The 72,089-nt window shown below is 37.7% G+C and overlaps 1 protein-coding gene and 1 long non-coding RNA gene across 2 annotated transcripts; one reads left to right on the top strand and one right to left on the bottom strand.

Annotated features, from left to right (window-relative positions):
• Positions 1-25,895: 25,895 nt before the first annotated feature.
• On the top strand, positions 25,896-60,717 carry LOC113526577 (uncharacterized). The gene is made up of 3 exons (XR_003402789.3): positions 25,896-27,661; positions 40,440-40,565; positions 40,790-60,717. It is a non-coding gene; the product is annotated as an uncharacterized LOC113526577 (long non-coding RNA).
• Positions 30,968-68,874, bottom strand: gfod1 (glucose-fructose oxidoreductase domain containing 1). The gene is made up of 2 exons (XM_026913757.3): positions 68,093-68,874; positions 30,968-39,265 (listed from the first exon to the last, which is right to left on the bottom strand). The coding sequence occupies exons 1-2, from the start codon at positions 68,343-68,345 to the stop codon at positions 38,343-38,345; spliced, it is 1,176 nt and encodes a 391-aa protein (XP_026769558.1). The 5' UTR covers positions 68,346-68,874; the 3' UTR covers positions 30,968-38,342.
• Between the last annotated feature and the right edge of the window lie 3,215 nt (positions 68,875-72,089).

The following is a 72,089-nucleotide window of genomic DNA, read 5'->3' as shown; positions in this document are numbered from 1 at the left end:
GAGACAGACATGTACTGTTCTACTTTTTCTTGATCAACACTAATTAAGTCTGAACTCCCTGGCAAAACACATGTCGTTCAGGAACAAAGAAACCAAACTCTATCGCCAATAAAAATAATACTGAGTCATAAAACTTTATACAAACACACTCATGCACATATTGAATTAACTCCGATTCAGTTCCCACATGCTTTAGGCAGATTATGAGCTGATGAGCTGTTTTGTGAAATTAAGGCAAAACAGAACCTGCCCATAAACATTTGTCAAAAATATTGGCTCATTACATGCTCAAATCATGCTGAGGAAAAAAATCAAACCACATGGCATACACTTTTCAGAGAAAATGAAGTATATTACCCAGAAACTGTGCAAAGTGTAAATCTCATAGGGATATATCTGGATAAGTATACATTATTCTGAATGAACAGATAGTGTGCTCTAAATAGATACATCTGGTTGAGACTAGAGCAGTGCACTGGGACTACGATCTGATCCCATGAGACGTGTGGGAGGTTTTTACTTTCACACGGAAGAGCGGTCAGATATGAAGCATCCATTCATCCTTAGTAACTGCCTGGTCAGGGTCATGGTGGTTTAAATTAGGTTACTGGTTTGTTTATATTTTTATAAATAGAACCAACTAAATTCATTTCTGAAGCAATGTAGCTGAGGTTGAAGAGCCGTTAGAGCCAGAATTCACAGATAGTGCTGACAGTGCTGGCATTTCTATGTATTAGAAATACTTAGTATTGTATAGTATAGCAGTGTTTTGCTGTGAGTAGTAGGGTTCATATTTAATTAAAAAAAAAATAATCTGGGAGAAGGTCACATCCATTTCAGGTTTAAATCCAAATCCAGATGCAGATACAAATAGTTGGAGCACTAAACAGATAGCGATAGTAGATGTGGTTACATCTCCACAATACCAGATTACGATCAGTCCTGCTTGCATCATTTAGAGATAACCTGAATTTAACTGAATGCAATAGAATACTATATAACACAGGTGATTATACACTGCACTTTCAAAATCCCAGATCAAAAATTAATCATTTTAAAAAATTTACACATGGAAAGAGCTAACCCTATCAAATTGGCTTGTCAAATTTGCCTTATTAAATCTGCAATCACTAAAAGAGAAATGTTTCAGGAAAACAACAAAGATCTGTCATTAGGAGTAGTCGTAAGCTCTGAAAAGTGTGACAGTATCAGAATCTGCCTGTGTAAAACTGCACATCTCTAGTAGGCAGGAAACAAATGGGAACACATGAAGCAGTATGAAAACTTCTCTTGTCTCCCTGGACAATAATCTCTTGGTTTTGGAGAGTAGCTGGGTGGCTTGATCCCAGGCCCTCTGCGTGGTGCTATTGGATCCATCCCAAAACAGACAGCAACAGAGCAAGAGCATTGTGTGTGCTAGATTACCCCTTTCTTCCCCTTCTTTTATCCTCTTCTGGTTCTTTAAGCATACCCAGAAGTTCTGAAGAAAGAGAACACGCTTTGTGATGAAAATGACAAACTAATATTTACATCGACAAGGCCATAGATGTTTTCATAACTGTGCTCAAATGATGTCCAGAACATTCTGCATCTTGTCCAATGACCATTTCATCTAATTCTCTTATATATAAACTACTAGCTAAGCCAAAAAGTTCCCATAAAAGTGTAATTTTATACCATACAAATTATCTATGTAGAATAATGAATTGCTCAAATGGGTGGAGGAATTTCTGGATACAAACTGGAAGCACATTAATATCCTCCTGCCAGCCCTAACAGCTAGCTTGCTAGCTCTGCTAATAAACTAGCTTGTATGTCACTGGTGAATTTGAGTAGGATTTCAGTATCAGAGTCTCAGTTTGCAATGTAATATTCTCAGTTTAACATTAGACAAACCAGCCAAAATAGCATTTATCCTATATTATCCTATCACAATCATGATTTTGTAAATCTCTAATATTAGCTAAATTAGCTGGCAAATGAAAAAAAATTGAAAACTAGATATAATCACAAGGTAGTCACAATGTGATAATGGCATATGGTTCCTCTTTTGCTCTGATTGAGGTAAGTGCCTGCCTAGACAGAACTAACTCTGGAGAAAATCAGGGTCAATAGTTCTCATACACACAGGGTTGTTTTTAAGTGCCTTACGGGCTAGTTAGCTGACTTGCCTGTTACTGAAGGCAAACAGAACACCTCTTTGAGCTTGCAGAGCTAACATCCCCACTCCATATAAATACACACAGGTCTGAAGTGGCAGGATTAACTAATATATACTGTTCCCATCTTTGTTTGAGGATTGTGGGTAAAGTGAGCGTGAATACACACACATACACACAATGAGTAGCAGCGTTGGGGATAATACTCCAAATAAAGAAAGTTTAAGGGTGGTGGATGGACTGACCCCTGGTAAAGTTAATGTCTGCTGTGCATATGTGTGAATGTGTGTGTATGTGTGAGTGTGTGAGAGGTGGCACAAACACTCAGACTCTTTGATATTCTGGCATATTCTAAGATGGCATCTGAATCAGAATCAAAATTGTTCACAGTTTCAGGGAAGTATTGTTTGGCATCGCTGGGATGCATTGTTTAAATCAGTGGTTCTCAAAGTGCGGTCCAGAGACCCTCAAGGGTTTGTGAAGCAAAGTCAGGGGGTCCGTGATTTTTTAAATTGCAGTTAGTCGTGGTAATCACAACCCATGATTATGAAAGCTATGTTATTTAATATTGAGTTCTTATAATTAACAGCCTTCTTGACTGGTCAGTTGTATTGAATGGATTTAATGCAAAATGCAATAACTCAAAAAACAAGCCTATAAATAATGTCATCTTGGACCTGATGTACTCTGTTGGTGGAAATGTCAAGAAATGAAAAGCTCCATGGCTTGAATAAATAGCCAGAACACAGAACAACACAGAAGTGTGCCTTGTTTACTATAACTCTGCGCATGCTTGGCTTTCAGCTGTATTGTCTTAAAGCCAGGGTTCAATTTCAGATCTTTTGTGAACAGTCATAACTTTAATGAACAGTCTTTCGTATCTTGATTCATTAGGAAATTATGTAATTCTATATTGTAGCTTCTTACTGAGTGCTTTAATTATTGGATTCTGGACCAACAATTTATATTAAATTCCACAAATCAATTTATATGCAAAATAATTGAGTTCACATTTTATCCTTGTCTTCATGTGCACGTCACCCTTGTATATTCAAATTTGTAAAATTTTTTATTAGATGACTTTAGGAAGCATGTGTCTTGCTTTAAAAGTCTGTTAAAGTGGGTCTAAGTCTACCATTGGAGCACCTTTATGGATCTTTATGTCAAAGCTGCTAGAGATTTAAAAGACAGATGTTCAAAACAACTTTATGGATCTTTATGTCAAAGCTGCTAGAGATTTAAATGATAGATGTTCAAAACAACTTTGCTGTACACAAAAACTAATGTGAGAAATTGCTAAATCTTTAACATCTGGGACCATTAATTTGCTTAAATTTTAAAGTAAAATGCTTTTGTTTAGAAAAACAGAATGTCAGAATAGTTAATTCACCTGTTATCAATTATGGCAAGATTCTTTAATATCCTGGTAAAGTGGATGGAGAGACTTACAGCTGCATAAACACTGAGGTTTTGTTAAAATCAAAAGAGCCTTGTCCCAGCCATGCCTACAACTCACAAAGTCTAAAACTCCTGTGATCATCTACCTGCAAACCCATCACATGACCTTTAAAGCCACTTGAGAACTCATCTGCTTACAATCACCATTCCCTTTAAATAACCTGGGCTCTCCGTGTTACTTTGCATAGACTCACTCCTTTATCATTGTGTCTTTGAGGAGCCTTGTTAGCTACCTGGTTGATACTTCACATTTGCTAATTTATACTGCGTTCGACTTATTCAGAAGTAGGAAGTCAGAACTTTTCAAGCTCTGTGTGTTCGAGCTACAAAGTAGGGGAAAAAAACATGAACGTCTCCATGTTCATCTTTTGTTAACAAAAATCTAGACAGCTAACGGTGAGGAGTGATGTATATTTACCTCCTCAAAACAGTGAACTGTATAGTCAGTGTTATAGATTTAATATGTCTGTATGTTGATTTGATCTAAAGAAAAATACTAATACTATATACAATATATATACAATGTATATATATATATATATATATATATATATATATATATATATATATATATATATATATATATATACAACAAAACTTATTTAAAAGTAAAGAAGTGCTGCTTTGCGTGCTTTTGATGCTGTGAATGTGCTGAACTCTGGGTTGAGGAGATCTCCCCGATTTTCTTTGGTTTTCTCTAGTCAGAAGTTGGAAATTTCCGTGTTACATTTTTAGTCGAACCCGGCATTTGTCTTGCCCAGTTTATGCCTGATAACTGATTGCTTGTGTTGCGTTTCTGAGTATTGCCTTGTTTGCTACACTGGTTTAAAAAAAACCACACAAACCTGCATTTGTGTCCATCTGTCCACTTTGTGACAAGCAGCAGTTGTGCTCTCTGTTTTACACAGGAGCAGAAGCTGGAAAAAAAATTGAAGATGAAACAGCAGTGCATTAATGCCCATGGTTGCCGAAAATTCAGATAAACATCTCTGACAGTTATTGTAGAGCAATTTACTTGAGTCCAAGCCTCACTTTTCCCTCTTCCTTTCCAAAATGCCAGAAAGAGATGAAAGGCTTATGTGCTTCCTCCTCTGAGAAATGAAGCTTATGCCCTTAACAAAAAACACCACTTTAACCAACACTTTAATTCAGGAGTATAATCTATCAATTATATCATTTTATCAATAATAAGTAATAATGAAGTAATAATATTTTAAAATACAATTTTAAAATGATTTTCATAGGAGTTCTTGGGTCATTGAAAGCAGGTTTATTTGTTCCTGTTGCATACTTACACTGTTATTCCACAAGATTAAGCCCATTAAGAGGAAAACGACACAGGAACTAGCAGTTATCAGGGCACACATCATGGTCACACATAGGATTTCCTGTAAAAAGTGGAGTAGGAGTGCACACTAGAAGCTAGCCAACACAGTGGTAAAGATATAAAAGAACTTAAAACAGAGAAGTGAAAAGACGTTAAAAAACTTCACGTGACTTTACTAGGGATGTTCTCTCGTTTCCACAACTTACTCAAAGACGCTTTTGTCCAAACATAGCAGTCTGAAATCAGTGTAACCCACATGCACTGATTTACATCCATCTTAATGGTTTATCTTCTGTTGTTGGACATAAAGACTGCAATACTGCTGGTCCTTCTGAATAGCAGTCATTGTCACTCAGGGAAACGTGAGCCTGTAGACAGGTGAAATGTCAAAATCAGGTAGAGGGATATGAGCTGCTCATACTGAACAAGCCATGTGGAATCCTCCATAAGAGAATTAGGATGTATGTTTTGTCCTATTGGGGCTTTGTGAGACAAAACAACACATGAAAAATGCTACGAAAACACAAATAAAAAAGATGTTGTGTAAAGATGTTGGATAAAAGCAAGTTTAGGACATGAGGACTCCACAAACCCTTCTACAAAATGGTGGATCTATATAAAACCCAAGCTAAAAACAGTGTCAACAGTGTCGTTTGATGACAGAAGATGAACGAAATATCTAGAAATATATGTCCAGTTGTTTTGCATAAATTTTACTCTGACTGTACCCTCCTTCCTGAGGCTAGCTAGGAGGTCATGAGCACAAAATCCTCATTTACACACACAGAGTAGCTTCCTATTTGTGCAGACCTACAGGAATAACATGAAACTGACTCCCTGACCTTACTGACAAAATCTTAAACTTTTTGACATCTAATTCCATTCCCTGTAATCAAACATTGTCTAAAGACATTTTCAGACTTTTCTATGCACAAGAATTTGGAAATTGTTCATCTAAGAGTCATCTAAGGTGCTGAAATTCTCGTATGTGTTGTTGATTGATCAGCAGAGAGATTTAATAGTAACAAGGGTTGACCTTTGACCTTAGATTAGATCAGATACATAAAAACATAATAAATTTAAACATGGCAAGAGAAACATGGTTAAGAAACAGACAGTAATTTCAGCCAAAGTCTTGTCCACTGTGTGAAACAGAGGTGTCAGACTCAAGTTCTGCACTGGCCACATCAACATTTTTGTGAGCTCTTGAAAGGGCAACTAAGGCTATTCATTTTTAACATAATATTATCTATCCTACTGATTGCCACCAGTAATCTAGGATGCTGTGGGTGTGGTGTAAATTCTAGATATTCTAGTGTGAAAATGTTGAGTAGTAGGTACTACAGGCCATTTCAATATTATTTATAATGAAATGAGGCACCGGGCCATAGTATTTTGGCAGCTGAGAAGTCATAACATATTTTATAATATCTGTTAGCTGTCAATAAAATATGTGCTGGTCGGTGGTGTGTACACATGGTGCCCTGTGATGCACTGGCATCCTATCCAGGGTGTTTTCACTCCTCACACCCAGTGTTCTTGGGATCCCATCGCAGTCCTGACCAGGATAAAGTGGTTACTGAAGAATCGATGAATCGATGAAGATGAAAATGTGTGCTTTAGAACTCAGGTCTCAGTGGTTCTGTAAAAATGATACAGACCACCAACAACCAACCAATGACAACACTCAAGACAGTCATGTTGCCAGTCAAAAAAGACTGTTTTCCATCTTCATGGCTTTGGAGAGACATGGCTATAGACAAGAGCTAGATTTATTTACATTTTGAGTTTCAAAACAGCTAGTTTCAGCTAACTTCTACCAAAATCTTTATGCAATGTAATAATTATATTTGAGGTTATAACTAACTCTTCCTGCATGTGAACATCATTCAGTATACACTCTTGGGCAAAATAAATGGGCCAAGGCCAAAATGGCAAAATATTAAGCTTTTAATGGTCTTAACAACAAATCACTGGTCAGGAAATGAGCAAGAATTGAACAAATAGATAAAGGAAGTTAGTATAGGAGAGCTTTTCCCTTTTGATTTCTTTAAATGTTTAAACCTTGTGGCCCTTGATGGGCTGCATCAGGTTTGGCAGATAACCAAATAATGACTAATCTTTTAAGAAAAAACATCCTATAAGATATTTTTGGAACATGTTGTACACCGAGACATGTGTTAGTTTGAATTTTATATCAAACATTTTATTAACATTCATTATCATGAATCTACTTTTGTGTACAAGTAAACTATATAAGTGAATTTCCCTGTTTCTAGCTTTTCCCCAAACAGTTCACTGCAGCAAAAGTAAATGAGCAAATGGTGGAACAGGAGCTCTCAGGAGTGCATTTGTTTAATTCTTGCTAATTTTCTGACCAATGATTTGTTGTTAAGACCATTAAAAGCTTAATATTTGCCTTTTTTTGCCTAGGAGTGTATTTTATATCCTCAGTCCACCATGATGTGATGTGTTTATGTGATGTCTGATCACATAACGTCTGTTATGTGAAGCCTGATCTGTTAATGCAACCAGCACACATTCCAGCCTTGATACAGTTCAAATAACTGGCCAACAGTCTCAGACAATAAAAGGCCCCATGAAATATTGACCTTCCAGTGAAGGATCTCCAGTCCAATGCCAGAGAATGGCACAGGCAATCACTGAGTTACAGCCTTGATTTAAAAAAAAAAAAAAAATCATGTAATAGTTATGAAATATATGTGCAGCCAAGCCAAGACTATTTTTCTCTTTTATACCACTGGACTACATTTATATATATTTATTGAGCAAATGGAGGTCATAGTCTGGTTTAGTGTGATCAGTGCATCAGAATAAATGTGCATCATTGTTCAGTAGAACAGTTTCTAGGTAATAATTCAGAGAGGAAACCTGGAAAAGCTGCAGGACTTGACTAAAGATGGATGAACTGGCCTGTGAGAATGCAATTTACAACTATTAACACTGCAGCCACATGATACACACTCTTCCTTAGAAAACGAATCATTTCACAAGAGACCCAAAGCAACAAAGTGTAGCCCAGAAATGTCTAAGATCATTTTCCGGCTACTCTTCATCCATACGTAAACTACACTGCATGTATAAACATACTGCCTATATACATACTGTGTCATATACTGTGTACACATTCTGTATATATTGTTAGTATAGCAAAGTTACAACCTCCACATCATTCTTTAAGAGGTTCATAGTTCCAGGTTAGGAAAAGGGGAAGCAGACAGGGATAACAGACTGCCATGAAAGGCATTAGATGAGCTAGAACATGCTGGGGTAATGTAGAGGACACCTCATTCTCCTCCTACTCCCCTTTTACTCAGCAGAGTTATCAGGCAATGGAAAGAAAGAGGATCTCAGTGCCCAAGACTTTCACACAATCAGCTACACTGAGTGATGCATTAGTGATTCTGAAAGTTAAGTGGGAGGTTACGTGTTCAGGAAGAGAAAGAAAGACAGACAGGTGGGAGAGAAAACAAAACATAAGGGCTATTGCATGAACGGGCAGGAAGGGAATGCTGATTTTCTTCCACAGTCGAGGTACCAGCAAGTCAAATAATAAAGTATAAATATCACTATAATACCTCTGTGCACTATTTAGCATTATACCACAGTGCTCCATTCTGATTGGTCAGAATGTGTTGATTAATTTTCCATAACAGTTTCATAACTTGGACAGTCATTTCAGGTGCAAGGCCAATCAGAGGTTTACATTAATGTGCTTATACATTAGAATTTCTATAATTACAACTTACACAGGGAGTTGTAGGGCAGGTGCTCCATATAAACAGATTTTAAACATATGCGTTATCATTGATATGGTGAGGTTTTCTCTGAGAAGACCTCTATTCATCATTTTTGGAAGGAGTCTCCAGTGTTAGTGTTTTGCTTAATTCAAATCACAGGTTCTTATTATCAATATATACAGGTATATTATTATGCTTGTTCTAATACATTATAGTTCCTATAGTAACAGCTAATTCAGAGCAACTTCTATGGTGGATGCTCTACTGAAGCCTAATAATAAAGAGATTTTTTTTTTTTTTTTAAGTGTCATTATTTAACACAGAAAATGTATAATATTTGATAAGGTGAAGCTTTCTGTAAGGAGACAATTGTTTAACATTTATGGAAGAAGTCTCCATTGTCAGTGCTTTGTTTCTGTCTTATTAACATCAGCAGAGAGGGGGACAAAGATGCCTGTTTATAGCTGATATAACATAAGTGAACTTGTTTCTCAGAGATTCAGCAACATTAAATATAACTAGAAGTGGATAAACAGTATGTCATTCTTTAACAACTAAAATGAACTTTGGAAAATTGCCTTGGTAAAAGTGGAGAGAAGAGCACTTTAGGATGTGATGTTATTAAGACATGATCAAGTTTGCGGTGGTATCAGAATCTCTGCTTTGTGTCGGGTCGCAGCATACCACCCTGTCACTAATTATTTTCCTATAACAGCACACCCCTTTATGTTTTATACCTTACTTACATCAGCTTATCTAACCACAGTCATGGCAGCAAGATTATGGTCTATTCCTACAAAAAAGTTTGCCAATTAATGGAACTCATAAACCAAAGTCAAATGCTATTGCTGATGATGTGTTGAGTCATGCACTAGAGTGAGATCACTGGGCCATGTCATGCCCCTGAGCACCCAAAAATCCCCCTATTAATTCCAGATGAAGCAGGACAGGGTTGACTAAACACAACTGGAATGGCTTAATTGCTTTTGTGTCTGTTTGTACCACCAGGAATTTTCCCAACCAGGGTGCATTACATTCTTCTTGTTTCCTTCAGACAAAATGGCAAAACATCACCGCTCTTTCATCTTACAATTCAAAAATGGTCAAACTCACCAAGAACATGAGACTTGAACAGTAAATAAATAAGAAAAATATCATGTTGGACATTTCAAAGATGGACTCATCTGCTCAAAGAGAGGAAGGTTCTGAGAACAAAGCGCAGGGGGTTGAGAAGTCATGTGAAAGTGACATGGAAGAACGTCACCAAGACGGCAGAAATCTGTGAGCTCAAACACAATGCTGGCTTGAGGAAAGATGAATAAATAGACAACAAACATCAGTAGCTTTGCTAAACATCTCGTATCCAATATATATTTTTTTTCCTGCTTTTTAAGGTATTTAGCAATTCATGAGTCTGGTTTACAGTAATCCCTTTTAGTGTGCAATAAAGTGTCTTTGAAGCTGCATTTTAAAACATTAAGCTAAGGACCCAATAAAAGTAACTGAGTGCAGTGACAGGCCAAGAATTTCCTGAATCAGCATTCAGCAAATTTAAATGTGTTTGCTTTTTAAATTTGCATGGGAACAGTTAAAGATAAAGCTAGAGAGCCTGTGAAGCAGATAAAAGTATTTATAGTACAGGCTGCAAATCACAATTTACAATTAAAAGCAATTGTACACATTTAAAATCAAAACAAAGTATAATTATTATGGTGAATCTTTTTGTTTATTAAAAATTTATGGAAGGAGTCTCCAGTCTCATTAATAAATTAACTGCATCAGCAAATTGCTGTGGTATAAGAGGAATAAAACACTTGATGTATGACATGATGTATTTGGAAAATAACCAACTTCAGGGCGGTAGCAGTAGCAGTAACTCCGCATCGCACCAGGTTGCATCACACCACCTTGCTGATGATTATTTTCTTATAACAGCATGTTTTATGCCTTACCTGAAGTAGGGAATGATTATGTATAAGTATTATGAAATACCTCTGTATTGTGGTCTCGTGGTGTTCTGGTCTCTGCATGGCTCTATGTATTGGCTGAAATGTTTTTGGAAACCGTAAATGATCAGTAAGAGCTGAGGATACAGTGTGTGTGTTTGTGTGTGTGTATACCAGTAGACAAAGAGATGGAGTGCGAACTGCATGTGTGATGCAGAGCAATAAACACGTCCTATGCTGCTGCACTCAGTCTCTTCAGTTATATGTAGATGTGTCACTTTTCTCAAGTTGGATAGTAGTGGAGGGAGATGAAGGTGAGCAAACTGAAGAGGAGAGAATCCATTTTTATATCACGGCAACACAGGAAATATATGACATGACCTGCTTTCACGCGTCTTTCTCCCAGTGTTCCTAGGAAAGGCTTCAAATCCACCGTGATCACTTTATCACTGAAGATGAATGAATGAATGAAAAAAAATTTTTTTTTTGGTTACTATGAATAGCTTTGGATGATTAATTTATCGTGCATACACAATTTCTTCCTCTGGCAATTTTTGAACCACAGCATCAGCACACAAAAATAGACAGTGACGATTGTGCAGTGGCCAAATGGCACAAAAATACTGTTCTTCAGCTTTATACAGGCCACATTCTTCTGTAAGATTTCAACACAGAGGAAAAAGGACACAGCTCTTGGACAAATGTCCACCATATGGCATCTGCTGGCTGCTGCTCAGAGCTAATAGATTTATGGTGAAATCTGAGTTTCTCATGTTTAACATGCAATGTGTTAATAACCCCACGCATGCTGAACTTTTTGTGAGATAGAAAAAGACTTGGCATGGAAAGAGTGTGAGTCAGAAGCTGAGGATTTGTGCAGCAGACAGGGTGGGACTAGGATGTAGGATGCCCTGTGGGACATGATGAGGCAGAAATATTACACTGCTTCTGCACCTGGAAGGGTCTGAGTATAATGGGAAAAACATATCAGGAGGGTCAGTTAAGGACAAATCCACCTTGCAAGATTCAGAGCTTTAAAACTCCCTGCTTTTCTGATAAAGAAAACTGGCAGCCTGTTATGCAGTTAAGGATTTCAAGGACACCCTGGGCTTCTGTTTTTGGATACAAATCCCCATCCTCGTCCAAAAAGTCTTTTTAGTGGAGCATCCGTGTTAGTGGTTTTATTTATTCAGAGTCTGCACTTAATCTCTGCCCAGAAAAAATGGGCCAAAAAATGTAAGTAGTATATCATGTTAAAGGCCTAGTCTGAAGTTGCTGAGACAGCACCAGGCTCCAGATCTAGCTTTGACTTTTAAGATTTCCAATTGGAAAGCAAAAACTTTTTTTGTGCTGTAAAGAAGATATTTTTGAGTGGCCTAAGCATTAACGTCTCAATGATAAGAAATATTGATATCATCCTTCATGAGCATTCCAGCAAAACCATCTGTTTTATTTACAGATAGCGTTGCAGAAAGACCCATTTGCAGCTTGTATAGATGGTGATTTGAGCAGCGTACTGAAGTCTGATTGAGACGTGTTCAGCCTGTAGAACACATTCAAACCAGAGAAGTAGCCGTTCCTTTTAAAATTGCATGAGGATGCTACACAGTACATCTGACCTACACAGGATGTCCATTATTGTCAACATAACCTTGAAACCAGATGATGTACCAGAGACAATAAATGTATTAAAAAACAGCTGTAGTTTATTGACTCTAATTGTCTAAACATGAACCACTGCAGCTTCTGTAGCAGATCCTCTGTTGAAAGCAGCTCATTGGACCAGTGACTATCTATACGGCTAGATACGTTAGCTCAGAAAGTGGAAAGCTTTCACTGACTTTTGTAGATTGTTCATGAGTAGCAAACAGAGTTGCATGCTGTTATTCTGCATGCCTTTATTCTGTGTCTGTATTCAGTGTCTGTAGTAATAGTCAAATTGGTAACGTGAAGCCCCACTATGAAACAAAACATCTTTCAACATCACTATAAACTGTCTTATTTAAAGCCATAAACTGATCACTAGAACTTTTGTCACCATTCAGTCATGTTAGCTGCTTATCTACACATTTGTAAGCAAGGAATGGTATTGAAACTGGACATTTACATATTTTAGTTGAATACTTCTGGCTTAGAGAGTTAGGCAACCAGTCATGAGGGTCATTTTGATCTTCTGGGATTGTTATAAAAGAACAGTTTTGGCACTTAAATGTACCCTTATCACTGAAGTCTCATGGTAGGTAAATGGCTGCACATTGCATCCCTATTACTTTACTCCAGGGATCTTCGCTCTTATCCACAAACAGCATGTGTGGGGTTTCATTCTAAGCTGAAGCCACATTTTATTTCACTTTTTTAATCATTTTATCATGCTCTGTGTTGTTTAAAAGGCTATTAGCTGTGCTCTGGTTTATTTTAGTTGATATGCAGGGATGAAACCCTGCAGCTGCCCTTTAACCTTTAACTGTGCGCCATCTGGTGGCCATTACTGGTATGGTATGACTAGTTCAAGTGTGCAGTAGCCACACGTAACATTGGGGGGAAAAACTATTTTGCAGTGTTTAAAAGGAGCATAAAACACATAGCAAAATGGACAGTGTATTAACCCGGTGTAACCCAGGTTACCATAAGTCCTGTTGAAGCTGAAAGAAAAGAAAAGGGAAAAAAAAAAAGAGTATTAATAGCATTCACAAACATGCCAGAGTTATTTATTATCTGTGAAGTTAAGAGATTTTTTTAAAAAAGAAAATGAATAAAGTTAAAAAAAAAATAAAATTAATTTAGAATAGTTATTTAATTGAACATGTGGAAAATTGGCCCAATTAGATGAATGGGAAGAGAGCCTCGTCTAAAATGGCCGGTGCCAGGAGAGACGGGGAGAGAATGTGACCACGAGTGGATGCTAGCATGAACATGTTAGCATGAGCGCTACAAAGGTGGAAAAAATACACTTCTTAAAGTTGGAGCTGTTGCCGTTCTCGAGTCTTTCTAACTGAAAAGCGAATTCTCTTGGTAAGTGAAATAAATGAATTCTCAATTACTGATGTTTTTTGGGTGAATGTTGGGTAAATAGTGTTCAAATATTAAATGCTGTAGTGTTGTATACATGTTACATGTACATAAAGAATATAACATAAATTGTAATATAAAAGTTAATCTTCTGTTCAAAATGGGAAGAATATTATGTGACTGTGCCAAATAACTAATGTTTCAAGGTTGAAAGCTACTTTTGAAAAGTTTATGAGTGTTATTTTAATTGTTACGTCGTGTCATGGAGCTATGCTAATTGCTAACCGTGACACACGTGATACGGGCAGATGAGGCCTAAACGCGTCACTTGAAGATGTTATTCACACATTTCTGCAGTTTCAGTGTGTGAGTGTTATCTAAAGATGGAGTTAAGTATGTTGAATGTTGCTTTATTTACAGATCTACTGTTGTAATGATGTATATTTTGCAAAGAAATGTTTAATTGTATTTATGGCCTTGTCTTTTGCAAGGTTGGGTCTTTTTTTTGTGTCTTTTCTCGTTTTTTTTCCTCTATTCTTTTCCTTTTCATCACCCCCTGAGTTGGATGCTTCTCAATTTTTTTCTGGACACTAGGCGATTTCAGAGTGAACTGTCCCTGCTTTGCGTGAAAAAGCGTCACTGCGTGCAGGAACTGGCGATCCATGCCCATATAAGGACTGAGCTTTGAGGATCAAGTAATTAACAGGGTGGTAGGACTGTACATATTATTTTCCTTTTCCTGACTGAACTGTTTTGCTCAGAACTGAGTCATTCCCGGGAAAAGGATCTCGTGGAAGCAATATTAAACTGGGACTGAAATTGACTGAAATTCCAATTTATATTGAAATTGTTGTTCTAAGCTGTTTGTTGTGATTTCCTTTTTTTTTTTTTTTTCTTTTTCTATTTTCTGGTGGTTTACAAACAAGGAAACGGGTATTCCAAAGAATTATCAATTGAAAATCTCTAATCAAATATAAAACTATTTTCCACAATAAACAAACTGATTAGGAACAAATTAAATAAATAGGAGAGGTGTAATTATAAACACATATTAGCAGATAAAGGGTAGTTAATTTTATAAGCTTGAACCTGAGTAGGTCAAAGGAAGAAAAACTAATTAACAAAATAAAAAAATACTAATAATAGTTAAAGAGCTAAATAGGATCAAAAACACAAGAAAACAGTGTAAATCTAAATCGTTGGGACAAGGTGTTACTGTTTTTTTTGTTTTTTGTTTTTTTTTCTCCCCCAAGTTGTGACACTGTTTTGAATTTTGCTGTTTTGTTTCCCGAGTACATCTTACCTATTCCTAACGCATCCAGTGCTGTTGTGTTTCCTTTCCTCCTTGTTGTCGAGCCTGTCTCTTGAGAGAGTTTAGTCTTCTGTTAGCTGGTCCAAATCTGGAAATAGTGCACCCTCTTCACACTCATCTCCATCAGTCACTGGGTGAGAGTGAGGATTGCACTCGTGACGCGACACATGTTACACCATACATGTATTTGGCATCTACGATATAATTTATTTTGACAAAGGTTCCCCAAACACACAGAAAAACCTTATAACGCCATGAGTAGAGGGAGGCCTAATGTTCAGGGCTTGCGAACTGAAGTCATGTACTACCGCTTTATTTACCACAGATTAATACATGTCCTTGGCTTTGCATCACCTTAATAATCTTTATTACAATCACCATTTAACAGATCAAGCACAATTGGCAAATTCTAGCTCTTTTCAGTGAATCAGATCACCAATAAGAGTCAACTGTTTCATCTCCCAAACATCCATACATTTTCTGTACCAGGGTCATGGGGAACCTAGAGCCTATCCCAGGGGACTCGGGGCTCAAGGGCCAGCCCATCACAGGGCGCAATTGCACACGCACGCACACACACACACACACACACACACACACTACAGACAATTTAGAGTCAGCCTACAACACATGTCTTTGGAATGGAGGAGGAAACCAGAGTACCCGGCAGAAACCCCCAAAGAATACACAGCCTCCACACACGCAGAGCAGAGCAGAGCAGAGGCAGGAATCGAACCCCAACCCTGGAGGAGCGAGGCAAATGTGCTAACCAAACAACTCGCTGCTAATTTTGTCTAGACTAAACAAAGTCTGTGATCTTTTGAACAGTGCTTATTTTTCTTTGCACATTTATGATGAATGCATCCTCTAATATACATGACAACATCCAGAACATCTCTAACAATCAGCAGTGCAGACGGATCCTCTCTGTCATGCTGAGTCTGACTCATACACACAGTGAGTAAAACACACGCCTCATCATACACGCTGGCAAATAACTCAGATGTTAAAAAGAGGTTTCCAAAAAAGCATTTTGATTAAATTAGCCTGCAACAGTAATGCCATTGCCTAAATATTTACAAAAAAATTGCGAGACGAGACGACTCGCAACGTTCCCCTGAAAGAGCAGAGTTAAAGAGCCGACCCATTTCCAAATGAGTCCAAAGAGAATGCTGAGGAGTGGAGCATGTGACACAAACTAAAAATGGTCAAAAAGGGTCATGACCTTTTTATTTATGTCTGCCGTGTTGTAATTTTAATGGCACTGTTTTGGTTGTGTGAGATTTTAGGTTTGGTATGTGTAGTTTTCTAATATCAGTCACTTTTAAAGACAAAACTTGCTTTATTAATGCTTACGCTCTTTTCTTGTTCTTTATTTCAAAATGCCACAAAGTGAGAACAAAGTTCTCTAAACAGAAGCCTGAAATTAAAGATGTGATGCATATAGAGGAGGTCTAATAGAGATATGTCTCCTGAATTCACCAAAGTACACCATGAGGTGCTCCAAAGATTTGAAATAATAAATCGTGCCTTTCTTTTCAGACCAGAAGATCTATCAGGGTTAAGGCAGATTTGCTTTAGTTCCATAAAAGCTTGTCTCGTATGTCTTTGATAATAAAAAGTACATCTGACCCAGTCACACTCTGTAAAACATCTGAGCAGAAACGCTAGAGATATCTAATAAAGACAGACTTTTTCTGTGGTTTAGAGAAAAAGGTTTACTTTTTTCCTCCTATAATTTGGACAGAAACCGAGAGGAGGAGATCAGAACTCTTTTGAGTCCCTTAATGACCTCCCCAAATAAAACATGTCGCTCCATGCTGCTGTTTTCCCAGATGAGCAAAGCTAAAAAGCCAAAGTCAACTAATGGCTTCTGGTAAAATCCTGTTCTCTTCTATTTTCTCAGACCTGGGAATAGCTTGTCCTTTCAGCTCAAACTGTGTTGTGTGAATGGAAAAAATGTTTCATTTTTCTCTGTCAACAAAATGTCATCCCAGACATCTCATTATCTTCTATCAAATGTCTTGTATGGATTAGATTTATTATGAAAAGTTATTATGGAAAAGAAGGTAAGACCACTAGATTATAAAGATAAGAGATATGACAGCGTTCTTCTACAGCAAATGAGCTCCTTACTGCAAAGCAACACAGCCACGTAAATCTGCCTGAATGGAATTACAGAGGCACACACCGATTAGTACATTGTACCATGCAAAAACGTAAATTCAATTCAGTTGAATTCAGTTTTATTTGTATAGCACTTTTCACAATGGAAGTTGTCACAAAACAGCTTTACAGAAACCCAGATATAAAATTTAAATTAAAAATTCTAACGTATCCCTATTGAGCAAGCCAGAGGTGGCAAGGAAAAACTCCCCGAGACAACACGAGGAAGAAACCTTGAGAGGAACCAGACTCAAAAGGGAACTTCATCTGGGTGACACCAGATAGTGTGATTATAAATAATTTCTGTTCTATAACTACATACTATAAAGTCAAGCAGTGCTAACTGTGTTAAAAGGAACTTGAGTATGAGCATCATTAGAGTTTTAACTTTAAATTTCTTGTATTAAACTGAAGTTATCTACTGTTCTGTGATGGAGACTTGAGTGTAAACTGTTCTTACCAATTGCTGTCTTTAGGCTATCCAAGGAAGAACATCCACAGCCATCTTTAGGGTGTCTGTGTCATACCATCCACAGTAAACCCAATGGTGATCTGTAGGTTATCCATGAGGAGCCATCTTCTGCAGCAGTGTGTGATTTTCAGGTGAGCGAGACCCCAAGCAGAACATATAATTAAGATGTACTTATATAACAGTTAAATGTACGTATTTAAGATGTAAATCACAGAGAAGCAAATGAATAGATTGAGAATATACTGTATAGTAAAACTAGTATACATTATAGTATACATTATACTATACATTAACTGTGGGCCAATGTGTATACTAGTAATTGTACCTCCTCTGTCTAGTAGTCAAAAGCAGCAACGTTCTGGACAGTTGACAGAAGCCAATGACATTGCATGAGCCACAACTTAACCATTCCTTTGTTGTCTATGCACAAAATGAATTTAGCACCAGTAGTCTGATCATGGGTCACAGGAACAAAAAGATATATAGATGAAGAAGACATTAATCAAAGACAGTTAGGATAATAAGCACATTTTATTCTGTGATTTTCTTTTCACATTTCATAGCAAACATACAGTATCAGTATACTTTCTGTACACTTGGAATTGCACTCAAAATCCTGTAGCTATATCCTTGATGGCAAAAATAAAATAAATAAATAAAAATCCATCAACAATACAAAAATGCATTTATTGCACTTATAAATGAGAATTCCTAACTGGTTATAATAATGATTTCAGATTCTTTATAATCTGAAGAATCTAATATTACTGTGCTCAGACAGAAAAATAGCCTGGCGTCTCTCATATTGACGCTTACATCAGTCTGGGTTAAACTAGCTTTTGTCACGAAAAAGGATCAATGGGACTTTATTCAGCAGAATACTGTGTCTCTAGAGAAAGGAAGAGAAGCTATAAAAACATGGAGAGTCACATTACAGAGAGGGAGAGAGATAGAGAAAGAGAAATTAAATGTGTTGTACAGTATAAATATACATTTTCTTGCACTCATTGGAAATGAAAGTCTCTGAATCCCAGCAGGTGTGTGTTGAAAGGAAACATCCATCCTAACCTAAATATGAACCTTGTAAGTATATATCTTTCACAGGAAGGGGTTGGTCTCCATTTGAAATATTGTTGGAGAATATGATACTACCTTGTATTATGAACTTGTACCATTCCTTTTTGCTCGGGTGGTATCCTCAAGCGTACGCCTTTCGTATCTTTAATATGCATCTTTTCCATCTTTTAGAAGGCTGCGTCAGGATGAAAAGAGTACCTTTAACACTTAACTCTAACAGGTAATTATTGTCCAGTTATGTACCATACGTTGTTTCTAAAGGCACACTGTATCCACATTTCAAGTTGATTTATATCTTATAAATTAAAGCTACAAAATATAAGGGAACTACATCAGTGACAAGGAAAGATACTGTTTACTACCGTTTTAAATTTCTCAAATCATTTCATTTCTGAACCTGTTTATCCTGGAGAAGTGTAATAAAGTCCAGTGAAAGACACTGAATTTTAGACCGGAATCATATTGCCATAATTGGGAATATCCAGTTGATCATTATGAGTACATACACTCACCTGCCATTCATGCAATTATTCAATCAGCCAGTTAAGTGGCATCAGTGTAATTCATAAAATAATACAGATAAAGGTCAAGAGCTTCAGCTTCACATCAAACATCAGAATGGGGAAAAAAGTGTAATCTCTGTAACTTTGTGGCATAGTTGTTGGTTGCAGATGGGCTGCTTCGAGTATTTAAGAAACTGTTTTTTTTTTTTTTTTTTTTTTTAAATTAGAGTTTGCTCAAAAACAAAAAAACTTGAAAAGCAAGTTCTGATGCAAAAATACCTTGTTGGAGAGAGAGACCAGAGGAGAATGGTCAGAGTGTTTTGAGCTGACAAGAAGACTACAGTAACTCAAATAATACGTTTTTACAAATGTGGTGAGCTGAAAAGCATCTCAGAACACACAAAGGATTGAACCTTGAGGCAGATGGGCTACAGGAGCAGAAGACCACATTGGGTTCCACTCCTGTCAGCCAAGAACAGGAATCTGAGGCTACAGTGGGCACAGGCTCACCCGAACTGGACAGATGAAGATTGGGAAAACATCTCTTGGTCTTTTTGATGGTCAGGTTTCAAGGTGTTTCTGCCCTCACAACTGTCACTCACTGGGTGGTTGTTGTTTTTTTGTAAACTCTAGAGACCGTGAAAATCTCTGGACATCAGCATTAACTGAAATAGTCAAACCCATCTGCCACCAACAACCATGCCACACATTCCTCATTCTGTTTGATGTGAACATTAACTGAAGCTCTTGACCTGTAGCTGCATAATCATATGCATTGCACTGCTGCCATATGATTTGGATAATTGCATAATTGCATGAATGAGCAGGTATTAAGGGGGGGCCTATTAATGGCTGGTGAGTATACAGAATACATATTAAAATGAGCTTATGAAAAAATGCAGGGTTAGACTTTTCCAGCAGAGGGCAGCATTCATCAAGGGATTCTTTTACTAGGCTGCAAAAATATGAAATTGTGATTTTTAAAAAATTATAAAAGTGATAAGATGCCAAAGTACACTTTATTAGGTAAAATTATCACAAAATTAAAACAGTATTAAAATATTGTTGTTAGCCTATCTTCTATATCGGCTACATACATTTCATTATCCCATCACTAGTGTACCTCATGCACTCGTACCAGCTCCACGTGTCACTGCTGTTCTGAGATTCACCACCCAAATAATATCTGGTCAGAGGAGATCCTATATACTCAGAAAAAAGGGGTACTAAAGTGTATTTCCTTGTCGCCGAGGTCGTGTCTTTTACCTGGGAGGCTTTACTACGGAACGTTGAGGGTAGCACCCCAGTGACAAGGAATGGTACAGTTTAGCACCATTTTGTTTGTGAGAGTGTTAGGGAGTTTCTTTGTATTGATGGAGAAGGTAAAGGGGCTTGACAAATTGTGCATAGGAAAGATGAACGACAGTCAGTAATCATACACCTACAAATTGACCAACACTGTCATACACTGAAATTTACTATCAGCTGCCTGAGTCAAATACGTAATATTTCAGTACAATATCTTTCAGACAAAGATGTAGTGCTCATGTTATTAGAGCTGTTTCCATGACAACAGCCTCAGACTCCAGCAGGTGTGGTTTAAGAAGACATTTTTTTTCTTTTTTTTTTTTTTTTCTTTTTTTTTTCTTTTTTTTTTTTTTATGATGAACAAGATTGTCTATGAATGGGCCACTGTAATAAATTGATGATGGTGATGAAATTTGGATTTAGTTTTCAACATGAATGTAAGAAACACGGAAACCTGACCATTACTTTTGCAATAATTCTACTGTATCATTTTAGCTACATAAAATGTAATTAGGAAGATGGTGAACGAAGAAGACGGCACACACGCATTTGTTTACATATTTTTAATTCCATAGAAATCGCAGCATCAGATGAGACACTGTAAACCACGTCAGAGACTTGAATGGTCAGGTCTGGACAAGTAACATTTCCTAAACAACGATCTGGTACATAGAGACTCAACGCTCGTGAAAGCATAAACTGGTGCTCACCTTTACATGAGTACACACACACACACACACAGGGTTGCAGTGTAGGGACAGTGGAACTCAGGATGTTCAGAGTTTGCAACAGCCAAACATAATCAATATGACAGATGGACTTTCCTGCTTTCTTGTCCCACCAGCCCTCCATACAGCAGATATATAAAATATAGTCTTTAATGCTACCAAAACGTTTACATTCTCTAGTTCAAGACCGATAAATATGCGTCTGCCACTCCAAAATATATACAGGTATCCATGCATCCACGATATACATATAGTACAATAAATAGATGAATAGAATGAAGCATCAAAAACCATTTTTGACATTGACAATGCAATAGGCAGCATTCACAAACAAATGTCTGAGTTGGGGGCCACAGAGGCATCGACTATAACAATGCTTTCTCAAAAACACTGGACTCATATAGCCACCTGTGGTGACCAGGAAATGTGCGTGACATGCACGTCATACCAGAGCAGAGTTGCGTCACAGCTCTAGGAACACATTTGAGTAGTCAAATAAGTGTTAGCCAGGTGTACTTTCCAATTCCGGGAATGGCAAGTTGGAGCTTTTATTGTCTTCGTCTGGGGTTCTCAAAACCTTTGTAGCCATAGACCCCTTTAACTATTAAAAAAAAAAAAAATTCTTTGGATCCCTACTCCAGATTTATGTATGAGCAATAATCCAATAATCCAACTATACAACTGTTAGGCTCATTATTTAAATTTGTACAATAATATTTGCACTATTTTTTTGTAGAGCATTTTATTCCTGGGCTTTTTACTGACAGAACATATTAAATCAAACCTGACATTAGTTATTTTTGAGTTTCTGATGTTAAACCAATTAAATTCAAGTGACCAGTCAAATAGGCTGATAACTATAAGAACCCGATCATGAATATGATTGAACAGCGTTGGTAATGGTGGGTTGTGATTTCCACAGCTGAAACAAAATTTTAGAAAACTGCAGACCTCACTCTGAGAAACAGTGATCTACACATGGCCTATAGGCTTCTATCATTACGTGGAATTTACATTTTGCATTTCAATGCAAGTGTAGTTTACTGATAGTCAGTTTAGTCCTTTTATTGTGTTATTTGACTAAAAAACACAACGTGCCAGAGATTATTCTAAGAAGACAGTTGAGAATGACCAAAAAAAGACTGCAGACCTGCAAATTAATATACAGTAGCAGTTCAGTTGCTTGAAGGAAACAGAAAGCACAAGCACCACTCATCTCTCAAACATCTCTTCTGTGTGAGAGATGTGATATGAATGTTGGATGTTGGATTTTGCCAATGACAGATAACTATTCACCATGCTCATGCTCACCAACACTGACCCCTTGTGGTGAGGAGAATGGTGGGCAAAGGTGGAATGAAAGGCCAAACAAAAGCTCAGTGTTCCTTCTGATTAGAAACACCCTGTACTGTTTCATCCCAAAGCTCTGTATCTTCAACACCACACTCAGAGGCATCACAGTGAGTGGATTAATGAAAATGGTAGTTTCAACACAAGGCCGCTGTGTGGCTGAGGCTTGACTAAAACGTTTGCATTTTCACAAAGTGGGAATAATCTGGAACAGTCCTGCTTCAGTCTTAGCATACTGAAGACTTTTCCTGATCGGAAGTCTCTCTGTGGCCTAGAAATCGATACTTTTTTGGACTTGATCAGCGTATATGGTTCAATCAAAAATGATTGTATTTTTGGTTTATGACAGTTTCAGTTATCTTTAGCCAGGGAGTTTACTTGAGCTTGATAACAAGAACATATTGAGGTGACAAGTTCTCAAGGTTCTCAAACATCTTGCTGCCAACTGTATTGACTGTATTAAAAAAAAAAAAAAAATCTACAGATCCCCTTAGTCAAGATTTATTTTAGGATATATTCAAATATTACCCTCCTTATTCAAACATGTACAATAATATACTGGCTGTTTATTGGAGGCTTTTATTCCTGAACCTTCTATAGAAACTTGATATTACTTACAGGCCTACTTGTTTTTCAGTTATTAAGGTTTGTATCAAACCCACTTAATTCAAGTGATGAGTCAAACGGGCGAATAACTATAAGAACTCAACAATAAACACAGCTTTGATAATGATGTGCTGTTTTCCTCATGGACCCCTGTGGTTCCCGGACCTCACTTTGAGAACCACAGCATTAGACAGTCATGGGTTCTTAGCTTCCCGTCTCTGAAAAGGAAATACTTCGTTGTATGGGCTCTGCATAAAACCTTTAAAGGCTCCCCAAAAAAGACAAACCAAATAAACCCTTAATGCTCCAGCTTTAAACCGTTTGTTCTAAGTGTGTAAACATGTGTTTCTGCATTACTGTTTTTCCATCTTACAAATCTGTAGTCTACCAGAAGTGTTACAATGACTTCCAATCCACTGAGCATACAGGTTTATATTGCATACCAGGTGGTCTTTGTTAATATTAGTCTGGTGACTCAACTATTATTTTAAACACCTGTTAAATATAAACAGGTAAAAAATATAAAAATCATATTAAAGATAAATGGACGTCTACACTGCAGATCAGTACCTTTATAACCGTCTTTAATTGAGAAAATGAGAGCAGAAAACATTTAAGATAAGGCTGGTTTCGGCTGGCGGTATTCGGTTGCTAGGTTACTGTCTGGGGCAGCAGAAGAAGCTCTTCTTTGAGCTCGGAGTCTTTTCATACTGAAGCAGGCCACTCTCAGTGGGAGCAGACCAACACCCTCTTCATCCCAACGCCAGTTAAAGGTGTGTAGATGTCCACCTATCTATCCATGTATCATCTCTACTCTCTAAACACAGTAATTTAAAGCAACACAGAGCAAACGTCACCCACAACAATAGCACTAACTCATCCTACACAGGACCATGTGATCGTTTATCATTCAGAGTGGGAAGAATTGAGGAGGATACGCATTAATTGCTTCCCAAGGACGGGTAAAAGGATTCACTTTTTCTCTCCGACTCACCCTTCCATCAAAGCTTTGTTTCACCGGAATCAATTTTGAAAGCCGAGTGTGTCCTGTTGAAGTGCGGCCAAAGCCGGACCGTTGAGTCTCGGCCTTTTCAGCGTGTCCCAACCCCCACCTTCTTACACAACGTTTGCTAATGCTACATAAAGAGAAGGAAAGAGACTCTTACACAACAGCGGTGCTAGCAGACATATACACACTTCAAACAAATATAGATGTAATGTCTAACAACAATGTTTTTTGAATTATTTTGTACAGGTGAAACACAACAGAGTTCAGAAAGAGCATAGCGTAATGCATAACTGGCAACGTAATAGATTTGTAATCACAGGTATGGTATTTTTTGGGGTTGAAACCTCATCATGACACAATAACAACACACTTATTCCAGTTACATCTGCAATCTGCAATATTATGCTATTTGCATAACTGTATTAGTACAGCAGCTGTATGAGGACAGAGCTTTAAGGTGGAGACACTAACACATCAACTTTTTTTTTTTTTTTTTTTTTTTTTTTTTAAAAGCAGATGTAAACCATATTCAAATTAGAGACCAACATAATCTTTTAATTTATCCCATTTCCAAAGACATCATTTTTGGTGATAAAATCTGGCCCGTTTAAAATAAATAAATAATAACAATAATAATTCTTTTTTTTTTTTTTTTAAATATACATATCACTGCATGAATCATCTCTGGATATCTGAGGAATAAAATTTGAAAGGATGCCTTAGGTGAATTCAGATAAGATCAAGCTTTTTGATATCACTCTATTCTGATATCAAATTAATTCATTATGTAATCCTCAAAGTTGTAATTATGTAATCAGCATCTCTGTTTTATTTTTATGTTCATATTGTATGAGGATCTTACTTCATAAACAACGCCCACAAAATTAGGCTGTTTTGATGACAGTTACTGATATTCGCACGGTGCTGATAACTGGATTAGCTCTCACAGTCTTTATCCTAGGCTCTATCCTAGCAAATAGGCTTCAGCCCATTTCAGCTCCAAGAAAACATGATTTGTAGTCATCAGGTCAATTCGAGAAGTGAACAGGAACTGTGACCTGTAGAGACGTGTAATTAAACAGAAAGCCATGGAGGCTGTAGGACACATTAAGGTTCGCTTCTTTTCATTTAGCCATAATGAGATCCCAGAAATAAATAACCTGAAAACATTTTCCAGTTTAAGATCATTCTAGAAACATCTATAGAAGATGAACCATGCTAAACCTGTCATGATTCACATTCTGATGGTTGTTGTATTTGTACATTTGCACAAAGTGGAGCGAACGTAAAGGTTTTGGAAAACGAGGTGAAAGGTCACTGAAAATGGCTGACAGAAAACTGTATCAGTTTGTTTAGGATTATGAGAAGAGCATACACACAAGCACAAATATTAGGTACAGGAGGAACCAAGTGAGCAAAAGAGAGGCGTTTTAAGAAGCAAATGTTATAAATATGCACATCCAGAGATGATTTTCACGGCAATTTTCCTGTGTAGTCTCATATAACCATTATATATTATACTGTGTGAATTAAAAGCCGTGAACCTGGGGGAAAAAAACAAAACAAAAAAAAACAGTCAGATTTTGGTCACACACTGACAGTAACAGTAGCATCACAGTGGAAGTGCTGCACCTCTCTCAGAGAAGCGTATAAATCAAAGGCATCAATGCACCTCTCGAACAAGACACACAATACCTACTTCAGATGTTAAAAAGAGGTTTCCAAAAAAGCATTTTGATTAAATTAGCCTGCAACAGTAATGCCATTGCCTAAATATTTACAAAAAAATTGCGAGACGAGACGACTCGCAACGTTCCCCTGAAAGAGCAGAGTTAAAGAGCCGACCCATTTCCAAATGAGTCCAAAGAGAATGCTGAGGAGTGGAGCATGTGACACAAACTAAAAATGGTCAAAAAGGGTCATGACCTTTTTATTTATGTCTGCCGTGTTGTAATTTTAATGGCACTGTTTTGGTTGTGTGAGATTTTAGGTTTGGTATGTGTAGTTTTCTAATATCAGTCACTTTTAAAGACAAAACTTGCTTTATTAATGCTTACGCTCTTTTCTTGTTCTTTATTTCAAAATGCCACAAAGTGAGAACAAAGTTCTCTAAACAGAAGCCTGAAATTAAAGATGTGATGCATATAGAGGAGGTCTAATAGAGATATGTCTCCTGAATTCACCAAAGTACACCATGAGGTGCTCCAAAGATTTGAAATAATAAATCGTGCCTTTCTTTTCAGACCAGAAGATCTATCAGGGTTAAGGCAGATTTGCTTTAGTTCCATAAAAGCTTGTCTCGTATGTCTTTGATAATAAAAAGTACATCTGACCCAGTCACACTCTGTAAAACATCTGAGCAGAAACGCTAGAGATATCTAATAAAGACAGACTTTTTCTGTGGTTTAGAGAAAAAGGTTTACTTTTTTCCTCCTATAATTTGGACAGAAACCGAGAGGAGGAGATCAGAACTCTTTTGAGTCCCTTAATGACCTCCCCAAATAAAACATGTCGCTCCATGCTGCTGTTTTCCCAGATGAGCAAAGCTAAAAAGCCAAAGTCAACTAATGGCTTCTGGTAAAATCCTGTTCTCTTCTATTTTCTCAGACCTGGGAATAGCTTGTCCTTTCAGCTCAAACTGTGTTGTGTGAATGGAAAAAATGTTTCATTTTTCTCTGTCAACAAAATGTCATCCCAGACATCTCATTATCTTCTATCAAATGTCTTGTATGGATTAGATTTATTATGAAAAGTTATTATGGAAAAGAAGGTAAGACCACTAGATTATAAAGATAAGAGATATGACAGCGTTCTTCTACAGCAAATGAGCTCCTTACTGCAAAGCAACACAGCCACGTAAATCTGCCTGAATGGAATTACAGAGGCACACACCGATTAGTACATTGTACCATGCAAAAACGTAAATTCAATTCAGTTGAATTCAGTTTTATTTGTATAGCACTTTTCACAATGGAAGTTGTCACAAAACAGCTTTACAGAAACCCAGATATAAAATTTAAATTAAAAATTCTAACGTATCCCTATTGAGCAAGCCAGAGGTGGCAAGGAAAAACTCCCCGAGACAACACGAGGAAGAAACCTTGAGAGGAACCAGACTCAAAAGGGAACTTCATCTGGGTGACACCAGATAGTGTGATTATAAATAATTTCTGTTCTATAACTACATACTATAAAGTCAAGCAGTGCTAACTGTGTTAAAAGGAACTTGAGTATGAGCATCATTAGAGTTTTAACTTTAAATTTCTTGTATTAAACTGAAGTTATCTACTGTTCTGTGATGGAGACTTGAGTGTAAACTGTTCTTACCAATTGCTGTCTTTAGGCTATCCAAGGAAGAACATCCACAGCCATCTTTAGGGTGTCTGTGTCATACCATCCACAGTAAACCCAATGGTGATCTGTAGGTTATCCATGAGGAGCCATCTTCTGCAGCAGTGTGTGATTTTCAGGTGAGCGAGACCCCAAGCAGAACATATAATTAAGATGTACTTATATAACAGTTAAATGTACGTATTTAAGATGTAAATCACAGAGAAGCAAATGAATAGATTGAGAATATACTGTATAGTAAAACTAGTATACATTATAGTATACATTATACTATACATTAACTGTGGGCCAATGTGTATACTAGTAATTGTACCTCCTCTGTCTAGTAGTCAAAAGCAGCAACGTTCTGGACAGTTGACAGAAGCCAATGACATTGCATGAGCCACAACTTAACCATTCCTTTGTTGTCTATGCACAAAATGAATTTAGCACCAGTAGTCTGATCATGGGTCACAGGAACAAAAAGATATATAGATGAAGAAGACATTAATCAAAGACAGTTAGGATAATAAGCACATTTTATTCTGTGATTTTCTTTTCACATTTCATAGCAAACATACAGTATCAGTATACTTTCTGTACACTTGGAATTGCACTCAAAATCCTGTAGCTATATCCTTGATGGCAAAAATAAAATAAATAAATAAAAATCCATCAACAATACAAAAATGCATTTATTGCACTTATAAATGAGAATTCCTAACTGGTTATAATAATGATTTCAGATTCTTTATAATCTGAAGAATCTAATATTACTGTGCTCAGACAGAAAAATAGCCTGGCGTCTCTCATATTGACGCTTACATCAGTCTGGGTTAAACTAGCTTTTGTCACGAAAAAGGATCAATGGGACTTTATTCAGCAGAATACTGTGTCTCTAGAGAAAGGAAGAGAAGCTATAAAAACATGGAGAGTCACATTACAGAGAGGGAGAGAGATAGAGAAAGAGAAATTAAATGTGTTGTACAGTATAAATATACATTTTCTTGCACTCATTGGAAATGAAAGTCTCTGAATCCCAGCAGGTGTGTGTTGAAAGGAAACATCCATCCTAACCTAAATATGAACCTTGTAAGTATATATCTTTCACAGGAAGGGGTTGGTCTCCATTTGAAATATTGTTGGAGAATATGATACTACCTTGTATTATGAACTTGTACCATTCCTTTTTGCTCGGGTGGTATCCTCAAGCGTACGCCTTTCGTATCTTTAATATGCATCTTTTCCATCTTTTAGAAGGCTGCGTCAGGATGAAAAGAGTACCTTTAACACTTAACTCTAACAGGTAATTATTGTCCAGTTATGTACCATACGTTGTTTCTAAAGGCACACTGTATCCACATTTCAAGTTGATTTATATCTTATAAATTAAAGCTACAAAATATAAGGGAACTACATCAGTGACAAGGAAAGATACTGTTTACTACCGTTTTAAATTTCTCAAATCATTTCATTTCTGAACCTGTTTATCCTGGAGAAGTGTAATAAAGTCCAGTGAAAGACACTGAATTTTAGACCGGAATCATATTGCCATAATTGGGAATATCCAGTTGATCATTATGAGTACATACACTCACCTGCCATTCATGCAATTATTCAATCAGCCAGTTAAGTGGCATCAGTGTAATTCATAAAATAATACAGATAAAGGTCAAGAGCTTCAGCTTCACATCAAACATCAGAATGGGGAAAAAAGTGTAATCTCTGTAACTTTGTGGCATAGTTGTTGGTTGCAGATGGGCTGCTTCGAGTATTTAAGAAACTGTTTTTTTTTTTTTTTTTTTTTTTAAATTAGAGTTTGCTCAAAAACAAAAAAACTTGAAAAGCAAGTTCTGATGCAAAAATACCTTGTTGGAGAGAGAGACCAGAGGAGAATGGTCAGAGTGTTTTGAGCTGACAAGAAGACTACAGTAACTCAAATAATACGTTTTTACAAATGTGGTGAGCTGAAAAGCATCTCAGAACACACAAAGGATTGAACCTTGAGGCAGATGGGCTACAGGAGCAGAAGACCACATTGGGTTCCACTCCTGTCAGCCAAGAACAGGAATCTGAGGCTACAGTGGGCACAGGCTCACCCGAACTGGACAGATGAAGATTGGGAAAACATCTCTTGGTCTTTTTGATGGTCAGGTTTCAAGGTGTTTCTGCCCTCACAACTGTCACTCACTGGGTGGTTGTTGTTTTTTTGTAAACTCTAGAGACCGTGAAAATCTCTGGACATCAGCATTAACTGAAATAGTCAAACCCATCTGCCACCAACAACCATGCCACACATTCCTCATTCTGTTTGATGTGAACATTAACTGAAGCTCTTGACCTGTAGCTGCATAATCATATGCATTGCACTGCTGCCATATGATTTGGATAATTGCATAATTGCATGAATGAGCAGGTATTAAGGGGGGGCCTATTAATGGCTGGTGAGTATACAGAATACATATTAAAATGAGCTTATGAAAAAATGCAGGGTTAGACTTTTCCAGCAGAGGGCAGCATTCATCAAGGGATTCTTTTACTAGGCTGCAAAAATATGAAATTGTGATTTTTAAAAAATTATAAAAGTGATAAGATGCCAAAGTACACTTTATTAGGTAAAATTATCACAAAATTAAAACAGTATTAAAATATTGTTGTTAGCCTATCTTCTATATCGGCTACATACATTTCATTATCCCATCACTAGTGTACCTCATGCACTCGTACCAGCTCCACGTGTCACTGCTGTTCTGAGATTCACCACCCAAATAATATCTGGTCAGAGGAGATCCTATATACTCAGAAAAAAGGGGTACTAAAGTGTATTTCCTTGTCGCCGAGGTCGTGTCTTTTACCTGGGAGGCTTTACTACGGAACGTTGAGGGTAGCACCCCAGTGACAAGGAATGGTACAGTTTAGCACCATTTTGTTTGTGAGAGTGTTAGGGAGTTTCTTTGTATTGATGGAGAAGGTAAAGGGGCTTGACAAATTGTGCATAGGAAAGATGAACGACAGTCAGTAATCATACACCTACAAATTGACCAACACTGTCATACACTGAAATTTACTATCAGCTGCCTGAGTCAAATACGTAATATTTCAGTACAATATCTTTCAGACAAAGATGTAGTGCTCATGTTATTAGAGCTGTTTCCATGACAACAGCCTCAGACTCCAGCAGGTGTGGTTTAAGAAGACATTTTTTTTCTTTTTTTTTTTTTTTTTCTTTTTTTTTTCTTTTTTTTTTTTTTATGATGAACAAGATTGTCTATGAATGGGCCACTGTAATAAATTGATGATGGTGATGAAATTTGGATTTAGTTTTCAACATGAATGTAAGAAACACGGAAACCTGACCATTACTTTTGCAATAATTCTACTGTATCATTTTAGCTACATAAAATGTAATTAGGAAGATGGTGAACGAAGAAGACGGCACACACGCATTTGTTTACATATTTTTAATTCCATAGAAATCGCAGCATCAGATGAGACACTGTAAACCACGTCAGAGACTTGAATGGTCAGGTCTGGACAAGTAACATTTCCTAAACAACGATCTGGTACATAGAGACTCAACGCTCGTGAAAGCATAAACTGGTGCTCACCTTTACATGAGTACACACACACACACACAGGGTTGCAGTGTAGGGACAGTGGAACTCAGGATGTTCAGAGTTTGCAACAGCCAAACATAATCAATATGACAGATGGACTTTCCTGCTTTCTTGTCCCACCAGCCCTCCATACAGCAGATATATAAAATATAGTCTTTAATGCTACCAAAACGTTTACATTCTCTAGTTCAAGACCGATAAATATGCATCTGCCACTCCAAAATATATACAGGTATCCATGCATCCACGATATACATATAGTACAATAAATAGATGAATAGAATGAAGCATCAAAAACCATTTTTGACATTGACAATGCAATAGGCAGCATTCACAAACAAATGTCTGAGTTGGGGGCCACAGAGGCATCGACTATAACAATGCTTTCTCAAAAACACTGGACTCGTATAGCCACCTGTGGTGACCAGGAAATGTGCGTGACATGCACGTCATACCAGAGCAGAGTTGCGTCACAGCTCTAGGAACACATTTGAGTAGTCAAATAAGTGTTAGCCAGGTGTACTTTCCAATTCCGGGAATGGCAAGTTGGAGCTTTTATTGTCTTCGTCTGGGGTTCTCAAAACCTTTGTAGCCATAGACCCCTTTAACTATTAAAAAAAATAAATTCTTTGGATCCCTGCTCCAGATTTATGTATGAGCAATAATCCAATAATCCAACTATACAACTGTTAGGCTCATTATTTAAATTTGTACAATAATATTTGCACTATTTTTTTTGTAGAGCATTTTATTCCTGGGCTTTTTACTGACAGAACATATTAAATCAAACCTGACATTAGTTATTTTTGAGTTTCTGATGTTAAACCAATTAAATTCAAGTGACCAGGCAAACAGGCTGATAACTATAAGAACCCAATCATGAATATGATTGAACAGCGTTGGTAATGGTGGGTTGTGATTTCCACAACTGAAACAAAATTTTAGAAAACTGCAGACCTCACTCTGAGAAACAGTGATCTACACATGGCCTATAGGCTTCTATCATTACGTGGAATTTACATTTTGCATTTCAATGCAAGTGTAGTTTACTGATAGTCAGTTTAGTCCTTTTATTGTGTTATTTGACTAAAAAACACAACGTGCCAGAGATTATTCTAAGAAGACAGTTGAGAATGACCAAAAAAAGACTGCAGACCTGCAAATTAATATACAGTAGCAGTTCAGTTGCTTGAAGGAAACAGAAAGCACAAGCACCACTCATCTCTCAAACATCTCTTCTGTGTGAGAGATGTGATATGAATGTTGGATGTTGGATTTTGCCAATGACAGATAACTATCCATGCTCATGCTCACCAACACTGACCCCTTGTGGTGAGGAGAATGGTGGGCAAAGGTGGAATGAAAGGCCAAACAAAAGCTCAGTGTTCCTTCTGATTAGAAACACCCTGTACTGTTTCATCCCAAAGCTCTGTATCTTCAACACCACACTCAGAGGCATCACAGTGAGTGGATTAATGAAAATGGTAGTTTCAACACAAGGCCGCTGTGTGGCTGAGGCTTGACTAAAACGTTTGCATTTTCACAAGTGGGAGTAATCTGGAACAATCCTGCTTCAGTCTTAGCATACTGAAGACTCTTCCTGATCAGAAGTCTCTCTGTGGCCTAGAAATTGATACTTTTTTTTTTAACTTGATCAGCGTATATGGTGAAGTTCAATCAAAAATGATTGTATTTTTGGTTTATGACAGTTTCAGTTATCTTTAGCCAGGGAGTTTACTTGAGCTTGATAACAAGAACATATTGAGGTGACAAGTTCTCAAGGTTCTCAAACATCTTGCTGCCAACTGTATTGACTGTATAAAAAAAAAAAAAAAAAAATCTACAGATCCCCTTAGTCAAGATTTATTTTAGGATATATTCAAATATTACCCTCCTTATTCAAACATGTACAATAATATACTGGCTGTTTATTGGAGGCTTTTATTCCTGAACCTTCTATAGAAACTTGATATTACTTACAGGCCTACTTGTTTTTCAGTTATTAAGGTTTGTATCAAACCCACTTAATTCAAGTGATGAGTCAAACGGGCGAATAACTATAAGAACTCAACAATAAACACAGCTTTGATAATGATGTGCTGTTTTCCTCATGGACCCCTGTGGTTCCCGGACCTCACTTTGAGAACCACAGCATTAGACAGTCATGGGTTCTTAGCTTCCCGTCTCTGAAAAGGAAATACTTCGTTGTATGGGCTCTGCATAAAACCTTTAAAGGCTCCCCAAAAAAGACAAACCAAATAAACCCTTAATGCTCCAGCTTTAAACCGTTTGTTCTAAGTGTGTAAACATGTGTTTCTGCATTACTGTTTTTCCATCTTACAAATCTGTAGTCTACCAGAAGTGTTACAATGACTTCCAATCCACTGAGCATACAGGTTTATATTGCATACCAGGTGGTCTTTGTTAATATTAGTCTGGTGACTCAACTATTATTTTAAACACCTGTTAAATATAAACAGGTAAAAAATATAAAAATCATATTAAAGATAAATGGACGTCTACACTGCAGATCAGTACCTTTATAACCGTCTTTAATTGAGAAAATGAGAGCAGAAAACATTTAAGATAAGGCTGGTTTCGGCTGGCGGTATTCGGTTGCTAGGTTACTGTCTGGGGCAGCAGAAGAAGCTCTTCTTTGAGCTCGGAGTCTTTTCATACTGAAGCAGGCCACTCTCAGTGGGAGCAGACCAACACCCTCTTCATCCCAACGCCAGTTAAAGGTGTGTAGATGTCCACCTATCTATCCATGTATCATCTCTACTCTCTAAACACAGTAATTTAAAGCAACACAGAGCAAACGTCACCCACAACAATAGCACTAACTCATCCTACACAGGACCATGTGATCGTTTATCATTCAGAGTGGGAAGAATTGAGGAGGATACGCATTAATTGCTTCCCAAGGACGGGTAAAAGGATTCACTTTTTCTCTCCGACTCACCCTTCCATCAAAGCTTTGTTTCACCGGAATCAATTTTGAAAGCCGAGTGTGTCCTGTTGAAGTGCGGCCAAAGCCGGACCGTTGAGTCTCGGCCTTTTCAGCGTGTCCCAACCCCCACCTTCTTACACAACGTTTGCTAATGCTACATAAAGAGAAGGAAAGAGACTCTTACACAACAGCGGTGCTAGCAGACATATACACACTTCAAACAAATATAGATGTAATGTCTAACAACAATGTTTTTTGAATTATTTTGTACAGGTGAAACACAACAGAGTTCAGAAAGAGCATAGCGTAATGCATAACTGGCAACGTAATAGATTTGTAATCACAGGTATGGTATTTTTTGGGGTTGAAACCTCATCATGACACAATAACAACACACTTATTCCAGTTACATCTGCAATCTGCAATATTATGCTATTTGCATAACTGTATTAGTACAGCAGCTGTATGAGGACAGAGCTTTAAGGTGGAGACACTAACACATCAACTTTTTTTTTTTTTTTTTTTTTTTTTTTAAAGCAGATGTAAACCATATTCAAATTAGAGACCAACATAATCTTTTAATTTATCCCATTTCCAAAGACATCATTTTTGGTGATAAAATCTGGCCCGTTTAAAATAAATAAATAATAACAATAATAATTCTGTTTTTTTTTTTTTTTTTAAATACATATCACTGCATGAATCATCTCTGGATATCTGAGGAATAAAATTTGAAAGGATGCCTTAGGTGAATTCAGATAAGATCAAGCTTTTTGATATCACTCTATTCTGATATCAAATTAATTCATTATGTAATCCTCAAAGTTGTAATTATGTAATCAGCATCTCTGTTTTATTTTTATGTTCATATTGTATGAGGATCTTACTTCATAAACAACGCCCACAAAATTAGGCTGTTTTGATGACAGTTACTGATATTCGCACGGTGCTGATAACTGGATTAGCTCTCACAGTCTTTATCCTAGGCTCTATCCTAGCAAATAGGCTTCAGCCCATTTCAGCTCCAAGAAAACATGATTTGTAGTCATCAGGTCAATTCGAGAAGTGAACAGGAACTGTGACCTGTAGAGACGTGTAATTAAACAGAAAGCCATGGAGGCTGTAGGACACATTAAGGTTCGCTTCTTTTCATTTAGCCATAATGAGATCCCAGAAATAAATAACCTGAAAACATTTTCCAGTTTAAGATCATTCTAGAAACATCTATAGAAGATGAACCATGCTAAACCTGTCATGATTCACATTCTGATGGTTGTTGTATTTGTACATTTGCACAAAGTGGAGCGAACGTAAAGGTTTTGGAAAACGAGGTGAAAGGTCACTGAAAATGGCTGACAGAAAACTGTATCAGTTTGTTTAGGATTATGAGAAGAGCATACACACAAGCACAAATATTAGGTACAGGAGGAACCAAGTGAGCAAAAGAGAGGCGTTTTAAGAAGCAAATGTTATAAATATGCACATCCAGAGATGATTTTCACGGCAATTTTCCTGTGTAGTCTCATATAACCATTATATATTATACTGTGTGAATTAAAAGCCGTGAACCTGGGGGAAAAAAACAAAACAAAAAAAAACAGTCAGATTTTGGTCACACACTGACAGTAACAGTAGCATCACAGTGGAAGTGCTGCACCTCTCTCAGAGAAGCGTATAAATCAAAGGCATCAATGCACCTCTCGAACAAGACACACAATACCTACTTCAATGTGAAACATCCAAAACATAAAAATAAATATGTCTATATTACGCATAGCATGTATAAAAATGTATGTAGTTATGTACAGCAGATGGTTTTCACAGGCAGCTTAAAAAAAAAAAAAAATTCTCACATTGATGAAATGTCAAAATAACTTTCTCAAAATAAATTTCTTTGATAATTCATTTGCCATGACACTTTTAGAACAGTTCAATAAGCGGTCATAATATTTATTACAGTAGCTCTAGGGATGTTTCGAAATTTCACCCACTGAAAATTTTTGGCCGAAAGCGCGACACATCCAGTTCTCAGACGAAAGAGTACAAATGCTGCAAAAAGTAAACAGCAAAGTTATGTTGGTTTTATTTTTTAAGATTAAATATAGCATATTAAAATGTAACACTGCAAATATGTTTATTCATTAAAAACACAGCACCAGAAACTTGTACAGTGTTGCCAGATTAGGAAGGATCCCCGATTGTACCAAATCCAATCCCCCTACATGAGAATAGTGCTATTTGTAATCACTCTGAGCCTAAAGAAAATGAAACGACCTTGGGTCTGTAGTTGTAATTTTCCATCATTACATTTCCAGGCTGATTTCTAGTGAACTGGAAACTGCATCCAATCTGGCAACCCTAAACATGTAGCTGATTCATTACCTGCTTGATGTGCACCACATACTGCATGTGCATAACAGTTTCAAGCACTACCTGCATGTGTAACAATTCCTATGCTAGTTGCTATAAAACAACTGTTTATCCATGGTGAATATAGTTCATTAACTTCTAGGTCTTCATTTAAGACTTATTTTTAAGTATAAATAAGAAGAAAAATAAATTACTATAATTTATTTTATAGTGTGAAAAGCCAATTAAGAAAAATCTAGCAATTTTACAAGTTTCGGCCAAGAACTTTCATTTCGTTGCATCACGAGTAGCGTGACGTTACACTGTACAAACAAATGACACAGTGATCAGAATTAGTTCTTGCTACCAATCCTGTGGAGAGTCTTTGCATTATGTTAGCCTTTGTGATTTTTATCACCAGTTACAACCATCATCTGACCCTTTTATACCACCCTTATACCTGAAGTGGTACATTACCAACTTGGAACAGAAACAGGAAAAGGAAACAGCAGGCAATGGTAGATATTAAACCAAATAAACCAATATAACAGACCAAATAAAGAGCTCAAAATTAAAAATCAATCTTTTGGCTTGTAGGTCAATGTTTGAAATAAGTAAGATGTAATAATTATCTAATAACTAATACAGTAACTAATTCAACTTCTATTAAAATTATGCACTAAAAACATACGTCATTTAGGATCATGTCCCGGTCAAAACAGCACTACAGCATTGCGTAGGAAGTTTTGCATTGTTTTGAATATATTTTGGTATACCTATTTTTATGCTTCAAAATTGACTCGGCTGTATCTAGCCCTCAAGAATGTGCAAGAATGATGATAGACATAAAATGTAATTATGACACGTTATCAGAACTCCTAAATCTACCTCAGAGCATACAGATGAAAAGGTACGAAGTGTAAAATTGGCATTAAACTGCGTCAGATTATTTATCTGACCCTGTAAACAGAATGTATTATATATTGTTCATGTAACAGCTCAGTGACACTTAGTGTATGCTACCCATGAATTTGTAAAACAATAGGGGTGTTTACTATTTTGTTTTATGTTGTATGTCTGCCACATTTACCACTTGTTTGTTCAGATGATAATTATAGTAATTAATTCCAACTCCAACACTGTAACAGTGCAGGCGGCTGCATGCTGGAACAGCTACCCACGCTGTACTAACCAGAGGCCACCGCTTCGATTGTTTGTGATTTACAGCCCTCATCTATGTGTGCAAGAGTGGCTCGGTGTTGCATCACACGTTGAATTCATCAAGCTCAGAAACGAGCTGGCCAGCTTCATGTAAGAGCTGAAGAACAGAATTAAAACCTAAAACATAAAGGAACAGTAGACTTGCGCTAGCATGCCAGGATTACACTGTCCTCTGAAGACGCAGCTAAAAAAACAAGCCATTCCTTCATATTTCAGACACACAAGCATATCTAGGCAGATTTATTGCGTAATTGACCAGAGGGGAGTTCCTCTCTAAAAGGCCTACCAGCCAAACTATTGATTTTTGTAATGTTCTACACACACAGGACACATACACAGGACAGCCCACTGGGTTTGCACATTCATGCAAGAAGGACAGAACCATGTTTGCCACAGCTAAATGTTTTTTTTTTTGTTTTGTTTTGTTTTTTTTGAGTGGTATTCTCCAGTGTTGAAAATATCTGCTGTACAAATTCCACTCATCTTCCATGAATCCAGTGTGATTTAATCCAGAAGCAGTGCCGTTCAGAGAAAGCAGAAAGAGTATATTGCTGTTTGCATTTCTGATCATTCCTTCAATTTATAACCATAAAATTCAGCAGGCTTAGTTTTAATTCCAGGTTAAATTCCAGTCATTCATTTTCTAACTCCAATCACATTTATTCAGTCATCAGTCAAGCAACTCTAGCAGTACAGCGACATCCTGCTGCGTCGCATGGCCTCACTGATCAGATAGGCTGGACTGACCTCAGGTTCCTCCGTCATCACTACGATGTTCTGCCATTCGCCACACTGGTTGGACTTCTTGATTGTGTCCACCACACACAAAGCATATAAACAGTCCTCAAAAGTGGCGGCCATGGTGAGCGGCCGGCCATCCCAAGTCCGCCGATCCTCCTGGCCTTGGAAGGCCTGTCGTATAGCCTGGACCATGCAGATGGTGCCAGTGAGGTAGGGCGTAGGGATGTCGCTGAAGGCCTTGTCAGGCAGCGAGGCATTGCCTAAAGGTGTGCTGTCCTTGAGCAGTAGCTCACGGCCTCCCATGCCACTGTTCTTTTGTCCATACAAGTCAGTGCCACACACTGTGAGTCGTCCAGCCGTTCCAACAACTACCACCTCCTGCCGGAACTCACCCGGCACGTTAAAGTTGAGCGTCACGGTGCAGCAGGCTCCACCCTCCAGCACCATCTGAAAAGTGCAAAAGTCGTCACTGGTGATCTGTCTGATGCCCTTGATGTGGTCTGTCTGTTTAATGAAAGTCTTGAGGAAGCCATGCACCTTGATGGCGCGCCGGCTGGTCAGGAATGTGAGCAGGTCGATGATGTAGCTGCCCACAGAGTGAAGTCCTCCACCGCCCATCAAGTCGTCACAGCTCCAGTTGTACTTCTTGCCTAAGAGGCTGCCGCCGTGGACCTGTGCCTCGCAGACCAGCAGTTCTCCCACATAGCCCTCCTCTAGCAGCTCCTTCATGCGCACGAAGGCCGGAAGAAAGCGCAGAACATTACCCATAATGCTCAGCAGCTTGGGGTAGTACTGTGCTGCTGACATCATGCGGAAGGCATCCAGCGGTGTGGCCGTGCGGTCACAGATGACATTCTTGCCGATACCTTAGAGATTAGAGAGAATAGAACAGAAAATTAGTCAAAGGTTGAGTCATGAGGTTACACGCCAAAGCCAAACAATGACCACTAACATGAAGCATGCTACCAGGATTACTCAGACTTCTGAACTGGCATTAATTGGGAAAAAAGGAAGTGATAAAAGAAACAGCAGTCTGGTTCATTTTTTTGCTATTGTTCATTTTTGTAGCTACTGACCTCTTTCATTTATGAAAAAAGAGACCAAGCGCTTGTTCAATGGCCCAAGGCAGATCTCAGTCACAGTAGTTCAAAAGCCCTCTATTTAAGCCTCAACTTTCATCACACGAAATCCCCAAAGATAGAATGCCCTGCCAAAAATGAATATGGGCGCAAGATGTGCTATCGGAAAAGCGCACAGTTCAGTTTCAAAACAGAAACATGGCACCCGTAGTCATTTAAATGTGTGTGCATTTAAATAACTCTGCTGTCCATGTGCGAGAGACTAAAACGATTAACACGCAATTACATCCGTTAAACTCAAGGGCACTTTGCCCACAGCAATAAGCACATTCATAATCCTCTCCCACTGCGATTTTTTTATAGAATGATAAAAGTCAGAGTGACCATGATAGCAGGAAAGTCAGCTTCCTACGAACTTGCCATTGAGATATACAGCAATTCCTCATTTAGCAAGTGTGGTTATGGGGTTGTTTTGCACATTTGTGGGTTCTCTCTCATAACACGTGTGGTTTTCAAAGCTGAGAAGACCTAGGCAAAAACCTCACAGCAGAAGAGTTTCACTTGCATCAAAACACCCAGCCATGATGCATTAAAACCAGGTCTATAAGGACAGTGTTTGCCCTCAGATGCATTATGAATGAAGTTGCTGATCAAACAGAATTATTAATGTTAAGGGCCTAGTATTCTGCATTATAAGGTAAAATGTTGCAGAAGGATAAAACTGCTCATCAGTGGGAAAGTGGGCCGCCAGACCCGCCATTGTTTGGGCTGTAAAAGGCCAGACTGATTGGCCCGGTCAGCTAGATAAACAGCAGGGGAGCTAGAGTGGTGCAGCTCTCACAGCTCTCCACCACTTCATGTGACCTTTTCTTAAAGGGGCCTGGTCGAGGAACAGCCATTGTGCTTTCTGAGACACACGGAACAAAAACCTCTCAGCTAATCTCCCATTATCTTCCAACAGCGGAACGCAAGCTACAAAATTAAACCCCCGACCCAATTTTACACTCCCGGAGAATATGATGGAATACAGTTTCAGATAATGTAACAGCAGAGAAGCCGGGCCATGATCTCTACGGGTTGTGTGAAGGTAACTGAAGCCTCCTGACTTCAGGCACTGTCAGAGTGAATATATTTATAGATGGTCATGTGATTTTTGAGATGTTTCTCTCAAGATTTTTGTTAGAATTCATGTTAACTATAAAGTAAGTCTAGTTTTTTTTTTTACACTGCAGTCATTGTTATTACATACTTACAATCCTAATCAGAAGACTCCAGAAATATATCAGCATGATGTTCTACTTCTCTTTGCAGATTTCTGTGACTCACTTTCTGCTGCTGTGATGGTCCCACATAGATACCCTAAAAATCTGCACTTCCTAAAAACAGTTTACGCCCAAGACTTGCACTTTCCTCAGTAGATAATCTCACATGAATACTGCAGATTTGTACCTAAGAACTGCTGCTGTAATCATAAAGACTGTCCCTTATCCCATGACTCTTATTCACAATACAATCTTACTAAACATCTTTTCAAAACATGTGATACTGTTTGACTTTATAGTATACATTTGTAGAAGAGTAATGATTCACAATCACAATCTTTCGGTGTCACCTATAAGAGGATGTGTTGCCTTTTGAGTCCACTACCATTCATACTAGCGTTCTTTGACTCACACATTCGAACTACACTGAGCGGAACTAGGTTAATCTCTGTAGTCTACATGATGCATCATTGGTTCAAACCCCAATGTCACTCACACACACACACACCACAGTTTGACAGCTCAGCTTGAGAGGTTCCTCTCAAGGTTTCTTCTTCGTAACATCTCAGGGAGTTTTTTCTTGCCACTGTCACCTCTGGTTTGCTCACTAGGGATATAAATCTACATCCAAATTTCTTTAAAGCTGCTTTCTGACAATGTCTATTGTTACGTGCACTAAATAAATAAAATTCTGTTGAATTGAAAATGTGCCTGCTTTTAATAGACTGTGATTTTTTAATTTTGTTCCTATTCTCCCTCTGGCAGACCAAATCGTCTCCATGACCACTTCTACAGGTCGATTCCCAGAGACAGAGAAAGACAGAGGTATACAGTTGATAAAGAGATAAAAAGACAGGATAATAAATGAGGTATATGTTTGAGGAGAAAACAGGAAGTGAGGTGAAACAATGTGAACTCTACACTATGATGTGAGAGTAGGAAAGTAAATTGGGCTCATTTTAAAACTGCATTTGGATTTCAATTATTTTAAAGGTTCAGTATTTTAATACATTCAGAAATTCAGGAGCCTTTAATTTATACTGCTACAGACACAACGAACACTAGCGGTGGTGCTACACTTTGCACTTGTATTGCATAAATCAGAAATAAATAAATTATCATTTAAGAGTCCCTAGATCCAAGAAAAAAAATCCACCATATTCAGTTTTGCGCAGGAATATTTTTTATAACTTAAGCCCCTTCAACACACAGGCTGAAGTTCAAATCATTTCCTATTCACTATATATGCTCACTACATTGTGTATGATTATAGTGGCCTTGTAGAACCTACACAGTGAACTACATGTCCAATAAAATGCCAAAATATGTGAAAGTATGCCAACTGACAGTCATGACAACTCTCGGAATGAAATTAGCAAGCGTTTCTTGATAAGAATGAAGCGTAAGTAGGTTTGATCTTGGCAGACTAGACCTGCTATGCTACTGCTGCTGCTGAGCAAGTACAAGACTTGCTTAGTTAAGCATACTCGGACACAGAGATATTAAGAACCATGCTTCTGCTGCGAAAAATTTGCCCGTACAGATCTAGATGGATGGCGCTGGGGAGGAGGAGGGTAAATGGGAATTCTCATGGCACGTGTGGAAACCGTGCCCGGCTAGTTTATTCAGGATAATGGAGAGTTACGTAAATGGAGAGGCGGACCGATTGGCTGTATCACTGGTGTCGAGAGAACCAATCAGCGCGCAGACAAAGTTTCATGACTGAACTAGACATTTAGTAAAATATGTCATGTATTGATTTAGACCATAAAACATTCTGCTATGTCAAGTGACACACAGGTTTTATTTAATCAAAACGTTTAAGAAATGAGTTTCAATTGACTCGACCTTTGATGCAAAGTAGGCTATGGGGTCTTAAACATTTGCATGTTGCTTATATATTTTTGAATGTGTAAATATTATTAAAATTTTTTGTAAAATTTAAACTGTAAAATTCATTCTCATAGCCCTTCTGCAATTGTGGCTCATGTTCAATGAGACTGCACCACTGACTGCAGTATTTTTTATATTCATAAACAGACAAGAATATCACATTACATTTACTAGTATGTCTGATCTGAATGAAGCTCTCCAGTGCTACGGAAAATAATAAATCGAATTTGCCCTGAGTGTGCTGGGAGTGTGCCGCTCCAGCTCAGATGAGTATGCCGGTCCTGTGAGTCTAATGTGTCAGAGGCATTCACACACTTTAGGAAAAGGCGTTTTTACCTTAGGAAAGACAAAGCACAAGGAAACAGCAGCAGGAACAAGGACAAGGTCTTTATTATTCATGGAAACAAGATCTGGTAATGTGGATACTAAAATGCAAATCTGCCAGAAAAAAAATGAAAGATGATACAGATACAGAAAGAGAGAGTGAGAGAGAGAGAGAGAGAGAGAGCAAGCTCATTATTATGCTAACCGTCTCTGGGGACCAAACCGGCACTAATGGGCAAAAAATACACAGGCACACACCCCATACACACTCTCACACAGCGGTAGCATGCTTGTATGCATGTGTGTGTAGAGGATGCCATGTTTTTAGCACAAGGACAGGGATGTCTGACAAAAAAGTTCCCTTACAAAGTCAAAACTGTCACATATTCCTGTCCTTATGGGGACATTTGGTCCCCATCAAGATAAAAAAAACAAAACATGCACCACACTATGCCACACACCCATCAGTTTCTCAAAATCTGTGAGTAGCTCCCCAACCCCCTTCCTTTTTTTTTTAATCCACTACCATTCATACTAGCTTTCTTTGATTCACACAATCACACAACACTAAGCTGGTCTTGGTTAATCTCTGTAGTCTACATGCGTCTTTGGTTCAAACCCCAATGTCTCTCACTCATACACACACACACTCACACACACACCACAGTCTGACAGCTCAGCAGTGCTGAAAGCCTTCCACTGAACCTCCAGACAGAGGCTGATGACCTGGAAACCTCTCAGGAGCTCAGCCTATCAGATATGAGCCACTGACTGACAGGCATCCACAGCACACAGCAGAAAGGTCTACATCTGATCAAACTACCAAGGGATCTGTCAGCTGGCAGATATACGATATAAAAATGATGTTCATAATATATCAGATTAATTTATTGTTATCGCAAAATAATATCAGTGTCATTTTTATAATAGTAGTGGGAATGGCATTTTGGAGGATTCAAAAAGGTTTCTCAATAAAATCCCACGACTTTCAATGCGTTGTTTACAGGAGACCATTATTTATTTTAGCATTTTTAATTCAGATATGACAAATGTTCCTCCTGTCTTCAATAAGCCAGATGTTAGATTGCTTGTTTTTCGTCGAGGCTGGACTAAAATCATCCTTCATTCAAGTACACTTAAACTAATGTATTGAATGTCAGATGTGAGTGTTTAGATTTACTTTTACAATTACAATTACATTTACATTTACAGAATTTAGATGATGCACTTATCCAGATCAGCTTACAGAATTGCTTTATAGTCTCCGTCAAAAACATATCCTGATGCTAGTTCATTAGATCAAGGTCTAAAAATACCATCAAGCCCGTACAGCAGGAAAACATACCGTTCAGGGGATTTTTCAAATAAATGAAACTTATTTAAATGACAGATCTGTGTGGAAATGAAAGTTGTCTTTGCACCGAATTATTGTGTTTTTTGATAACATCATCTATTTAATATTACTAGATTTAATATTAATATTAATATTTAATATTAAATGGTATTATTAAAAATACCATCAAGGTCGTACAGCAAGAGAACATACCATTCAGTGGATTTTCCTAAAATTAGTGCTTATTTAAATGTCAGATCTGTGCAGAAATTAAAGTTGTCTATGCACCATATTATTGTTTTTTTTTTTTTTTTTTTTTACCAATTCATCTATTTAATATTACTCGATTTAATATTTCTGTATTTAATGATACATTTTCTGTATTTAATGTTACATTTTATTTGGCATTCTTTAATTTAAAAATGGCCATTTTCATTGTTTTCCAGTAAAATACTTTCCAAAAAGCTAAATTTAAGTACTACAGAAGATGCAAATTGTGATCTCATCTATCATATCATGTATGGGTTGTGAATTAAATGGAACACTGGCCTGTGGGATTTACAGCCTGGTTGCTGAATGAGGTTTCAAATCACTATTTGGCCTGAATCAACCCGAGGTCTAAGGGCACGCCTGCAGATAAGCAGGAGCACGACTGTCTCTCAATGGGTCAGAGACCTCGCAGAGACTCTGTCCTCAACCCTAATGGAGTGGAAAATGTCTCTGGGAATGAGTCCTCAGTCCTCCTCATCAATTATAGAAACTCTGCCTTCAAACACTCCAGCAGCGTGCGCACAAGCCTCTCACAGCTCTCTTAGGAAATCCACTGCCATTTTAAAAGGCCAATCTGTGTGTGACAGAGTGACAGGGATTCTCAACCTGCGCTAATCTTGATTCTTTTCTATATATTAGACATAAAAATATCCAGCCTTGATTAACTATTATGACCTATATGTCTCTATTCTCAAACTGTTTCATTATCACGATCATCCTCTATTACATCTGAGGTCAAAATGTGCTAACATCACCCATGTGGCTGTCTTAGCAAACTGTCTCTTAGATGTTCTTGCAATCTTTTTTCACATGAGCATGCAGAAGCCTTAATACAGAGAACAACTATATCTTCCTCATATGCATCACCTCGACAACAGACAACTTGATACAACAAATCGCATAATAACATCCAGTTAATAGTAGGTGCAGCTACACAGCACTGGCTAGCTATGTTTAAACTACCATAGATAATAAAGAGAAGTGAGTCATGAAGCATGAAGCTTACACTTCATGTAAGGTTAATGTAAGCGAAGGGGAATTCTCACAGTGATGCAGTGGTTAACCTGGGGTCATGTGCTGCTCTCAAATCCCTACTGCTCCCTCCAGGCATAAATCAGCCAGCAGAGATCACAGCTGGGTAGCTTGAATATATAACAGTAAATCTCAAATTAAACACACAACCCAGACACCAGGATGCCTCGCTTTAACCAGGCCACAGTAGAGGTGTGCACACGACTGTTTTTCTATCCTACTTCATCATACTAAGCTCATGAGGGATTTCTGACCAATCACGTCCACTCCTGCAGTTACTTTTGTTATGAATTAACTTAATCGCTTCTGTTTTCCAAAATATAAAGACTCTAGCTAGGATAAAGCTGTTACTAAAGATGAATAAATGAATGAATAAAGCCCAATTTACACAAAAGATGATGTAAATGCATCATGCAGCTCCGTGTGAGCATGCTCATGTCCAATACATGGGCAATCAAGGTGGCCTTTTGTACGTCCGTTCCTGTCAGCATGGTGACACGCTGTTGTGACATTTTTTTGTTGAGTCCTGAAGTCCTGATGCACACCTCCAGGCCAGAGCCGCAAACTTCTACAGCCAGATGAAGTAATGTTGAGAAAAACCTTTTGTGTGCATCATGGCTTATTCATGATGATGTTGTAATTTCCTGTGTAAAATCTTCACGAGCAACCAAACATAGCTGTATCTAATGCAATGTGTTACCAGTAACACAAATATCACATTTATAACAATCTCTGTAACAATCAAATCCACTGATTTGATCCAGGAGTCATCACAACTCCACACCCAAATCTGATATAGATATTATATCATTCCCACTCGACTACACATACCAGCTCTCTCGCCTAAAACCTTTAGAGGTTTTCCTGTTTCCTGTGTGCATTTCTGACTGTTCTTTTCTGATTTTTCTGATTTTGACCCCTGCCTGATTTCTGACTATAAATGTGTCTTCTTGTTTGAATTCCCCACAAAAGGCTGATTCTGACATCTATCTGCCTCCGCTTCATTATCAATTATTCATCACAACATTATTAAAAGAGTATGATATCCTTTTTAAAACTGCATCACATTCACTACAGACAAAATTTTCATGTATACTTTTTCCCGTACTGCGAGAAGAATGAAAAAACCCTTAACTAGAAACTCAGTTACATTAGTGGTCTAAGGGCAGTTGATAAATTTTGTCAACGAAATTATATCGTCAAAACATGAAGATATAGGCTAAATTTAAAACTATGATGATACGAGGAAACTTTCCAACACTGGCACAATACACAAACACAAGTATTTCTAGTTAATTACACTTTTCCTGAGGTTTCATGGGTGATTATGCAGAAACCTGGGGACATTCATGTTTATTTTGAGCTACGTCAACTACAAGGGTAACACATGACCACAAATGTTTCCCTCTGAAAAAAGCTGGAAAGATGATTTACACAGATTTAATTTCAGTGTAATTCACAAATATCCTTTATGAAAGCATTCACTGTGCGTTTTCTCATTTCGTAAACATTTATTGACCATCCCGGCAACATTACAGTTCTTTTATTACTACGGCGAAACGTGTTGAAATGATCGTCCGTGATAATTACACACACAGTACAGATGAGGTTGACAAACACTACAGCATTCCTATAAGAGTTCAGTAATTATTTGTACACTGAACAGTTAACCACCCTGAAATTATACCTGAGTCAAAGATAACAGAGGCATAATCTCCTCTCCTTATCTGACCATTTTGGAAAGGAATCCATTATGAAAGGTAATTCCGGTTAAGAGATGAGCTTTGCGAGTCAGCCTGGTAATTGCTCTGCTGAGAGCGGGGAAAAGCATGTGCTCCATGCAGCTTGCCGGGGTGGAGGATAATTGAGCGAGCTTCTAGAGGGAAAGGACGCAAAGGGGGTAATTACACATTCATCCTGCCTAACAACAACTCAGAGAGAGCCAGAGAAAGACACACACAGATAGCTAGTAGAGGTGAGATCAGGCCGTGCTATATGTAGAAAGAAGACATTACACAGAGGATGAAATGAGATGAAAAGTGAAAGAGGAAGGAAGAGGTAAAAATACAGTGTGGGTCAAAAGGCATTTTCTCAGTAGGCCTACATAGTGCTTTGGAGCTTTACTCCATCATACTTTATCAGCTAGTTTACTTAGCTGTTACTACAAGGCTGTAGTTGTTAATTACTTCATTGTTTTACTCTATAAGCTGTGTTTCTTCTTGTATATGCCCTTTTGCACTTAAAATACTAGGTAGATTAAGTACAGACTGACAGCACTAGGGTTGTTCCGGTGTCAGGGTTTCATGATTAGTCATGGTGCATGATCAGGCGTTTACCTCATCGTTGACTTCTTCAAAAAATGTACTCCTGTCTAGAAACATCTAATGGTTCTTCTTCTTTTTTTTTTACCCAATCAAGTTCCTTACTTCAGTGATTCTCATCACCAGTGTGTCACCCTGTGAGTCCATACCTCTGGACTCACCCTAAAACATCCCACTAAAACCGTAGATTCTCTGCAGGGAGGATGGAACTTTTGCGACTTTATCATACACACAGAAGAACATGACATTGCTGATCAAAACTGAATGAAACACCGGCTATGTTTACATGCACATCAAATTCCGTTGAAGGTCTAGATTCGGGTTGCAGCCGTGTTCCTAATACAATACAGGCTTCGGAATATTCCTGTATTCATGGTTGCTGTAAGGATGCCTGAGTTGCCAGTCCTAAATACCTAGGATACAGCTAAGCATCTGTTAGGACCCACAATTCCTTGCGGACTGAGCATGCACATATATCTCCTTTTCTGAATAAGGTGTTTACATGCTACAAATTTCCGATTAAAACAGGTATATTCCACTAGTGGGAATCGGAATTTGTGGAAATTGTCTTTAATTATTGTCTTAATCTGAATCAGGCAGTCGGATTGCAGCATTTACGTGACTCAATACTAATTCGAATATTGCCAGATTATGATTATATCAGAATATTGATGCGCATGTACACGCAGCCAATGATTTAGTTTGTCTAAGCAGCATTGAACTTTTTTTTTTTGGCTCTACATTTCCTCACAGCCACTCTGTCTTTCAGCTTATAACGTTAACGTGATAAATACTGACAGTGTGAGAGTTTTTATGGAAAAGTCATTCACAAAAATAAGAAAAGAAGAATAATTAGAGGATTTGATCTTTTTTGTTGTGCAAAAAGATTTTGTAATCGTTAAACATCTTTAATACCTTGATACAGTGAAACTATGAAAGACTATTTTAGTCTAGGCTATTATATCATGAAAATATCAAACCATCACACCCCCATACATCACCACATACCACAAAAAACACCCAGACAGTTAAAAACCTGGGAGTTTGTGGTTTTGTGCATTACAGCTGTTTAGCTAATATCACAGGTGATGATATGAATTAACCCCCTTAAACTCAGCAGTTTCTCAGTCTTGTTACTACATACCTTTTGCTATTAGTTTCATCATATGTATTAAATAATTCATAGGAAATACTGGTTAACAGCTTTTAAGATAAACAGCTGAATAATAACCTGAGGTATTAAGCAGTTAATTAAAAAAAGCCAAAAAATATGTGTGATCACAATTAAAGCAAATATTTTAGGCACATATTTAAAATAAAAAAAAGCAGTATGGCATTAACACTCAGTTAATTTGTTAGAATGACTATAAAGCCTTCAATATACTCTGCACGTTATTGACTTCAAGAGCCTCGGAATCACAGAGGAAATGTGTTACCCAGGAAACAATGACACAGATGCACAGACGAACAGACACACACACACACACACACACACACACGAGAATGGACCAATGAGAGGAGATGCACATGCGTGTCTGCCTGTGGACACGTTACTAGTTCCACCCCTTTACAATCACACACATACATACGCACGTATACACACACCTTATCTTATTACCTCAAGCTGCATTCAAGCAGGAGCAAGTAAAACAGGTCCTGCTAACACTTTACACACAATGGGGCGCGTGCTCATAAAATATTCCTCTAGCCTCTACCACGCCCCTGCTCTGTGTGGCAAGGAAGTGAGTGTATGAAGGTCATTATAGGAAAACATATGTGCGTATGTGTGTGAGTGTGTGTGAGTGTGTGTGTGAGAGAGACATAGGATGCAGCTGTGACTCTATGACAAAGAGCCAGGCACACTCCAGCTGAGCTCTGTTGATGAGAGCTCTGCACTCTGCCACATTAATCACACACAAGGCTTATTCTGCTGCATGGCTTCCCAATATTCGAATAAAGCTGTGTGTTCACACGAGCCATTACACATCAGGAGACAGCGGCCACAATACACAATACGCCGGGGCCATTCTGTCCATCAACACCTCTGTTAAACAATCAACACAGAAATAAACATAGCGATATACAAATGGATAAACAAAAAACAAACAACTGAAAAAGGAGACATTAATCCTAGACAATATACTGTTTATGTAAGGAATATAATACGAAGGGATGTGCTGTTGTAGGAAAATAATCAATGACGGGATGGTGGGATGTGGCCTGACATGAAGCGGAGTTTCCTTAAAGTTAATTATTTTCCTATAATAGGATGAGATTTATTCCTCTTATACCACAGCAATTTGCCAACACTAATTTTTTTTATTAAAGAATGACACCTCCTACTCTATATCCACTTATAGTCATGTTGTGAAACATCGATGAAACAAGTCACTTCCCATTATCGCTTAAGTTATAAAAGCTATAAACAGCTATCCCCTCATTTCCTCTCCTTTTTCTTTCTCTTTTAGTTAACGAAACAAAAACTGCAGCTTGGCATGTTACTGGGCAACGAAAGTGTAAAGCCCTCTGTCCTGAAGACCTTCCTGTGGCGGAAAACTTTAAGCAACAGCTTTAGCTTGACTCGTACAAAGCACTGATACTGGACATGTTATGTGGCTATAGAAATGATAACAATCAAAACTGACCAATCAGAACTCAACAGCACTGTGGCGTAATAATCATTATCACGAAACAGCACCGTGTCCTCACTAACTCTAGCATCCTCATCAATATTAAAAATCCACATCAATATTAGTGTTTCTGTAATCACTGCATTCACATGGTGGAAAACGGAAGCAGTCTGGTTTTAAAAAGAAATACAGCCTTTAATAGTAATAATAATATTAATGTTTTAAATTCTCTCTGAATCATAGACTTATTCATTATGTTCTGATCGTAAAATGTAAACAGAATCAAACATTTCTGACGTAAAATAAACACTGGAACACTAAGCTTAGGGATGAGTGAAAATATATATAATAATAAAACATGAATAATAATAATACACAATATGTATGTTTTGTTGAGGTTTTGTAAATGAACTGCCAACAAGATATTAGAGCAACATTATGAAAAACTAACAGCACAAAATCTTCTTTCAATATTCAAAACATTTAACAAGAACCTAGAGAACTGGGGACAGTAAAATCTCATGACTTAATTTATTGCAATATCATTATCACATGGTCATATGGCTCAGCCTCTGGACTTCTTTCAGGATGGGAAATATTATGTTTTTAAAAGCAGCAAATAGTCATGCTGGGAAAAAAAAAAACATTGTAGGTTATAGAACTCAAAATTAGAGATCCATTAAGATGCATTGATTAATAATCAATTTATAATTGCATCAAGTCAGCCGGAATCGAAACTGAATCGAACCCTGAAGTCCCTAGAGATTCCCACATCTCTCCTAAAGGTTCTCATTATGAAGGTTACATACATGTGTGACATATATGAAGATTTAGATGCACAGGCTGAGTAGATAAGCACCCTAACACCATTATACACCTACACACTTGCACATTATTTGACATCGGAGACAATAAGGCCCACTTTGCACTATTTTCTACACACTGTCACATACACCAACACACACACACACATAAACACAATGAGCCAGATGTTTGCTACAACCACAGAGCAAACATAGCACATAAACATACATTTCCCTTACTTAAGAAAACATAAGCGCACCGAGTACAACCCAAATCCTGGACAAACATGATGCAGACATGGAAATACAAGTCCACTAGCTGAAGAGCAAGAGAGAGAGAGAGAGAGCAAGAGAGAGCAAGAGAGAGAGAGAAAGAGAGAGCATGCAGACTTTGAGCAGAAGGCCATCTCTGAGATTAAATTACTCGTCCCCCAGGCGACATGCCCAGTCCATACTGTACTATTGATCTCTTTCTCTCTTCCTCATGTGATGGTCCAGTCACAGACACAGAAATCATAGAGACATTTTACAGTCTGTATTTTGTAGTACTGCTTCAGTACAAACTTGTTCACTACAAACTTCATGGGATGCAATGTTTCAGTTATCAAATCTTTCTGACTTTGTAGCTGTTCTGAGTATATCATATTTGTTGACTGCGGGTTGCGTAAAGAGTGTGAAAGTTTAAAAAAAACAAAACAAAAAAAAAAAAATAATTACAGTCATTCGGGAAGCCCTGCACAGTTCAATCGGACATAGGTGTATTGGTTGAACAGGTAAGGGGCAGAATGCTCGTATTATATTTTATATTATATATCGAGTTATATTGGTGTTTGGGCTTCCTTCAGCTACAGGTTCCTCCTCCTGCACTATGCTTTCAAGTAACAAGTAAAAACACTGATAAGATGTACAGTGACCTGCAGAATTATTGGCACCCCTATAGAAAATGGGCAGAATTGTTATATAAAATTAATAACATGCAGTAGTGATAATTTAAGATTAAAGACATGGGAGCACTGTTATCTTTTGTTTTATTAAAAACACAAATGAAAAAAATGTGTGCAATTCTTTGCTGTAATACAATGGTGAAAGAAATATCTCCACCCTTAAAATTAATATTTGGTGAAGTCTCATCTGGTTGGAATAACAGCCTCACATATAATTTCTAACATGGATCTAGACACTTGTAGAGAGATCTTGACCTTTTCTAAGGACAGTATCATTTAAGAAGCTTTTGTTGAAGTATATACTTGTGCATTGGTGTGAAAGAAAATACAGTTCTCCTGTTTGAGATTTCGCAACACAAACTTGAGTTTTTTCTGTTTCATATTACTTTTGTCAAAGTGCCATGTTGTAGTGATGCGAGTGAAATCACAGACTCCACCTAGGACAACAGAAGTCTTTATTATGTATAAGCACAAAAGTGGGATTTGTCTTTCAGACACTGACAGGTAGCAGCAGTTTTAGAAAAAAAAAATCTGCTTGGAGTGTCTGCTAAGTCTAAAATGGTGATGGATGCTTTATGTTTGTGTTCAGAAGTTGTAGGCCAAACTCTCGCCACTCAGAATGTATACAGTATGTGTGTTGGATGTGTACGTGTGTGTCACTCACCAAAATGACCAACCCTATGTAAACTCAGTTATTAACTTAAGGGCTCTTTAGTACTGATTCTACCAAGCATTCATCTCACACTTTTCACACAAGGCTTAGAGTAGCTTATTGAAAAACACTTTTAAAAGGACTTTTAAAAACCAGAATGTACAATAGCGGTCCTCTTATAGACTAAATTGACAAAAAAATTAATTTTTCTTAATTTAAAAACACTTAAACAGATTAGTACAAGACAATGTGAGGAAAGGAAACATCGAGACAAATAGTCAACAACCTGAAATAATCATGTCAGCATATCAGCGCTCTCAGACTGCCTGTGAACACGTCCAAATACCGGACACCTTTCTGCTGAATAACACCCTTTACTGGTTGCTGACTCTAGCAGCCAAGAGCAAAAGCCATTAGCCGTCCGCATTAGCATCTCAATGCAGTCGCTATCAATCGTGATGGATGAGTGCATCTCTAAGGCTCCAGCAATGTTAGTTTTACTGATCCAAAAGACTTCTGTCTGCACAGGCAATGATAGATGTTTACGCCTTAGAATTAGGTAAATAGCAGGGAACAATACCATATACTACATTTGATACGAGAAGTAGTTTCTCTTCAGCAAATGTGAGAGAACACAATAGTTGTTTGCTGCAGTATAAGCAACCGTTTTAAACTTCAAGCAGGAATCTCACTTAGTGTTGTATGGGAAGCTTCAACAAGAGTGCTCTGGCAAATCTGGGCCAAGGAGCTACACGAGAAAAAAAAAACAATCAAGACTTGTTAAGCAGTTTACTTCTTTCCGACAAACAAAACAGTCACTGGACAATCAGTGGAAGTAAGTGTGCCATTTCCAAGCCAACAGCTTAAGGACTCGCATATCTAATGTAGAGCTCCTCATGAAGACAGGCCCTTCTGCTGTTCCACGACACATCTGAATGGCAGAGAATTCAAAAAGGACCCATTTGCATTTGGCCTCCATGAAAGGCCTGGACTCATCAAACTCCATTAGTTTTATTAAGAAGCCCTCAGTCAGGGTGATGGCCATTAGCATCACTTAGTGGGATTTGCTAGCTCGCTAATATCCCCAATAACGTGCAGTAAAGGGCTATTACCATGTCAGTGCCACTGCTGTGCTGGGATTGGCCCACTACCTGGAAGATATCTGGTCACCAGTGGCACTGGGTGGTCCCTCTTCTCTCATGGACGTAGAGGATAGAGGAGGGCTGACACATTGTGCAAAGTAACAGATGGGCTACACTATACCTACAAAGTGACCTACATAGCAAGTGTACCTGAAAAAAAGTGCTATGAAAAAAAGCATTCATATCACCTTTCTATTATGTTGGGAAAACCCAACCAAATGGAGCCATTCATATTCATATACCTTATATAAGAAAGATAACCTTCAGAAACAGTGAACCACACACCTGGAATAAACTTCACAGGACCCTGAAACTGGATACTCTTATTACACTGTGGCATTTTAAATATTTAATGGAAGCTAATGAATATAAATGTTTCACTTAATGTTTTATTCTGTGATATTTATTTTTGCCCTTTCTATCTCTTGTAATCTATTTATTATAACTCTGCATTGTAAATCAAGGCTCGTCCTCCATGTAAATAACTGAAATTAGATTATGAGTAAACTTTTCTGATGCTCGCATTTCCAGTGCAACACTGTCCTTCTTCAGTACATGTAAATATACACACAGATTTTATTAAAACACAAGTCAGGTCAGTGATAAAACCAATTTTCAATCACAGTAAATTCTGTAAGTGCATCTCTTTGCTGGTGCATCATGTAGTTGTTGTCCTTTCAGCTGATCATTGGTCCACATGTTTGATTTAGCACAGGTTTTATACCAGATGCAACCCTCCCATTTTATCCAGGCTTGCACCGGCACTGAGAGTACACTCCCACTGACTGGGATGGTTCCCTGCCCAGGAATCAAACCCAGGCCACAGCGGTGATAGTACAGGATCCTTAGGTACTAGACCACCAGGGATGACAAAACACATCTGGTATATCCAAAATAGTGTACTATTTTGGAAGTTTTGATATTCATCTCCAAAATCATAGTAGAGAATATCCAGTGAACTCAAAAAAAAAAAAAAAATCCCACAAAGCGTTACAATAGGTTAGGGTCCAAACAAAGTGCCCTTGAGGGAACAGAACACCTAAAATTCACTTTGCCATCTGTATGGAATAGAAAGTAGGGCACCATTTCAGTCATAGGGACTGACTTCGTGTCAGGATGCCATGTGCACCACGCAGCCTCCCTGTGCCTTGGGACCAATTAGTCACCCTTCTACATTCGGCATGGTAGAATACTCCACCAAACACGTCAAGTTGTACACATCATTATTCCAGCAGGATTTTTATGCAAATGAAAGAAGGGCAGAGGGCAGGTGCTATTTAAATGAACAATGAGTAAAGGCCACAAATGGGTTGTCTTTATTTAACCCTATATTTGAAGGTTAATAAAATTACAGCTTGCAATTTGCAGCTAACATATTGTATTTGTTAAGGGGTTGGGCGATATGGCAGAAATCTTCCATCATGGTACACTAACACATTTTCATAATACACAAAATATATATATTACATATTTGGGCAAGCTAACAAAGTGTCATCAAAGTAGTGGCATCACATAAAAATATATTAATGAAGAAAACCGGTACAAAAATAGTAACTAATAGCTAAACGGACAATAAAATCGGAGTAATCTTTGCTATAAAACCATAATGTTACATTTTTTATTGTGATATTAATATCTAATCTCTGCTTCTGATGCTGCAATAACTTTTGTACACTTAGCTGACCATAAGCTTCAGAATCTCAAGGCTGCAAACTGATTGGCTCTCTGCACTTCACTATGCTGGCTCGAACTAGAAAAACATATATTGAAAAAGCTAAGACTGAAATAGCTAATAAACCTGGATCTTGTTTCAATCTGAATTTTTCAATACATATTGACAAAGCTAACATCATCCCATTCTTAGACCGATTTATTTGCAATTTTTTTTGAAACAGTGATGAGTAGACAAGTTGGCCATTTACAATACCAGTCAAATGGCCTCTTCTTGTAAAAGTAGCCAATTGTTGGCTCCTTTCAGTGATAAAAAGTACCAGACTCTCTAGAGAAAGCTAGAAGTCTGGTTTGAAAGACTATCAGTGCTGTACCATCATATTGCCCTGACCCAGACTTACATAACACCAATGTGGTGTCCCTCTGGGCCCTTTATTTGTCTCCACTCTGTGCTTTACAAAAGCTCATTACGTAGAAGTGCATGTCTTATCTACGTCCATCCTAGCCATGTGCCTGAAAGCTAATAACAAGAACAGGGTTAATCTCTTAATGCGACACAGAAAGCAGAATTTACCGGTCTTCAGAAACAAGTGTGATATGTTATTATACAACAATACTTATAAATTGCTATGTCTGTCAAATGATATAATATATCCTCTACTTCAAAGCATTCAATAAATCCTTGTAACAAAACCAACAATGTAATGAAAATAGAAAACTCCTCTAATGGAACAAGATCCAATGTCAGAAGGCTGATCATCCTTGCCATAGTAAGACAACTTAATATGATATAGATACCGTGTTCCTAAACAAAGCTGTCCTCCACTGCTATTAATGAGGAGAGATTTAGTCCAACACGTGCCCCGAGCATGTGAGACATGTTCATTCCAAACCTAATCTCATTTCAACTGTTATGATTATGCAGCCGTTAGAAGGACAGTCACAGCAGACAGAAAACACCACTGATCTTTTCAGTACAGTGATTTACTGAACAAATATGACAAATACTTATGAACTTTCTCTCTTTTTTTGGCATTCTGACATAACCATAAGCTTGTAATCATGTGATATACTCTTATCTAACAAAGCACACCAAAAAGCAGCTGTTTACATTTTACTGCACTGCAATAAAGGATGAAATTATAATGCAATTATACAGTAGATCTTTAGCAGTGAAATAGAAATATACAGCTAACCTACAGCAGCCGATCCACCCTAATGTGATAGCATCCGCTTTAAAGGATTTCACTATTTGCTAATTACCTTTTTCATCTGACACTGTGCTCTCGTTAATGGTAGGGAAGCTAGAGCCAAACCTAATCATCAGTATTGTCAGTACATTCACAAGCTGAATGGGAAAATGATGCAATGAAGAAAGACACCTTCACTCACAGCTTTTATATATGCAAGGTCATTACCAGCTGAAGACTATTGCTCTGCTTGTCTGTCTACCTGTCATCCAGTCATCCTGTCTGCCTGTCATCTGCTCCTGCTTACTCATGGCAGCTACAAATAAACTACCTCTTTCCAGAGCATGCAGAAGAAGACATGCCGAAGCTAAAACATGCTCAGCCTCAGAGAACAGGGAGAGAAAAGCAGGGAGCGAGTGAGAGAAAGAAACGAGGAATGATAGGGGATGATATCACGGCTCACTAAAGACGTGACAGAGATTTCAGGGAGCTTCTGAGCAAGGAGCATTAGCTGGGTTGATGCCGTGACAGTGGTAGAGCTCTGAGGGGATGATTTAAATGAAAAATACTATAGAGCTGACATACTGCACTGTAGGTCCTATCCTACATTGGATAAAGAAGAGTGTAATTATGGAGATCTTTGTTTCTTTGCATAATCACATACACAAACACCTAATAATCTATTTATCATGCAAGGCGGAGCAATATCAAAATGTTGAAGAAGCAATATTTACTTGTTTGTTTGCAATATTTACAGCCCTCTGCTGCCTACAAGGTGAATTCCAGTTAAAATGTATACACTGGCAAGTCTTCTCTTTCCCTCCAAATGAATTGTAGCCCCTCCGGTAATACTATGTATGCTGACACAGATTGATGACACAGATTCCCCCTTCACATCGCAGTTTTAAGGGCGAAACGGGCACGAACTGGTGTTTATTCTGGTCTTGTTATCTGATTGTGTCCACCTGTTTTGTGCTAGTTCTAGATTAGTTTGTCTATCTATACCTTGTTGTGTCTGAGTACCTTTGCAAAGTCTTCTTGTGCTTTACTTCACTAAATCATGTTCTCCTGAGTGCCTTGTTTCTACTTATTATGCATTATCCATGGTTGATGTTGCCTGCTAATGCTTTGATGCATGCTATGGACAACGATTATGATTATTGTATTAACCCAAATAAATATCATGCCGACCACCCACATTTGCATCTGCACGTTACACACAAGTTGCCTTTTAGAGAAAAAGAGCAGAGCTGAGCTCTTGAGCTCGGTGTCAACTGGAGTTGGAACTAATTTCTCGACCTTAAAATTTCTTTGACTACCTTTAACACCTTCAACTACCCAACTCAGGTAGTCTCTGCTGGAAGTCTTTAGTCTACAGCAAAATTAGCATTTTGAAAAGTAATAATTTTTTTTACCACAGGGATGTTGAATGTTTGATTCTGATTGGTCAAAAGCTATGGATTAATCTTCAGCTGCAAGGTTTTTGTTAATGCGCTCATTTTAATATGTTTCTATAGCAACAACATACACAGGGACTTGTATGGAGGACGCGCCACATAAACGATTTAAAAACATCTGTAACTGTTCATATGGTGACGTTTTTTGTAACATCTATTAAAGTTTTTAGAAGGAGTCTCCAGTGTCAATGCTTTAAAACAGTCAAAGGTAAAGCTGTAATTTTAGGTTTTCTGCTATGGGAAAGTCTTCAAGATGGAGGCCAAGATGACAAGCTACATTTTCTGTCTTATTAATTTTGAGAGAAAGAAAATGAGAGAGCCAATTGAGTGTAACTGTTTATAGCTGATATAACATTACTGACAACAGGAACTAACCTGTTTTGCAGATATTCCATAGTTACATTATATGTAACTATAGGGCGATAAAATATATGACGTCATGTATGTGTCAAATATATGACTTTAATACCTAAAAATTGTTACACTTGGAAAATTGCTGTGGTATAAAAGGAATTAAACACTTCAGGTTTTAGCTGTGTATTGGGCTGCATCGAACCATCCCATCATTTATTATTTTTTTATTCATTTATTGGTTTACTCCTTAGATAATAGAAGGAGGTACTTTTAGGTCCAACCTACTGTAGAACTTTATGAAAATATATTAATTTCATTATAATGCTCACTATTTGGAGAGTATCATATGTAATCTTTTTACAAGCTACACAATACAATCAGGATGATGTTATTTCTAATAATGCTTGTAACTCAATAAAAAAGTCACATAAAATAACTCATTTTAAAAACAGTGTTTTGGTGAAAGACACAACAGGTTTTGTGTTTTGACTAAATTTCATTTAGCCACAACATAGTCTATAACAGTGTTATCAGGCACTGCTCTCGTCACTGCCAATTAGTGATAGTAGTGCTGCAAAGGCCATCAAATGCGACGTCATTATCCCAGCCACTCATTAGTGGTCCAGAGCTCTGATAGTTTGATTTTCTTATGTGTTGTCAGTATATGCAGGCCATTGTTTGCCTTGGTCAGCCTACAGTCTCTTTTATCTTCCTCCCACCAGCTGTGTGAGTGTTAGTCAGAGAGCATTGTGGGAGGTCACACCACAGCCTCATTTGAATGACTGCTTGCTTCTCTTCTTTAGTTTCTGTCCTTGGCTGCATTGTAACACTCATTATAGCTGGAATTGTGACTAGTGCTGGTTTGGTATGCTTACTTACAAAAATGCTGATCTTTTGGAATTCGTATAAATAGCCAATTTTAAGAAATCAGCGAAAAAGAACGTAGCATGTTGTAATAACATAAAACTGCAACTCCATCATTCAGCAAATTAATGGTATGACAACCAAATCATACTAAAATCGGGGTAATTGTGAAACAAACAATCGATTGTGGCCAATCGAAAAGCACACGTAGATAAATGTTATTATAAAAATCAACATTATTATAATTCTATAATAAATAACAACTGTCTTGTGCTCATCCCAGGATTCTTATTCACAATCACCATTTGAGTCTGGTTCCTTTCATGGTTTCTTCCTCTTGTCATCTGAGGGAGTTTTTCTTGCCTCTGTTCCCTCTGGTTTGCTCATTAGGGGCCTAAATCCACACCTGGATTTCTATAAATTTAAACTTTGTGACCATATCCATTGTTAAAATACATATAGTGATTACAATAAAACTGAACTGAATTCGGATTGAAGTATAATTACATAATAGCTAACTTCAATGGTATTTTACCTGATATGATCAATCTTTAGCTAGAAAACTGTGTTTGTTTCAATTAAGTAACATAATTACAGCAATTAATGCAGTGAGTTTTTGTTCTAATAAAGATTCACTATTCATAGTGTAGTTTGATCAGCTTCATTCTTACTTCCTCTAGATTTACCTTAATTTCTTATGAACCAATACTATGAAATGAAACAGCCTCTAAGCTCCAACCTCTAACTTCTATGAACAGGATGAGTCAGAAATTGAGAAATGTACACTGCAAAAATGCTGACTCTCTCAGCAAGAGACTTCTACTTCAGCAACTAGACTTCTATATATGGGAACCAAAAATGGGAGGAGGTATGTATATTATTCACAATGTGGGGTGAGAAAGATTAGTCTAACTTGCCCTAAAAAAAAAAAAGAGCACACTGTGCATAATGCTTGTGCTCACCACAGTGAACTTCCTGTACCATGACACCAAGGCAGTGATGCAAGAATGAAAAAAAAAAAAACAGGTTTGTGAGGAGACAACTGTTTATAGCTGTAATAACATAAGTGATAACAGGAACTAACAGATGTTCCACAACATTAAACATAACTATAAACTGATAAAAAGTATCTTGTGATCTTCAATATATATATATATATATATATATATATATATATATATATATATATATATATATATATATATATATATATATATACTCACGGGGAAAAAATGGGCCAAGCCCAAAGTGGCAAAATATTAAGCTTTTAATGGTCTTAATAACAAATCATTGGTCAGGAAATTAGCAAGAATTAAACAAATAGATAAAGGAAGTTAGTATAGGAGAGCTTTTCCTTTTGATTTCTTTAAATGTTTAAAGAATCACGTTTGGCAGATAACCAAATAATGACTAATCTTTTAAGAAAAAAAAAATCACAGAAGATATTTTTGGAAAATTTTGTACATATTTTGTATATAAATGCTGTGATATAAGAAGAATAAAACAGTTGAAGATGTGCTGCTATTGAAAAATAAAAAACTTCAGGATTGTAACACTAACTCTGCTTCACATCATGCCACCCTGTCTCATTTCATTCCTTACATTTCGAGAATTGGTTTACCAATTTTACCACTTATGACAAATTAGATTATTAGATTGAAACTCTGTAATGAGTGCACATAAATAATGTATTGCATGTTACATCCTGGGTATGACATCAGACTCATCTGAATTCCCAGCAAACCAATTAACAAACAAACACACACTGTGCCATAAGGATTGAAAAGAATGATTGAGTTTTTCTGCTTATTCTATTTCAATATCCTCCTCCTCTCACTGCCTCCTATGACTTTCTGTAATGTTTATGTTCCTGGTGGATTTACAATGTAGCACAAAGACTTCCATTTTTATTATATCCTCTACCATTGTAGCTACATTCAGACAGGAATGTGTATGTGTGTTTTAAGGTGTAGTCAGGCACAGCGTCAAGCGTTTCAGCCAAGCTAAGCCCACTTCACTTAAACAGTGGTCATGGGAAAGGAGTAAAGTCCCTCTGCATTCATTACTCCATAAGTAGGATCTACTACTCCCAGAAAATAAAGCCCGGGACACACTCCTCCTTCTACTGTAAAGCAGATTTGCATGATTACACAGTTCGCTGTATTCAGAAAGCGAAGCTAACATGAAATGCAAATACTACTACAACTACTGCTCCTCTGTGGTGTTAGGTCAAATGCCAAATGAAGCCGGTAAAGCTTCTCGAAGGCGGAATGTAATATACATGAAAATGTCAGTCTGAATGAGAACGGCTAGCTTCTTTGCCTAGTGAGAGCTCTTTTTTTCTTTACACCCATCAGCATGTGAGCTCCACTTCCCTAACTAAGGAATGCTCACTTGTCAGTGCTTAGAGAAGGTGAGCGATTCATTTAGTGAACAAAAGCATTTTCACACAAATTTAAAGTAAAGCTCTCTCTCTCTCTTAGATTCGCTCTCTGTGTTTCCATTAGCATGTAAATAGCCAACCAGATGACTTGAGACAGAGGCCCAGGGAATTCTTACACAAGTGACAGCCCTTACTAGAAGCATGGGAAGGGCAGCTTCACTCTCGCACCCTTCTCTGGGAGTTTCTTGAAGGTGTCGGATATGCAGACTAAATATATACGGTTTGGTGAGTGGGGCACGATGTGTGAGGCCAGGAAATGAAGGAAGGTGGATTTTAGGAAGGGCAACAGAGAAACTGAAGCTGTGGGTTTGTGGATCTGTTGCAGTTTTGCTCTGAACAGCCTGTGTTTCCTGTTTGTCCTGTCCTCCACTGATAAGCGCACTCTTTTTCTTTCTTTGTACCTGTAATTTTCCAGGACAATTCAAAGAAATATTGAGGCAACGTCTCTAGAAAAAAAAAGATTCTGTAGATGCAATGACGGTTTCATTGTGTGATCAACGTCCACACAACGGCATAAAGAAAAGTTGAATTAAATTCATTAAAATTTCCCTTCATCTCAGCCACAAAGAGTTTTGCTCTTTTGAATTTTGCATTGAACCTACAAAGCTAATCTAGCTAACATATGGCTATTCTTATAGCTGCCAGTTTAGCCGAAATCTTCACATACTCCCTGGAAAACACATTTCTGTTGACATAATGACATTTAAATAGTTTCATCAAATATTTGAATCAAATTGGATACTTCTATTATGCCTTCAAACTTTAATTCTACTTGAATTTGTTGAGCAGGAAGTGATTCTGGTTTCATGATGGCTGCTTCTTCTGTTTTTAAGCTATGTGGCATTTTTTCTGTCCTTTTTTTTAGATAACAGTGTGTTATGCACTGTCAGAAACCATATAAACAAGTCTGTTTTTGATCCTAAAGCATATGAAGTGTCTAAAGTCATCATGTGATGATTTCGATATTACACAATGCCAAACTGGCAGCTACAAGCTTCTTGTTACTTAGCTACATCAGCCTCATAACTCCAGTGCAAAGTTTCAAACACCAGTTTATTTGCCCCGAGCTATTGTTTCTGTAGGCCTCAAATGTCCTTAAATGCCACCTTTCCATTGCACTCACACATTTTCCCCAAACGTCCATCATCTGCATCTGCATGCTTAGCTGTTACTACCAGCCAGAGCCTTCCAAATTCACATTCCTCGTTTGGAATAACTGATTAGCTTATCAACGCACCACACAAAGTAAACAGACCAACAGCGTGGAGATAATGACTGTCCCACACCCTGGAAAGGGGAAATTGATTTGCATTCTGAGTCAGTCTGTAGAATCGTCTAGTCATTTTGCCTTCTGTTGAAGTGTTGGAGCTGCTGCATGCCGTAATGTTTGTCAGGGTACAATATGGCCCCTGATGCTTCCAGGTCCAGGATTTTATCAGGTGTAATATGGATGATATGGGTAGTCCATAGCAATATAGCGATTATAGCAATAATTGGCGTCTTAAAATCTAAGACCATAATTTGTATTAGCTAACTGGCTGGTACATAGATAATTTCTGCATCATTCACGAACATCTGCTAGGAAAATGGACCTAGCTTGAGCTGCTACATAACGTACATGATAAAACTAGCCACCTTTATGCTATTTCACCCTAACTCCCTAGAAAGAGGACAAAAACAGATGTTAAAGTCTACAGTTAACTATAACCGTAGTTCTTTTTTAATTTAAAATATATTTCAGCCAAATGTACCATCCAAAGCAAATGAGGAGCTAGTCCTGCTGTCCCTCTCTAAATCTATGCTATCCTAGAGTCATAGTCACAACAAGGAAATGGAGACGATAGCCTTGTTTTCACACATTCAGAACTTCAAGAAACAAATATGATAGTGAATTGAGCAAGCATATTAGCCTCATATGGAATATTTCATACGGAAGTCTTTATTTGTTGTAGTTTTAAACGAATGGTCCACCTCAGAGGCTAACTAACTAGCTTAGCACAGTACAGTGCATGTTTACTTAGAGAGCTTTAGCCCCTGACCTGCAACTGACACATTTATCAACACTGAATTACGCAACCTGACTAGAGCAAACTTTGATTACCTACACAGATAAAAAACAGTCCCTTACACAAAAGAGGGGACTTTGTCTGTCTCTAGATCTAATACTAATTCATGAACACCAGCTTATAAACCGATTTGGCCAGAGAGTAATCACCTAAGCTAGCACACCTCACTTCCAGCCTCAGTTCAAGGTCTTCATGAGCAGGGGGATTAGATAAATACCACAGCAAAGTAAACATCAAGCTGTCCAACAGTATTACTGTTCAGAACTAAGAGTGAATAAGTCGCTCCAAAAATTCGGTCAAAGATACACAACAGAACTACAACCAACTGATTCTGAAACTGTTTACAACATCTGACTTAAAGCCATACATTTTACAATACTTTCTCCCCCAGGTTCTGTTGTGATAAAGCAAAAAACAGACAAGCAGCCATTCCTGTAAAACTAGTAACACGTGCAGTCTTCTCAATGTGTGTGACGAAAGTGATACAGCAGTGAATGAACTGATACTGAAAGCTGACAAGGTAATGCTAATTTCAGCAACCTCTGTTCCTGGGCTTCGACAGGAAGTGAAAATCTATTAGGGCAAAAAAGCAAAACACCAAAAATATGACTCTTCCTAGTTGAATTCACTCTCATTATACACATACTTAGTGTATTACGTTCATTATACACATACTTAATGGTCTTGTTCACTTTGTTCAATGTATGTTAGTTGTAAATACAGTTAAAAATCAATTTCCAATGACTGCACTATAGAGTATATAATAACTAAGAGGAAAAAAAGAGAGGTTAGTGAGGGAATAACTGTTCATAACTGCCATAACGTAAGTGCTATCAGGAACTAACTTGTCTCATGTACGTTCCACAAAATCAAATGAAGCTACAAACATATAAACTATAAGAATTATGATGTGTTGTTAATTAATAAATTAGCCTGTAATCTGTAATCTAAACTTGTAATCAGTGACAAACTGATGTGGTATAAAAGGAGTGGTGGTAACAGTGACGCTGCTAGCACCTTTGCGTAACCTCCCAATTATTTTCCTAAAATAGTACACCCTGCTGTGTTTTTTTTCCTTACTCACAATATGTACACCTTTTTATAACATAACGCAACATTGAACCTAACTCACTGTGACAAGTAGCAATATATATGTGACAAGTATCAAAATATATTTTTGCACTGAATGTCTTTTTCCTTCATGTAACATTTTAAAGAACTTATTTTTGTATTACTGAATCCATAGATCTTGTGGAAGTGTGTTAAAGATGTTATTACTGTTTTGCTGGCATTCTGTTGATAAGAAAAGACAAAGTCATAACGTCATTTATAGCAAAATTCCACCGGATACTAGATTAGAGACACTAGAGCACAGTCAACAAGAGAGGTCATGATCATTCTGCTCCTCAGACTCGTTCTAGGGTTATGGACTATTTTTGGGTCATGAGCATGATCTCACTCCAATGATGAATCATTCTCAGAATCTACTGGTTATTTTGAATCACTACTGGACACCTGCGTATGCCAGTCTGTGTTTACCCACCCTGCCGGAGGAACGCCAGAACCAAGCTGCCCAAACACGAAGGTGCACAGCAAGAAGAGAAAAAGCCTGAGTCATATTGGATATCCTTTTAAAAATAGGCCTGAGGTCTTTCAATGCCAGCTGCAATTAGAAGCTAACCCCTGATACTGTCAGGACTCATTGCAGTGTCCAGATGTATCGTTCCTCACTCGTGTTACACACCTTTTCTCTTAGTTTCAATGTAGGCTCTGAATGATTCAGAGTACTTACTGAATAATAAGCTTTAAAATGAATAACTGGGTAATAATTTAGGAGGGTTAAATCACCTGACTTTAACACTAACTACACTAACATATCAGCGAGTGACATTTAAACCGGAAGATGAAGGCGAGTTTCAACACACAGGATGTGTGCAATCACACCCACCAGTCGAGGCATTGAGATTAGCATGTCTCAAACAGTCATAGCTCTGAGGAAACTCGGTATGTCATGACACAGAATCTTCTAACCAGCCGGTATGATATTGACTATGACATGAATCCTGTACAACCTGGATGTATTGCACTGTACAGGCTACAGAACTTCATGACCCAGACATGTGAATCAGGTTTTCCATCATATGGCCAAGCCAGGTTTTGCATGACGCTACTGCTGAGATGGTATATTTGGTTGCCACGCCTAGGCTCCAACCAGGCCACGTGTGCTAATACCTGACAACTAGTACAAGCAAAAACATGTATTCACCTTCCAAAAAGATATTACTGAACAACACAAAGTGACTGAGTTAGCAGAGAAGGTAACTAGGTTTATATGATCCCTTCCCAACCCTAGACACAGAGAGATGATCAAAACTTTTGCTCTTTCCCAAGTACCAATACACTTGAACCTGGTAAACCGCTGAATAGGGTTTGTGAATGTCATGTCTTGTCTGAATGTCTTGTTGATTCACACCATATTGTTTGGATAAGAATGGTCATAAGGCATTAAAGCAAGCTTAACAAGTGAGTTAGTGCTACTAATGATTGGTTCCTTTTGAAATTAGACCTCATAATGATAATCATGGTGAAACAGACAAATCAGATTTCCTGTAATTATTTCCTGGAAAGAAAGTGTATGATGTAAGGCATGTGTGGTAAAAGCTCAGATAGTTTAGGATTGGGAAACTATGCACTACAGTACATGTATACAAACTCAGCTGGTAAATGATTTTATTCTTATATTGGCCCTAAGCTAGAGATGCACTGATCCTGGCTTTTTTTTTTTTTCTTTTGTGATACAATACTGATGTGAAAGCTCTGAGTATCAGCTCATAACTTGTTACTGATCCAATACTGATATCCTCACAGTTACCCAGCTGAGTCTGTGTGAGTTATTTCCCCAGTTAAACATACACTCACAGCAAATGAATCAAGTCTGATCAACATACTGATCCAGTGTTTCATGCCAGTATCGACCCTGATACTAATATTCAGTGTTGGATCAGTGCTCCCTTATTCTGAACTCTGAAATAGTATTAGGAATGCAATCTGTCTGCTGTTTTTAAAATAAAAACATAGTTTATAGTTTATTGATGATTTTGTAATTTTTTTTTTCAATTTTATGTTAAAGTCTTTGGGATTTTAGAACCAAAATGAAAAGAACAATACAAAAACATGTATTATTAAAGGTCACTTTACACGAAAGACATAATATTTAACAAATCCACATGCACATATTCTTTTGTCGGTCACACCGTCACGGTTTCATGTTAAGTGTAGTGCCATGGTTTTGGAGGAACTATACCTCCTTCCTAACAATACGTCTCTCTGTGATGTTACATTACATCTCCCTGGCTTGACTTCACTATTATTCCTTATTATTATTCTTATCATAGGCATTGCTGCCTCAGAGCTCCAATGCCTAGTTCAATCCTGAGCCTAGGTTACTGTCTGTGTGGCGTGGATGTCTGCATTTTTTTTTTAAATTTCCAGGTTCTCTGGTTTCCTCCCATCTCCCAAAAACCTGAAAACATGGCAGTAGGTGGCCTGGCTGTATCCCTCTCTACTACATTGCCCCTAGGTGTGAATGAGTGTGTGAGTGAGGATGTGTATGGACTGGCATGCCATTCCGGGTGTATATTCCTGTCTGGTGGATAAAGTAATTAATTGAAGATGGATGAATGAATGAATGAATGAATGAATGAATGCACTGGCTGTCACTGGGTTACTTATCCTGAAGAACAGTGATTCTGGGAGAGGATTATATTTCATTTCTATTCCTGTCCATGATGAGAGGAATGACAATAAAGCTGACTTGACTATTATTATTATTATTATTATTATTATTATTAGCACAGGTGCATGAGTAGGAAGCAGAGCCAATATGCACACGCACACGCATATGTACACGCACATGCACATGCATATGCGCGTGCGGTGTACATGTAAAGATGCCTCTCTCACCCAGCGTTTTGACGGCGATCTGGCGCGTGAGCGGCGGGGGAAGATTGATGCACACCAGATCCACATCCTGGTGCAGGAGCACGTCGTCGATGCGGCTGGTGTAGAAGGGCACGTCCATCTCCTTGGCCAGCTCCTCGGCCTCCTCCTGCGTGCGGCCCCACAGCGCCTCCACGGAGAAGCCCTCACTCTTCAGCAGCGGGATGATCACCCGCGCTGTCAGGCTGGTGCCGAACACACCGACCCCGGGGAGCATGGCGATCACAGCTCACTGCTTAGACCCCCAGCTGGTATAGCATGGCAGCACTACAGCACACGATCTCTCTCTCTCTCTCTCTCTCTCTCTCTTTCTATCTCTCTAGCATCAGGTCGGCCATCCACCTGCACCGCGCGCGCCGCTTCCGCCGCTGCCTCGCATTTTCACCTCCCTGTCCCCTATACACTCTGAAATCTTATCCCCAAAGCATTCTCGCAGTTAATTCAGCATCCTGTAATCCACAAGATCGGGCATGCGGGACACGAGCGCAAAATGGTGCACTGAAGAGACGGGCGCGCGCTGCGTCCGTCTTCTGAGACGCGCGTGCAAAACAGAAAGCTAAACCTATCCCCCGCGATGATGTCGCTCCAAACTGCGCCAGTTTCTACAGCCTTAACCGGAACGCCGCTGTGCCTCTGTCAGTACTGCGGCCAGTGTGTCAGTGAGACTCACTCCTCACTCCTCCTCACTCCTCCTCCGCCTCCCTGTTAACCCCTTCACTCCTACAGCAGCTCAACACACTCCTGTGCGTTTCCATGGCACAGGCGCGGCCACGGCGGAGGGCGTGGCTTACAACCATGACGTGTTGGGGGCTCGAGCCGTCGACTGAAACCTGCCCCTTTCAGGAATAAATATTTAATCGACAATAAATTTAAGAATATATATATATTGTAGGAATTCACTTGAAAATTTATTTATTTATTTATTTATTTATTTTAGAAATTTAATACAATATATATATTTATTTAAAAAAAAGTATACAATTTATATATATATATATATATATATATATATATATATATATATATTTTATAAATAGATATAATATATTATATATAACTATTTTTAAAATTTTTAAAATTTATATGAATATATATAGAATTTATATGAATATTTATATTTATAGATTTTATTTGAAATCTGCAAATCCTGTGGATTACTCAGAGAAACTAAGCTAAACTAAGCTTTTTTTTTTTTTATCACAATATATTTTTCACATGTGTACAAGATACATCAGGGGTTCCTCATCTAGGGGTCATGACCCCCAGTTTTTATTCATTTATTTTACAAATTAATATTAGAAACATCAAAGATGGATTTTGAGCCCTATTATTTTGAAATGGTAATGACATATTCAAACAAGCTACACTTAAATTAATAGTGTACGTTTTATTTTAGTCTTTTCACTATGTTGACATGGTGCACTAAGTATTGGAATTTGAAATAAAAATTTCCAGCATTTTGTCTCAAATTGCGTGCTGTTCTGTGCTGCTACTGAGTTCTCACTAATGACTGTATATATGGATCCCATACAGTCATTGGCTCTAAAACAAACTGGTTTTCCTATTACAGTTAGTGTTTGAAATTTAAAAACCTCTCTCAAGTTCTCATGCAGACCATCTAAAGGTCTGTTTTGCTTCTGGATTTTCTAGATCAGTAAATATCTTTGAATGTAAGTTCAATGTTTTCGATCTGAGACGTAGCTCATGACAATAATCACGATGACAGCAGACAGTTTTAAAGAGAAACAGAGCTCGTCAGTGTGTTTAACATCACTGTGCATGAAATCACCAAACCTGATTTCAATGCCGGGAACAATGCCGTTCGCGTTGTTGCTGCCCTTGCACACGCACGCAAAGTCATGCACCAAGTATAAACCAGGCTCTCTTGTGTGGAAAGTCATTCACGCACTAAATAAAGTGTACAGTCAATAAGCACTACTATTAGCACTGGATTAAATCATCATGCAGATGATTTTGAGCCATTAGGGGTCAGTCTGGGCTGTATGAGTGATTATCATGTGAATTATGCAGTGTATTCTGTCTTGAAAATTTATTGCACAGAAATGGCTACCAGAGCACTGGAATCATTTGGGGAAATAAATAATAATGAGGTTGGAAGCCATACTGTTAATTTTAGACAAATTTGCACTGATTATTGTGATAATTACAACTAGGACTATTCATTCAGCAATATACTGGTATTATACTACACTCCTATGCTTGTCAAATTGTCATTTATATATCTGTCATGTCGATGCCAGAATCAGCATATAACTACACTTCCCAGAAATCAGTGCGGCCTACCAACATGGCCGCCAAAGACTACAACACCGAAACTCTCTCATGTTAACACTCACCAGATTAGTGATTACATACACCTGGACTCAATTTCCTTCACACAGTATTTAAGGACTTTCAGTTCACATATGCATTGCAAAGTATACACTCTGTGTCATTTAGTATCAGTCAGTACCAAGCCTTTTGATTACTGTTTGTCTCTCTGTTTTTTTTTTTGATCTAGTCCTGGTTTTCTCTTTTTGTTTTTCTGCCTAGTCCAGTTCATGTTGCGCATCGCCTGACCCTTGCCTCTTACTTGACATCGTCTTGGATTACGTCTCTGTCTTGTTTGATACATTAAATAAAACCACTGAGTACCTGCACTTGTGTCCTCAACTGATTCCTGACAGTATCATCACCTTTGTCTTTCTTTTACCCAGAAATTCAACTTAAGCGTCTGGATAAGCCAACAGTAAACACTGACAATCCCTGTGTAAATATTGATTTTTCTACTGAACGTAAGTTGCAGACTCTATATAGGGCCCTAAATGTGTAAAAAGTGACTGCACTTGCTACATTATACTTCATAGGCAATGCAGGTGTTATAAGGTCTTATTAACATATGCACACATCTTTAGAGTTGATCCAAATCGAGATAGTAGATTCATTTATGAAATGAATATTAATAATGAAAACAAGTGCTTTAATAAAGTTCTGTGAACTTCCAGACATCTACTCCTCTGATGTGTGTTATACCTAAAAGAAAGGGAAGAAAAATTAACTTGCTAGTCATGCAGTTAATCATGTACGTAGATATAACGTACATGATTGTTTAATGTAATAGTTAACCAAAAGATACACAAAACTTCAGTTACGCCAAATTTAGTTGTTTAGTCATTTAGTCATGTTTGACATCTGACGTTTTTCTTCTTTAGTTTTGTACTTGCTTAGAAACAGCATTATTAAGCTAAAATACCAGGCATAGTTCATATACATACATACGTATATAGATTTAAGTTCAAACTATATTATCATCCACCCCAGGATCCTTCACACTGAAGGAGGGGGTCCTGGGGATCAAAATGATACCAAAATAATACCAAAAAAAAAAATTCTACTTGACTAAGATGGCTGCTTCCATGATTTTAGAGTATTTACTACAAGTTACAGTAAGTATAACTAAATAAAAACTGTTTGGTTTGAAGGCAGATATTTATGGAAAAGATATTGGGTGAGATAAAGTTCCATTATTTGTTAACTAAATCAACTTTCTAGCTCCCTTTAGCTCCTTGTCTTTGGCCAATCTATTCCTATCATGAACAACAGGAAAAAATAATAATGAAAAAAAAGTATGTATTCTAAAATAAGGAATACATTATGATTTACAATGATTACCTTTCCCCTGTGTGAGTTGGCACAGGAAGTTTACAAGGGCAAAAAAGGATGAGGTTCATATAAACACAACAATAACTGTACAAGGTGTACAACAGGGAAACAGCTGTTTTTAGAATCACTGAATACAATAAAGCATTGAGTCGTAGCTAAAACGGGTAGGGTTTTTTTTTTTTTTTTTTTGAGCAGATCATATAGCTTCATTGTTTGTTGCCATGAGTGTACAGTGTTCAGTGTAGTGTGTATTGAGACAGCCTTGAGATACATGTCAGGGAGAGTGCTTTATTTACAA

Source organism: Pangasianodon hypophthalmus, chromosome 1 (assembly GCF_027358585.1).
Source record: "Pangasianodon hypophthalmus isolate fPanHyp1 chromosome 1, fPanHyp1.pri, whole genome shotgun sequence".
In the NCBI taxonomy this organism is placed as follows: domain Eukaryota; kingdom Metazoa; phylum Chordata; class Actinopteri; order Siluriformes; family Pangasiidae; genus Pangasianodon; species Pangasianodon hypophthalmus.
The sequence above is the reverse complement of the archived record's forward strand: the minus strand, read 5'-3'. Positions and strand labels throughout refer to the sequence as shown.

Coding starts and splice junctions, on each gene's coding strand:
- gfod1 (XM_026913757.3), bottom strand. CDS start 68,345: ATGCTCCCCGGGGTCGGTGTGTTCGGCACCAGCCTGACAGCGCGGGTG. Junction 39,266..68,092: donor GATCGCCGTCAAAACGCTGG/GTGAGAGAGGCA, acceptor CTAATCTCTAAG/GTATCGGCAAGAATGTCATC.